The sequence below is a fragment of the Rhipicephalus microplus genome, chromosome X (assembly GCF_043290135.1).
Source record: "Rhipicephalus microplus isolate Deutch F79 chromosome X, USDA_Rmic, whole genome shotgun sequence".
In the NCBI taxonomy this organism is placed as follows: domain Eukaryota; kingdom Metazoa; phylum Arthropoda; class Arachnida; order Ixodida; family Ixodidae; genus Rhipicephalus; species Rhipicephalus microplus.
In genome coordinates, this window is record NC_134710.1 from 131,537,421 (window position 1) to 131,599,889 (window position 62,469).

The 62,469-nt window shown below is 45.0% G+C and overlaps 1 protein-coding gene and 1 long non-coding RNA gene across 4 annotated transcripts in view; one reads left to right on the plus strand and one right to left on the minus strand.

Annotated features, from left to right (window-relative positions):
• Positions 1 to 24,079: 24,079 nt before the first annotated feature.
• On the minus strand, positions 24,080 to 26,435 carry LOC142775758 (uncharacterized). The gene is made up of 2 exons (XR_012886982.1): positions 25,944 to 26,435; positions 24,080 to 24,923 (listed from the first exon to the last, which is right to left on the minus strand). It is a non-coding gene; the product is annotated as an uncharacterized LOC142775758 (long non-coding RNA).
• Positions 26,436 to 46,828: 20,393 nt separating this feature from the next.
• LOC119176840 (inositol monophosphatase 1) overlaps positions 46,829 to 62,469 on the plus strand; it is a 20,917-nt gene continuing 5,276 nt past the window's right edge. Inside the window, exons 1-7 of one of the 3 annotated variants that reach the window (XM_075877726.1) lie at positions 46,829 to 47,034; positions 47,126 to 47,259; positions 47,353 to 47,457; positions 47,633 to 47,678; positions 48,208 to 48,316; positions 49,554 to 49,659; positions 53,462 to 53,664. In XM_075877726.1, coding sequence (XP_075733841.1) covers positions 46,966 to 47,034; positions 47,126 to 47,259; positions 47,353 to 47,457; positions 47,633 to 47,678; positions 48,208 to 48,316; positions 49,554 to 49,659; positions 53,462 to 53,624 — 732 coding nt within the window. In that variant the 5' untranslated portion in view covers positions 46,829 to 46,965 and the 3' untranslated portion in view covers positions 53,625 to 53,664. The remainder of the gene's footprint in view (positions 47,035 to 47,125; positions 47,260 to 47,352; positions 47,458 to 47,632; positions 47,679 to 48,207; positions 48,317 to 49,553; positions 49,660 to 53,461; positions 53,665 to 62,469) is intronic. The other 2 variants (XM_075877725.1, XM_075877727.1) reach the window with 2 other exon arrangements.

The window sequence follows — 62,469 nt, forward strand, 5'->3', positions numbered from 1 at the left end:
TTCGACAACATGGGGGCTCTTAAATGTGCGCCCAAATATGACCACATGAGCCTAGAGCATTTTCGCCTCCATAGAAAATACAGCCGCTGCAGCCGGGATTTAATCCCGCGACTTGCGGATGAGAGGCCGAGTACCTTAGCCCCTAGACCACCACGGTGGGGCTAGTGGCTAAGGTATAGGGCACAGACTTTCCCAACACTTCAATACATAACAGAACGCAGTGCACCTTAAAGCTCAGAAAACAATAACTCTTGTACATTTTGAATTGAGCTGGGATGATTACAATTTCTAGTAGCTTTATTGTTAGTGGGTGTTCGTTTAAAATATCAGGTATTAATGTTGGTGTTTTTTGTATGCCGTAGTTTGTTTGTGGTGGGTTTTGACAATTTTTTATTATGTAGTTGAGTTTGTTTCATGTGATATCTTTCTACGAAATGTCTTTTATTACAAGTTAAGGGGGTAATAATGGCAGCAGCCAGACGTAGACAGACAGACAGACAGACAGACAGACAGACAGACAGACAGACAGACAGACAGACAGACAGACAGGCAGGCAGGCAGGCAGGCAGGCAGATAGATAGACAAAAATACAGACAAATAGATAGATAGACAGATAGATAGATACACAGACAGATAGATACATAGGAAGACAGATAGATAGATAGTTATTACAAGTTAAGGGGGTAATAATGACAGCAGCCAGACGTAGACAGACAGACAGACAGACAGACAGACAGACAGACAGACAGACAGACAGACAGATAGATAGATAGATAGACAAAAATACAGACAAATAGATAGATAGACAGATAGATAGATACACAGACAGATAGATACACAGGAAGACAGATAGATAGATAGATAGATAGATAGATAGATAGATAGATAGATAGATAGATAGATAGATAGATAGATAGATAGATAGATAGATAGATAGATAGATAGATAGATAGATAGATAGATAGATAGATAGATAGATAGATAGATAGATAGATTTGTGGGGTTTAACGTCCCAAAACCACCACATGATTATGAGAGACGCCGTAGTGGAGGGCTCCAGAAATTTAGACCACGTGGGGTTCTTTAACGTGCACCCAAATCTGAGTACACGGGCCTACAACATTTCCGCCTCCATCGGAAATGCAGCCGCCACAGCCGTGATTTGATCCCGCGACCTGCGGGTCAGCAGCCGAGTACCTTAACCACTAGACCATTGTGACGGGGCGATAGATAGATAGACAGGAAGACAGATGGATACATAGAAATATGGATACATAGACAGGCAGATAGATAGATAGATAGATAGATAGATAGATAGATAGATAGATAGATAGATAGATAGATAGATAGATAGATAGATAGATAGATAGATAGATAGATAGATAGATAGACAAAAATACAGATAGATAGATAGATAGATAGACAAAAATACAGATAGATAGATAGATAGATAGATAGATAGATAGATAGATAGATAGATAGATAGATAGATAGATAGATAGATAGATAGATAGATAGATAGATAGATAGATAGATAGATAGATAGATAGATAGATAGATAGATAGATAGATAGAACAAGAGTACCTGTGATACGCAAAGAAATGCTTCAGGTCGTTTGCATCGCAGTCCAGGTTATACTACCACAGAGTCATCCCTGTGCTTGAAACTCTGGAGCACACTGTTTCTGCGGAGGCTTGATGTCGGTTAAGGAATCAAGTTAGGATGTGTAAACAAGGGTTTAGGAACAGTAAAGTTACAACCTGGTGTCACACAATACAAAACGCTCGTGTAGCATAAAGGCGAGTTTCCATCTAGCGCCGAATCAATAGCAGCCAGCTGGCCACACACACAAAAAAAAAGAAAACAACAAATGCCGGTGGCTCGAGGCTCATGGCGTGGTTAGAACGTCAAGAGATTTAGGCAGGCTGGCCACCATGGCTATTACTCTACTTTGTGTCTCGCTTACATTCCCTGTCGTCTGCCGTTGTCCATAAAACAAGCGTGCGTTGACGGCACATCCACGTTGAATTCCGCCACTTTGCAATAACCCTTTTTTACTCTCCTGCCGACGCCCGTGCCTTAGTTACAATATATTCTTCATACCACCGCAAGCGCCACACGACCGAGTCTTCGCGTTCTGTGGCCTATACGAAGGAAGGGGAAGGGGGGTGGGGTGAGGGATACGATGTCGCTTTGAAATCCCGAGAAACACTCTTGTGGAAGAGGAAAACAAATATTAATTAAAACGGAAATTCTATATTATTATAAATAATGAGAGTAAGTGCTAACATAACAAAATTCAAGGGCATTCCGCAAATTTCAAAATGTCTTCAGAGAAAGCTTGAGGCCTTTGGTGGTGTATATATGTCTTATTTTTTACAGTCACAGTGAAAAGGCATTAAACAAAATACATGCGTGTTTTTTAAATAATTTTTTACCATTAAATTGAGCGAAGCGCAAGACTAATCAGCCTCCGTTTCTCATACGTTCGTATTCTCGCGTTGTGTAAATCGTGTAGACCCCATCTGCGCCCAGCGCTCAAAAAGCTCATCCGTCTTTCAGCGTGAGGGGAAATGGCATAACCTCCACCGTTCCTGAAAGCCGGACGGACACCGGTCACCGCGAGTATGAAGACTTCTTCGACACCGCTGCAATGAAGGCTTCTTGGCTCAGCATGTCAGCAGGTATGGCTGTCCTGCGCTGTTTGAAAATACAGTTGTATTGCGTGGGCACAAAGGTGATCACACTCGCAAGATTATTGAAGCAGACGGAGTGACTCGGGAACCTGACTACTGATTGAGCAAACGATCCGTTACCCTTTTAGGCGATGAGCGTATTTATCTGGCAAACGGTGCATGTGTGTAATAAATCAGATATTCTGCTCGTGCTTCCAGTGTAGGAAATTTGTCGCTTGTTCAAATGTACACTTTCTTTTTTTTCTCTTTTTTTTCTGGTTGTCCTTTATAAACGCCGTGTGGGATAAATAAACCTTCAGTCGATAGCCAGCTTGCGTACTTGTCCTTTTCCATCCGTGTTTTCTGCCGCGTAATATACTTAGATCCTGTATCGCCAACTGGCACAATCGTCGACTTTGATGGGAGTACGGACTCAGCCTCCGTGGAAGACGTCCTCCCGTCTAGAGAGTAGAAGAAAATAAAAGGGCTCTATTATTTGCCTCGCGTAATGGTGCCACAGATCAATGCCTTTAGGGATGGCGAAGGGGCAAGTAAAATTGATAGGTAGAAAGAGAGAAAGAAGATAACGAGAAAGGGTGAGTAGAAGACTAGAGAGTATCTCGTTGGTACAGGCAGGTGAGATGAAGCGAAGCCATTGGACTATTGAGCGTTGAGGACCGCACGGGACGCAAATACCAAAAAGGTTCGCAGGGCCGGGAGGCTGGACCATGTGGGAAAGAGAAAATACACCACAGTTGTCGCAGGAAGAAGGAGTAGGCGGCAGTGGTTCACCATCTCGCATTGTTCACCTGCCAGATCAGAGAAGAGACAATGATGCGCTCGAGCCAAGTTATAGAGCTATTGCGTTTTTTTACTACTAGTGGGGAGCGTAGGGGATACAATAATATTTTTTTAAAAAAGAATAAAAATTAATACGACTTAACATCCAATGATTGAGGAGAGGAATTAAATTGGTAAATAATGATATAAAGTTTATTCATACTTCACTACGCCTTACAGATTGCCACTGAGGGATGTGAAAGACGAAGATGACGTTCGCTCTCGAGACGCCGGCTGACGCGGATGTGCTGGCCACGCTTTGTCGGCTTCTATTTTTTTGTGCACGAGACGTGATGCAGCGCGTACGTGTCACTAGCGCCATTCCAGTGATTTTCGACAGCGCCGTAGTTGATTGTGTCTCTGGAGGCCCACCTCCCAGTGGTCGTTCTGTTTCTACCGGGCTTTTTCGCTGCTGTGGTGCGGACCCCACCGTGATGCAGGCCTCGTCTTCAGTCCAACTCGAGCCTTCGATGTTCCAGGCAGAACCCGTTGTACTGTCGGTCACGTTCACGCCCGAGTGTGTTGCCGCAAGGTTCGAACAACCGTCAGAAATTCAGGCGATGACATCAGTAACCTTTGTTGCAAGTTTTCCGCTCCATCTTCGAGGGCTGCACTCATGGCCGTCTTGTGATTTGTGCATATAAGTGTCATCGACGATGGACTCGATCCAGCATGCCTGCACTGAATCCCATAAGAGCAATGGCCCTCAAGTCTACGGCAAATTACGGCGGTACATCCAACCGGTTGGCGCCATCACGTGCTTCGCCAGGAGTGGTGCTTATGCGAAGTGGGGCTCTGCGCGGCTTCTTGATGTGAAAGTGGCGCCTGTCACCATGTGGTCGTCGGCCGATAGTATTCTGTGGACCTGTGTCTGGGATATAGTCGTTTGATTTTATCCTCAACCAGCAGTCAAGACAGCTTAAGTAATAATTTTATTTGATGTTTGTGTTTAATTATTGGATTCAAATGGCTCTTTATCATTGATACGATGATGGGTTTAATAAATTCCGGTGACGAATTCTTGTTCGTATTGTCTTTGGGAAGACAGTGTCAGAAGCTGTCCGCTGTCTTCGGTGGTATGTTCACATGTGTATCGCTGGCGTACCGAGTTGGGGAATGGAAACGGGGGGGTGGGGGGGTCTGGTTGATTAGATACCCACCCCGCGAAAATTTTTATCCTCGCATGGGTACGCGTGGTACAAACAAGCGCTCTGAAAGGGGGCGCGCCACCGAGTTCTGGCGGCGGTGACGGTGCCTGGCGCCTGAGAAGCACCTCAAGGTCAATGGTGAAGAAGAAAAGAAGCATCCAAAGACTCCCCGGTGCGCGCCGTCTATCCGCCTTGGAAGCGTAGTTTCGCCGACCAACCTCCTCACATCGGGCGCCGAGCAAGCCCTGGAAAGTTCTCGAAGGGGCGTGGTGACACAGAGTTGCGTCGCGTGTCGCAGACATCTCCCGAAACGTCTCGCCTTTTGCCGAGCTTTGGCTGTGCATCGCGCCGACGAATGAGTAGAATTTTCTGGAATCTAGCGCAAAAGTATTTAAGCGATTGATTGATATGTGGGGTTTAACGACCCAAAACCACCAATGATTATGAGAGACGCCGTGGTTGAGGGCTCCAGAAATTTTGGACTACCTGGGGTTCTTTAACGTGCACCCAAATCTGGGCACACGGGCCTACAACATTTCCGCCTTCATCGGAAATGCAGCCGCTGCAGCCAGGATTCGATCCCGCAACCTGCGGGTTAGCAGCCGAGTACCTTAGCCACTACACCACCGCGGCGGTGCAAATGTACTTAAGCGAGCAGCGGAGAAGGTACATCAGGAGAAGAAGAAAGTTTGCGCCCGTTGCTTAGGGAGGAGATGGAAGTTTTGCGCCAGTGTGCGTAGGGTCATTCCGCAGTGTCGGCGAAAGCTTCTGTCCTTAGTGACAAAGCAGGTAATGAAGATGATTGCCGCCTGAAGGGTGAAGGCTGGTGCTACCAGACGAAGAAGTGCCAGTCTACCACCTGAGAGCGAAGACGCGTCTTGCAATTGCAACGCGCGGGGAGCCGAAGTGTTACCGGCGAAGAAGTTCGGTGCTTGTAGAGCGGCCAATCGAAGACGCGAAGTTTCTTGGAAGAGAAACTTCGGGGGCAGCGGATCCGCAAAAGCTCTGGACTTTGAGAGAGTGATTCTTGGAAGAGTATCATTCAAACTTTGTTTCAAGGACTTTGTACTGAATAGGTTTTCGAACTCTTTAGTCTTTAGGTGACTTGGTTGTTCGACGCATATGATTGCATTGTAGCGCGTATTGTTGTTTGTGTCCGTTGTTAAGTGTAGCTGATTGTGCAGTGTAGTACGTGGTTTGGTGACATATCGTATTCAACTATTGCCGAGTGCGCATATTTGTGCATCGTTTGATTTGCATTTTTGAGAATTTAATTTCGTTTTGTTTATCAACTCTTGGCTCTGACTTGTTCTTTGGGTCACAGCCGGCGTCCGCTGGCGCGCCAAATATGACCACTTCTAAATGGTCCGCGCTTTTGTGGGGCAGTTTGGGGGGCCGATACTTCGGCCCTTGGAATTATCGTGGCGATCGCCTCCCTATTTAACGGGACTTGTTACAACGCGTAATCTTGCTATGCTTTTCTCCGCTGGTATCCTCTCCCACGCCGCTTTGCCTTTTAGCCGAACGCCCCTCCCATGCCCCTCAAAATCTCGTGTGACATACGTAATCGCTGACGCGCTGCTTTAAACACCATCTACATCCGGTTGCCGCGACTCCGGCCGTCGACTCCGTCAGTTTCGTTGTAGCTACGTGCTTGTTGGCGAACTGTCGCTGCCATAATTGTGTTGGTATGGACACTGCCTTGCGCGCACGCCGTCAAGGGTTCGCCAACGCGATGAACGCGTACGGGGTCACGACGTGCCTCGCACGTGCTGCACGCACGCAGGCAGAGGCGTAGTCTGAATTTTTTTTTCGGTAGGGTGGGGGGGGGGGGGTTAACGCCGAGCCGACTGAGGGGGAGGGGAGACGCAAGCATCCGTTTTTTTTTTTCTGTGACGCGACTTTCGGTGGCACTTTGAGCAGATTCATGTGTGCATGCATGTATATCAAAGTCGCGAGACTCCCCCCTCTTCCTGTGCGTATGGTTGTGAAGAGAGTAAGTATATAAAGTCGACATCATCATCATCATAATATTCATCATAATCATCATCATCATCAACCTGACTACACCCACTGGAGGGCAAATGTTTCTCTAATGATCCGCCAATCAACCCGGTCTTGTGTTTTTGCTGTCATGTTGTACCTGCGAATTTCTTTTTCTCAACAGCTCCACTAACTTTTTGTCTCTCAGTCGAGCGGTGTCCTTCTCTGGGAATCTGTTCAGTTACCCTTAATGGCCAGCGGTTATCCTGCCTACATGCAAAGTGCCCGGCCTATTTGTGTTTCTTCTTCTTGATTTCAACTATGATATCTTGAACCCCAGTAGGTTGGTTGACCCACTCGATTTCTTCTTGTCTCCAAAGGTATTTAACACTTACCATTTTTCTTCCCGTCGCTCGCTGCGTCGTCCTACATTAAGCTGAACCCTCCTGGAAAGACTCCAGGTTTCTGCTCCGTAGGAAAGGGCCGGCAAGATGGATGCTGTTATATACTTTCCTCTTGAGTATTAGTGTCTGATTACCATTCCTGATTTGAGAATGTTTGCCGAACGTGATCCACCCAATACTTATTCTTATAGGTAGGCATTTCATTCTCATGGTTCGGATCCGTGGTTACTGCCTGTCCTATGTAGGCATATTTCATTACAAGTTCCAGTGTCTCTCCACCTATCGCAAAGCGCTCTCTTCTACCGAGACTGTTGCACATTACTTTAGTTTCGTGCGTTTCATTTTTAGACATATTCTTATGCTTTCCGCGCCAAGTTCAGTAATCATGAGCTGTAATTCGGCCCCTGAGTTACTCATCAAGGTAATGTCATAAGCCAATCGCAAGTTACACTCTTAGTCAAATTCTGGCTAGACTACACGCCTGCAGGCAGGAAATCAAGTCAAATTATCACCGCTTCTACGCGGCTCCATAGCCGTGTACTAGAGAAACCGGCCTGATTTTAAGTGGCCTTCAGAATAGCAGGGACGATCATTAGCCGAGAATTTCGGGTCAAATTTTTTCTAGCAAGATACAACCTGCGGTTATGCGGGACATTTCCGTGGCCCGGCCCTGATGCGGGAGTGACAAAAAAGCATTATTTTACGCTTTTCAGAACAGTTTCTCACAGATCATGTGAGGAAATATTGACTACAGGTAATTAGAAAACCATTAGTATCACACTCACCTACATCTGCGAGATTAACATATGCTAGACAATGCGCTTTGGCACGTAAATGTTGCGTGGGTATTTTAGCGTGCCTACTGTAACATTTGATTTTCGTACTCGCGTACTATCACGAGCTGCACGCTGGGGCAGCAGCGCCTTTTTAACATTTCAACGATTACTTATTTCTGCAAATAGAATTTATGCGCATTATTTTGTATATGGAGTGGGTTTTATTCATTTTCGGTTCTTATCTGATCTTGTTTATGCGTAGTGGCTACTCTATCCTTCATTCAGCATCACACCGCTGTTCAAGTGAACGCCGAAACGTGCGTTAAGGTCAAGTATGACATACACAAATTAGCGATGGAGAGGTCGGTCTCCCTCCAAATAAATAACGCTTTCTCACATCTCTTTCGCGAACGTCCGCGTGCAGTTGGGGTCAAGAAATGATGCAAAAGAACCTCAAAACTTTCATTTTTACTGCATGCAGTTTCTCTTTGAAAAAATTGGGATTTTTATAGCTGGTACATTATCTTCACAGCAGTGACAATGGTTGCCTTGGTCGTGGTTCACTGTTACGAATACAAGCTTCAATATAAGAACTGTAGGTAATATTACGAACAATACCAACAAGAATTCAATGACAACACGAACAAGAATTCGTCACCGGTATTTATTAAGTACAGTCATCGTTTCAATGATAAAGCACCATTTGAATTCAATCATTGGTTACAAACATCAAATAAAATCAGTACTTAAGCTGTCCTGGTTGCAGGTTGAGGATAAAATCAAACGACAATATGCCATGTACAGGTCCACAGCATACCACTGGCCGATGACAACGTGGTGATAGGCGCCACTTTCCCATCAAGAAGCCACACAGAACCCCACTAAGCATAAGCACCACTCCTGGCAAAGCACGTGATGGCGCCAACCGCGTGGTGGTACCGCCGTAATTTGCCGTGGACTTGAGGCTCGTTGTTTTTATGAAATTCGGTGCAGGCACGCTGGGGTGTGTCCGCCCTCGATGACATTTAAGTGCACGAATAACAAGGTTGCCCTGAGCGCAGCCCTCGAAGACGGAGCGGAAAACTTGCAACAAAGGTTATTGATGTCATCGCCTGAATTCCTGATGCTTGTTCGAACCTTGCGGCAACACAGTCGGCTGTGAACGTGGCCGACGGCCCAACAGGTGTTGCCTGGAACATCCAAGGCTTGTGCGAGACTGAAGATGGGGCCTGCATCACAGTGGGGTCCGCACCACAGCAGCGAAAAAGCCCGGTAGAAACAGAACGACCACTGGGCAGGCGTGGCTCCAGAGACACAATCAACTACGGCACCGTCGAACATCACTGGAATGGTGCTAGTGACACGTACGCGCTGCATCACGTCTCGTGCACAAAAAAATGGAAGCCGACAAAGCGTGGCCAGCACATCCGCGTGTGCCGGCGTCTCGAGAGCGAACGTCATCTTCGTCTTTCACATCCCTCAGTCGCAACCTGAACGGCGTACTGAAGTTTGAATAAACATGTTTTAATTATATTAGTATATACAATATCTATTTCCTCAGCTCAATCATTGGATGTTAATTCGCATTGTTTTTTATCGTTTTTACAATAAATAACATTAAATCGGGTGGTCCTCAACGCTCAAAAGTCCAATGGCTTCGTTTCACCCCACCTGCCTGTACTAACGAGATACTCTCTTGTCTTCTACTCACCCTTTCTGCTTATAATCTCTCTTTCTACCTATCAATTTTACTTGCCCCTTCACCACTCCTAAAAGCTCTGAGCTGCGCCACCACTACGGGAGGCAAATAATAGAGCCCTTTTTTTTTCTTCTACTCTCCAGACGGGAAGACAGCGTGCGTGTAGGCTGAGTCCGTGCACCCATCAAAGTGGACGACTTGGACAGTTAGTGATACATGATCTAAGTAGACTACGCGGCAGAAAACATTGACTGAAAAAAGGCAAATATGCGCGCTGACTATCGACTGAAGGCTTATTTATCCCACACGGCGTTCATATATGACAACCAAAAAAGAGAGAAAAAAAGAAACATTGTTTGCATTTGAACAAGCGACAAACTTAATTCATACACCCGAAGCACGAGGCAGATTATCCGATTTAATACACACATGCACTTTTTTCCAGATGATGACGTTCTTCACCTAGAAGGGCAACCGATGGTTTGCTCACTCAGTTGTCAGGCACGGGCGTCGGAAGGAGGGTGGAAAAGAGGCATTGCAAAGCGACGGCATCCAACGTGGATGCGCCGTCAACGCACGCTTCTTTTACAGACAATGGTTCCGACAGGGAACTCAAGCGAGAAGCGAAGTAGAGTATTAGCCTTGATGTCCTGCCTGCCTAAATCCCTTGACGTTCGAACCACACAACGAGCCACCAGCGCTTGCCGTTTCTTTTCTTTTTTTTTTTTTTGAGGCCGGCTGGTTGCGATTGATTCGGCGCTAGATGGAAACTCGCCCCTATGCTACACTAGCGTTTTGTGTTGTGTGACACCAGGTTGTAACTTTACTGTTTCTAAACATTTGTTTACACATTCTAACTTGATTCCTTAACCGACATCAAGCCTTTGTGGAAATGGTGTTCTCCAGAGTTTCAAGCACAGGGATGCCTCTGCGGTAGTATAAACTGGGCTGCGATGCAAACGACCTGAAGCATTATTTGCGTATCTTAGGTACTTTTGTCGTATCTATCTATCTATCTATCTATCTCTATATATGAATATATATATATATATATATATATATATATATATATATATATATATATATATATATATATATATATATATATATATATATCTGTCTGTCTGTCTCTCTGTCTGTCTGTCTGTCTGTCTGTCTGTCTGTCTGTGTTTACGTCTGGCTGCTCTCATGATTACCCCCTTAACTTGTAATAAAACGCTTTTCGAAGAAAGATATCAACAGAAGGAAACTCAACTACGTAATAAAAAATTGTCAAATCCCATCACAAACAAACTACAGCTTACAAGAAGTACCAACATTAATACTTGACATTTTAAACGAATACCCACGTACAATAAAGCTACTGCAAAATGTATTCATCCCAGCTCAATTCAAAAAGTACAACAATTATGGTTTTGCGAGTTTTAGGTGCACAGCGCTCTGTTATGTATTTAACGGTTGTTAAATGCTGTGCTATATACCTTTGCCACTAGACCCACCGCGGTGCTTCTTCTTGTTCTTTTTTCTTTTTTCTTTTCTTGTTGTTGTTGTTGTCGTCGTCGTTGTTGTTTTGTTGTTGATGATGATGATGTCGACTTTTCTTTTTTCTTACTCTCTTCACAACCATACGCACAAGAAGAGGGGAGACTCTCGCCACATTGACATACATGTATTTACACTAAATCTGCTCAAACTACCGCCGATAGTCCCGTCAAAGAAAAAAAATGCTTGCGTCTCCCCTCCCCCTCCGTCGCCTCGCCGTGAAATTGCCCCCTCCCCCGAAAAAAATTCTGACTACGCCTCTGCCTGCGTGCGAGCAGCACATGGGAGGCACGTCGTGTCCCCGTACGAGTTCATCGTGTTGGCGGTCCTTTGAAGGCGTGCGCGCTATGCAGTGTCCATACCTTCACGATTACGGGAGCCACAGTTCGCCAACAAGCCCGCAACTACAACGGAACTGACGGAGTCGACGGCCGGAGTCGCGGCAACCGGATGTAAGCGGTGTTTCAAGCAGTGCGTCAGCGATGACGTATGCCACACGAGATCAAGAGGGGCATGGAAAGGACGCCATGCGAGAGGGGAAAGGGGCGTGGGAGAAGATATCAGCGGAGTGAAGCAGAGCAAGCGTACGCGTACTCATGCAAGAATGAGAATTTTTGGCGGGGTGGGTGTCTAATGAATTAAACGACCCCCCCCTCCCTGTTCTCCTTCCCCAACTCAGTACGCCAGCGATACACATGTGAACAAACCACCAAAAAATGCGGACAGCTTCTGACACTGTCTTCACAAAGACAATACGAACAAGAATTCGTCAGCGGAATTTATTAAACCTCGTCATCGTATCAATGATAAAGAGCCATTGGAGTCCAATAAATAAACACAAACATCAAATAAAATCATTACTTAAGCTGTCTTGCCTGCTCGTTAAGGATAAATTCAAACGACCATATTCCAGGCACAGCTCCACAGCGAACCACCGGCCGAAGACCACATGGTGACAGGCGCCACATTCACATCAAGAAGCCGCGCAGAGCCCCACTTCGCGTAAGCACCACGCCCGATGAAGCTCGTCACGGCGCCAACCGGCTAGTGGTACCACCGTAATTCGCCGTACACTTGAGGGTCGTTGCTTTTATGGGATTCGGTGCAGGCACGCTGGTGCGTGTACGCGGTCGATGACTTTAATATGCACGAATAACAAGGCTGCCCTGAGTGCAGCCCTCGAAGACGGAGCGGAAAACTTGCAACAAAGGTTACTGATGTCATCGCCTGAATTCCTGATGCTTGTTCGAACCTTGCGGCAACACAGTCGGGTGTGAACGCGGCCGACGGTTCAACAGGTGTTGCCTGGAACATCCAAGGCTTGTGCGAGACTGAAGACGGGGCCTGCATCACAGGGGTGTCCGGACCATGACATTGAAAAAGCACGGTATGAAGAGAACGACCAGTGGGCAGGCGGGGTTCTAGAGACACAATCAACTACGGCACCGTCGAACATCCCTGGAATGGTGCTAGTGACACGCACGCGCTGCATCACGTTTCGTGCACAAAAGAACGGAAGCCGACAAAGCGTGGCCAGCACATCCGCGTGAGCCGGCGTCTCGAGAGCGAACGTCATCTTCGTCTTTCACATCCCCCGGTCGCCACCTGTATGGCGTACTGAAGTTGGAATAAAGGTATTTTATATTAGTATTTACCATAATTGTTTCCTGCCGTCAATCATTCGATGTTAATTCATATTAATTTTTAATCTTTTTTTAAATAAATATTATTATATCCCCCATCTTTCGCCCAACTCGTAAAAAAACGCAATAGCTCTATAGTTTTTCTCGAGCGCATCATTGTCTCCTTCCTTGATCTAACAGGTGAACAACGCGAGATGGTGCGCCGCTACCGCCTATTGCGTCTTTCTGCGACAACTGTGGTGGATTTCCCTTTTCACGGTGGGCCCAGCCTACCAGCCCGGCGAACATTTCTCGTATTTGCGGCCCGTGCTGTCATCAACGCTCAGTAGTCCAAATGCTTCGCTTCATCCCACCTGTGTTATGCCAGCGAGTCCTCGTCAAACGTCCGTGCCTCTGAAAAAGGCAATCTGGGTCAAGGCCAGCCCGCAGTCCGCCTGACACGAACAACTCAACGGTGTGAACACGCGCGGTGCTTCTCTGGCCCACGTGCATTGAGTCAGCTGCGCACGTGACAGCGAGCCGGCGTACTCGTGTCTGGTGGTCTGACGCATGGCGCGGCGACCCCATTGGAGGAATCTGCCCTGACGACCAGCGGCGCTTCTGATTGGACATTTTGGTTGGACCCGGTGCAAATAAAAGAAGCCCTGCGGCGTGTCGCGATCGGCGGTCCTACGAGAGAGGAGTCCCCATGTCGGAGAGCCGACATGTGTGTGAGTCGGCGGTCTTAGGCGAAAAGTTGACCTATGTATTAGAGAGGAGAGCTCGGCTCTTCGAGTCTCTGTCGGCCCCAGTGCCGAAATTGTAACGCCTCTGTATATATGCTGTACATAAACCTTGTTTAACTCACCGTCGTCTCGTCCGCTCGTCTTATCAGCTCGGCGCAGAAGCAGTCGCGAGCTGAGAAACATACGCTACCAAACGGCTGGTGACCTTCCCGGCGGAGTTGGAAGCAGTGGCGCCATCGGGACCGTGTTGGCGTCGCCGTCTTTCGCAACAGTGGTGGCTTCGGCGGGATCGGTCCGTCGTTCGCAACAGTGGTTGGCAGCTGCGGGATCGACCGGCGTCAGCGACATCGAAGCGGTGAGTGCCTGATGTTTTCCCCTCAGTTCACCAGACTACTCTAGCTCAGGTTGTAGTAGTTTAGAGAAGGGCTGTGTGAAGCATTGAAGGGAGCTTTGATCGTTTCAAGCCAAGTCGAAGCGCTTTGAAACCAAAGTTAATGCGGAGGGGGTAAACACGGGAGTGTGCAAAATTGCTTGCGCGTCTTGCTAGTAGGCTTATAGTGGGTACGGCAAGTAGATTCTTAACAGGGGCAAACAGCAAGAGGCTAGTGTGAACGATGGAGAACCTTAAAGTGAAGGAACTCATCGAAATTTGTGAGGAACTCGGCATTGCTTTGGGCCGTGCGAAACGAAAGCAAGCGATCCTTGAGATCATGAAGGATGAGGGAGTGTCGGCTGAGGAAGTCGATGAGGCCTGGGTGGATATCAAAGCACGCCGCGAGGAGGCTGAAAAGCGAGAAGCTCGCGAACGTGAAGAAGCTGAAAGGCGAGAAGCTCGCGAACGTGAAGAAGCTGAAAGGCGAGAAGCTCGCGAACGTGAAGAAAGGCGAGAAGCTCGCGAACGTGAAGAGGCTGAAAGGCGAGAAGCTCGCGAACGTGAAGAAGCTGAAAGGCGAGAACGTCGCGAGCGCGAGGAGGCCGAGAGACAGGAGCGCCTCGAGATGAAACGAATAGAATTGGCAATCCTACAGTGTTCGCAGGCGCCTAGCGCAGCTTCTCCGACGATTCAGGTCAGCGGTATTAGAATTCGGGATCAACTGCCACCGTTCGTAGTAGGCGAGGACATGGCGAAGTATCTCGTCAAGTTTGAACACGTCTGTGAGCGAAATGCTTTGGAGCAGTCTCTTTGGGCGCGGAACCTGCTAGCTCTTCTTCCCGGCGAAGTGTCCGACGCGATAACTTGCTTGTCGAGGGAAGCGTTTGAGAGCTATGACGAGGTTAAGGAAGTGCTCTTGAGACGTTATAAGTTGTCACCCGAGACTTTCAGGCAAAGGTTCCGGTATGCTAAAAAGGGGAATGAGTCACACGTTGACTTCGCGTTTCGTCTTAAAGCCGATTTAATTGAATGGCTCAAGGGCGAAGGTGTTTATGACGACCGCGATAAAGTGGTGGAATGCGTTGCATTGGAGCAATTCTACCGCTGCATCGAGGAGGATGTCAAACTTTGGCTGCAGGACAGACTTGGGGACGTACAGTTAAACAAGGCAGCTGAGTTAGCTGAGGAGTATTATACTCGCTGAAAGTTGCATAGCAGGGCAGTGCGCGTTGAAAAGGATGAAAAGAAAGAGGGCTTTTCAAAGAAACCTGATCAACGGAGACCCGATCCGCACCGTAATTTCAAGAAGGACCCGTCTCTTACGAAGGACAGTGTAGGGGAAGGGCAAACAGAAGCGGAGAAATCGAGTGAGGTTTCTACCACACAGGCATTTGAATCGGAAAACAAACGGAAGCCGCTAATCTGCTACAACTCCAAAAAGGAAGGGCACATCGCGAGAAACTGTCAGGAAAAGTTTGCTTTCGCAACGATCCAAGAATCAGAAAAAAACATTCGGTTGTTGGAGCCGTATCTCCAAGAAATTAGGGTGAATGAGAAAACGTGCCGAGCACTTAGAGACTCAGCGGCAACCATGGACGTTGTCCATCCTTCATTGGTGTCTCCGGATGACTTCACAGGAGAATGCGCGTGGATCAGGCAGGTCGCCGAGGAGCAGAGTGTTCGCTTACCAATCGCCACGGTTGTCATTAAAGGCCCGTTCGGTGAGCTTCGCACCGAAGCGGCTGTGTCTGCCGCGCTAAATGATCGTTTTCCTTATCTTTTCTCCAACAACTCGGAGCAGCTTCTCAAAGAGCAGGGCAAATCGTTCTTCCCCAACTTGGCGTGCATGGCTCTCACGCGATCGCAAGCGCGGAAGCTATCGCGGCAGCTTGATCTGGTTCCATGCGGTGAACTCTCAAGTGACCTTGTCGGCGGGTCGACGGAACCCCAGAAAGGAAAGTTTCCGCATGAGTCCTGTGAGCAGTCACGCGAGCGGCCCGTCGTCGAACCGACCGGCGCGGTTTCCGTAGAAAGGGGAGACGACATGGCGCCATTGAGTAAGAGCGAGGGGGTTGCAACGCTCTCGCCTGTAGCGGAAAGTTTGAGCGAGCGGCCGAGAGTTGATCGAGAGACGCTCCTTCGAGAGCAGCGTGAGGATCTCTCGATTGAAGCGCTAGTGGAAAGCCAGAAAAACGCGGCACAAGTGCTGTCGAAGGAGCACTACGAGAAATCGGGGAAGAAGCGCGCTTTTGAAGTTGATAATCAGGTAATGCTGCTGCAGCCGTCCAAAAGGAACAAGCTTGAGGTTGATTGGGAAGGGCCCGCCACAGTATTATCGAAGCCTTGCGATTCAAATTATGAAGTGAAATTAGGAAGGCGGCCGGACAAAATTTACAACTTGATGAAACCATACGTTCAACATCAAGCGGTCGTAAATTTGTTGTTGAATGCTTCAAAGGAAGAGGAAGCAGAAATTTTGTGTTCTAGTGAGGTATTTGAAGGGAGATCGAAAGTAATCCGGGAGCAGATAAACCTAGAGCCTAGCTTAAGTGAAGGAGGACCTGAGAAAGAGGACCTGAGAAAGATTGGTTCCGAGTTTGAAGACGTGTTTTCGGACCGCCCCGGAAACACGAGGGTGATCGAACACGATATCGAGCTAAGCGGTGAGGAGTCAATCCGTAGCCAGCCGTATCGTTGTTCCCCTGTGCAACGTCGAAAGTGTGAGCCGCTCTTGGTGCCGCATCGGTATCGTCGCCTAAAAGTGGCCGGTTACTGAAGTGGAGCGTGTTGCTCCACAGCGCAACTTTGACGTTCGCTGTCAAAACAAAAAAAATAAAGGAAAGGTAAACGCTAATGCCGGTGCATTGAGCAGTGCGTTCCAGTTAGTAACTTCTCAACCTTTCGGTTTCTGGCTGGCGATTCGGGGCAAAATTTTGACCTCATCACGACCTGGGCTGAGCGCTCTCGTTCAGAGTGATCTCAAGGGGCCAACTTTGTGGTATTCTAATTCGTTACGTTGTTGTACGTGGAAAAAAAATTGAGTTGTCATTTTAAGAGTCTTGTGTCCCACATGTGCCTCTTGATGTAGAGGGAACAAAATTCCGATAGACACGTAGATAGGTATATGTTGTACTATACTTTGTCTGGTGTTCTGTCGGGTGACCGAAGGCACTTGCGTGTGTCGTGTGTTGTCTGTTGTCGATTCGTTCTTGGCAAGTTGCAGAACCATCGACAAGTGCTGAAACCGAAGATGGTCAGAAGAGACGAGTGAAGCTGGTCGACAAGTTGTGGCGACAAGCCAGTGGAGCTGGGATCCGTCGTCAAAAATGGGATGTGTTCCCGGAACAGTCTGGAGCTGTATTCTCCCCATGGCCCTGGAGGCGAACCTGGAGGGACCTGGCGAACGAGCGCACCTGACATCCGAGCCCCGTGGAGGCAGCTCGTCTTTCCGGTGCATTGTCTGGCGGCGGGGGTGCTGTTATGCCAGCGAGTCCTCGTCAAACGTCCGTGCCTCTGAAAAAGGCAATCTGGGTCAAGGCCAGCCCGCAGTCCGCCTGACACGAACAACTCAACGGTGTGAACACGCGCGGCGCTTCTCTGGCCCACGTGCATTGAGTCAGCTGCGCACGTGACAGCGAGCCGGCGTCCTCGTGTCTGGTGGTCTGACGCATGGCGCGGCGACCCCATTGGAGGAATCTGCCCTGACGACCAGCGGCGCTTCTGATTGGACATTTTGGTTGGACCCGGTGCAAATAAAAGAAGCCCTGCGGCGTGTCGCGATCGGCGGTCCTACGAGAGAGGAGTCCCCATGTCGGAGAGCCGACATGTGTGTGAGTCGGCGGTCTTAGGCGAAAAGTTGACCTATGTATTAGAGAGGAGAGCTCGGCTCTTCGAGTCTCTGTCGGCCCCAGTGCCGAAATTGTAACGCCTCTGTATATATGCTGTACATAAACCTTGTTTAACTCACCGTCGTCTCGTCCGCTCGTCTTATCAGCTCGGCGCAGAAGCAGTCGCGAGCTGAGAAACATACGCTACCAAACGGCTGGTGACCTTCCCGGCGGAGTTAGAAGCAGTGGCGCCATCAGGACCGTGTTGGCGTCGCCGTCTTTCGCAACAGTGGTGGCTTCGGCGGGATCGGTCCGTCGTTCGCAACAGCTGGTTGTACCAACGAGATACTCTCTTGTCAGCAGAAGTCAGCAGGAGAGCGCATGTCACCGACATTTGCTCACTGTTTTGAATATCAAGTACAGTTCTCATGTTCAAGTATGGATTTGTAATACCTGCTCTCCAGCTGTTTCTTGCACCTGACTTTTGTACTTGATGTTCATCATCAAATTACGCAACCACTAATCAAACATCGACAAATCAATTTTCAATTTTGTTCGTTCTCTGTCTCGCTGCCTTCGATTTGTTCCTTTTTTTGACATGCTTTTATACAATCATCAGTTCATCTTGTTTCGTAAAACATGAGCATCAACATACATAGTCCAGTGTTTCAGTAAGCTGTCGCGCATGCAGTAGTATTCCTTTATTTAGTGCATGACACAGTGTAATACACTAAAGAGGCAGGGTAGTTAGACAGGACACTGGGAAGCTTTCAGAGGACACCAAGAATCTCGTTAAGAAGCATGAAATCATGAAAGTCTCAAGTACAACCAACAATATAGAACTGGCAGAGCTTTCGCAGTTGATTAATATGCGTAAGGTATCCGATGTAAGAAGGTATAACATGGAGAAAATTGAACACGCTCTGAAAAACGGAGCAAGCGCTAAAGCAGTGAAGAGGAAACTTGGGATAGGCAAAAATCGAATGTATGCACTAAGGGACAGAGAAGGCAAAATCACTACCAATATGAATAGGATAGTTACAATAGATGAGGAGTTTTACAGATATCTCTACAGTAGGCGGGACAACCACGATCTCAAAACTATAAGAACCAGCAGTAACCCAGATGACACCTCACCAGTAATGATAGAAGTCAGAAAAGCTTTGGAGAGCATGCAAAGAGGCAAAGCTGCTGGTGAGGATCAGGTAACATCAGATCGACTGAAAGATAAGTATTTTAACTTGAGCGGATGGTATGTGTTATTTGCCACACACATGATCTCACTTAGAATGCCCATTGGTGAATGAGCTCATAGAAATGTCCCTCAGCTGTGTATAGGAAACAAGTAAACTGAACCTAAGGGTATCTTTAACTGCTACAAATATGCCTTGTTGAGGTGCTGCACATTTTCTTCCAGAATATTTCTGTCTGAGACATCATGTGAAGAGCGTCTACCACATCAGCATTTATATGGCTTGCCAAGTAACGATTGGCCGAACCTTCCTTTTTTTTTCACATTTCGTTTTGCAGTAGACATCTTAGAATGTAAGCACTGCTGCAGTGTGTGTGACTCATTGTTATGTATTGATTCTGGCATGTTTAACGTCACACTTCTATTTTTTTTCTTGCAGCAATGAGATGCTTCACATATGCCTGCGGTGACATTCCGCTGCGCTAGCCTGATGGAAACACCAGCTGCGAAACTTGTGTTCTTCAGAATTGGAGAAGTAGCCCTTCTCTCACCAATGATGACACAGACTGCCCAGGCTAGAAATTCAAGATTGTTTTTCCACGGATGACGCAGAAAGCCTTGAATGTATTATGGTGCTCGTTTAGTGCTGCCTGTGGTGTGGCGAAGTCTACTTTTACGTGTGCTCGCACGTCGCCTCATAAAAAGAACAATAAAGCATTTATTTTCCTTTCAATATATTCCACTTTTTGTGTTAGAAGCACCCAAGCAGTGCTCTTCCAAGGAGCTCTCGCCATGTGTTAAGCGTGTGACAAGCATACCTGAGATAGCCATTTCCCCAAGGAGTAACTGGAAGCATGTGCAGTTGGTTTTCAGAGAGTAACAGCGAACACGTGGGAGGAACGGTAAAGAGTAACTGTTGCTCTTAGAAGAGCAACTGGTGGGAGTAATGGTTGGTCTGCAGGGAGCAACTGGTGAAAGTAACTGTTGGTCCGCAGGGAGGAACTGGAGGGAGTAACTGTTCATCCCCCGAAGGAGGAACTGAAAGAAGAGCAACGGTTCGTCCCTCTGCAGTTACTCCTTTTATGGGAGTAATGGGAGTGGCAATGCAATTGCTCCCTGAAAGGAGCAACCCCTATACCCCTGTTGCTCCCTTTTGGCTTAGAGTGTATGCTGTGGACCTGTGCCTGGGATATGGTCGTTTGATTTTATCCTAAACCAGATATCAAGACAGCTTAAGTAATAATTTTATTTGATGTTTGTGTTTAATTATTGGATTCAAATGGCTCTTTATCATTGATACAATTATGGGTTTAATAAATACCGGTGAAGAATTCTCGTTCGTATTGTCTTTGGGAAGACCGTGTCAGAAGCTGTCCGCTTTCTTCGGTGGTATGTTCACATATGTATCGCTGGCGTACCGAGTTTGGGAATGGAAATGGGGGGGGGGGTCTGGTTGATTAGACACCCACCCCGCGAAAACTTTTATCCTCGCATGGGTACGCGTGTCACGAACGAGCGCTCAGAAAGGGAGCGCGCCACCGAGTTCTGGTGGCGGTTGCGGGGTCCCTGAGAAGCGCCTCAAGGTCAATGGTAAAGGAGAAAACAAGCATCCAAAGACTCCCCGGTGCGCGCCGTCTATCCGCCTTGGAAGCGTAGTTTCGCCGACCAACCTCCTCACATCGGGCGCCGAGCAAGCCCTGGAAAGTTCTCGAAGGGGCGTGGTGGCGCAGAGTTGCGTCGCGTGTCGCAGACATCTCCCGAAACGTCTCGCCCTTTCCCCAGCTTTGGCTGTGCATCGCGCCGACGAAATGATTAGAATTTTCTCGAATCTAGCGCGAAAAGTATTTAAGCGATTGATTGATATGTGTGGTTTAACGTCCCAAAACCACCAATGATTATGAGAGACGCCGTAGTTGAGGGCGCCGGAAATTTTTGACTACCTGGGGTTCTTTAACGTGCACCCAAATCTGGGCACACGGGCCTACAACATTTCCGCCTTCATCGGAAATGCAGCCGCTTCAGCCAGGATTCGATCCCACGACCTGCGAGTTAGCAGCCGAGTACCTTAGCCACTACACCACCGCGGCGGGGCAAATGTACTTAAGCGAGCAGCGGCGAAGGTACATCAGGAGAAGAAGAAAGTTTGCGCCCGTTGCTTAGGGAGGAGATGAAAGTTTTGCGCCAGTGTGCGTAGGGTCATTCCGCCGTGTCGGCGAAAGCTTCTGTCCTTAGTGACAAAGCAGGTAATGAAGAAAGAGGATTGCCGCCTGAAGGGTGAAGGCTGGTGCTATCAGCCGAAGAAGTGCCAGTCTACCGCCTGAGAGCGAAGGCGCGTCTTGAAATCGCAACGCGCGGGGAGCCGAAGTGTTAACGGCGAAGAAGTTCGGTGCTTGTAGAGCGGCCAATCGAAGACGCGAAGTTTCTTGGAAGAGAAACTTCAGGGGCAGCGGATCCGCAAAAGCGCTGGACTTTGAGAGAGTGATTCTTGGAAGAGTATCATTCAAACTTTGTTTCAAGGACTTTGTACTGAATAGGTTTTCAAACTCTTTAGTCTTTAGGTGACTTGGTTGTTCGACGCATATGATTGCATTGTAGCGCGTATTGTTGTTTGTGTCCGTTGTTAAGTGTAGCTGATTGTGCAGTGTAGTACGTGGTTTGGTGACATATCGTATTCAACTATTGCCGAGTGCGCATATTTGTGCATCGATTGATTTGCATTTTTGAGAATTTAATTTCGCTTTGTTTATCAACTCTCGGCCCTGACTTGTTCTTTGGGCCACAGCCGGCGTCCGCTGGCGCGCCAAATAGGACCACTTCTAAATGGTCCGCGCTTTCGTGGGGCAGTTTGGGGGGCCGATACTTCGGCCCTTGGAATTATCGCGGTGATCGCCTCCCTATTTAACGGGACTTGTTAGAACACGTAATCTTGCTCTGCTTTCCTCCGCTGGTATCCTCTCCCACGCCGCTTTGACCTTTAGCCGAACGCCCCTCCCATGCCCCTCAAAATCTCGTGTGGCATACGTCATCGCTGACGCGCTGCTTTAAACACCATCTACATCCGGTTGCCGCGACTCCGGCCGTCGACTCCGTCAGTAGCGTTGTAGTTGCGCGCTTGTTGGCGAACTGTGGCTCCCGTAATCGTGAAGGTATGGACACTGCGTTGCGCGCACGCCTTCAAGGGTTCGCCAACGCGATGAACCCGTACGGGGACACGACGTGCCTCGCACGTGCTGCACGCACGCATTCAGAGGCGTAGTAAGAAATTTTTTTCGGTAGGGGGGGGGGGGGAGTTCACGCCAAGCCGACTGAGAGGGAGGGGAGACGCAAGCATCCGTTTTTTTTTTCTGTGACGCGACTTTCGGCGGCACTTTGAGCAGATTCATGTGTGCAGGCATGTATATCAAAATCGCGAGACTCCCCCCTCTTCTTGTGGGTATGGTTGTGAAGAGAGTAAGTAAATATAAAGTCGACATCATCATAATAATAATAATCATCATAATCATTATCATCATCAATCTGACTACACCCACTGGAAGGCAAATGTTTCTCTAATGATCCGCCAATCAACCCGGTCTCATGTTCTTGCTGTCATGTTGTACCTGCGAATTTCGTTCTTTAACAGCTCACCTAACTTTTTGTCTCTCATTCGAGCGGTGTCCTTCTCTGAGTATCTGTTCAGTTACCCTTAATGACCAGCGGTTATCCTGCCTACATGCAAAGTGCCCGGCCTATTTCTGTTTCTTCTTCTTGATTTCAACAATGATATCTTGAACCCCAGTAGGTTGGTTGACCCACTCGATTTCTTCTTGTCTCCAAAGGAATTTAACACTTACCATTTTTCTTCCCGTCGCTCGCTGCGTCGTCCTACATTAAGCTGAACCCTCCTGGAAAGACTCCAGGTTTCTGCTCCGTAGGAAAGTACCGGCAAGATGGAGCTGTTATATACTTTCCTCTTGAGCATTCCTGATTTGAGAATGTTTGCCGAACGTGATCCACCCAATACTTATTCTTATAGGTAGGCGTTTCATTCTCATGGTTCGGATCCGTGGTTACTGCCTGTCCTATGTATACATATTTCATTACAAGTTCCAGTGTCTCTCCACCTATCGCAAAGCGCTCTCTTCTGCCGAGACTGTTGCACATTACTTTAGTTTTGTGCGTTTCATTTTTAGGCATATTCTTATGCTTTCCGCGCCAAGTTCAGTAATCATGAGCTGTAATTCGGCCCCTGAGTTACTCATCAAGGTAATGTCATCAGCGAATCGCAAGTTACACTCTTAGTCAAATCCTGGCTAGACTACACGCCTGCAGGCAGGAAATCAAGTCAAATTATCACCGCTTCTACGCGGCTCCATAGCCGTGTACTAGAGAAACCGGCCTGATTTTAGGTGGCCTTCAGAATAGCAGGGACAATGATTAGCCGAGATTTTCGGGTCAAATTTTTTCTAGCAAGATACAACCTGCGGTTATGCGGGACATTTTCGCGGCCCGGCCCTCATGCGGGAGCGACAAAAAAAAGCATTATTTTACGCTTTTCAGAACAGTTTCTTACAGATCATGTGAGGAAATATTGACTACAGGTAATTAGAAAACCATTAGTATCACACTCACCTACATCTGCGAGATTAACATCTGCGAGATAATGCGCTTTGGCACGTAATTGTTTCGTGGGTATTTTAGCGTGCCTACTCTAACATTTGATTTTCGTACTCGCGAACTATCACGAGCTGCACGCTGGGGCAGCAGCGCCTTTTTAACATTTCAACGATTACTTATTTCTGCAAATAGAATTTATGCGCATTATTTTGTATATGGAGTGGGTTTTATTCATTTTCGGTTCTTATCTGATCTTGTTTATGCGTAGTGGCTACTCTATCCTTCATTCAGCATCACACCGCTGTTCAAGTGAACGCCGAAACGTGCGTCAAGGTCAAGTATGACATACACAACTTAGCGACGGACAGGTCGGTCTCCCCCCAAATAAATAACGCTTTCTCAAATCTCTTTCGCGAACGTCCGCGTGCAGTTAAGGTCAAGAAATGGTGCAGAACGAACCTCGAAATTTTTATTTTTACTGCATGCAGTTGCTCTTTTAAAATTTGTATTTTTATAGCTGGTACATTATCTTCACAGCAGTGACAATGGTTGCCTTGGTCGTGGTTCACTGTTACGAATACAAGCTTGAATATGAGAACAGTAGGTAATATTACGAACAATACCAACAAGAATTCAATGACAAAACGAACAAGAATTCGTCACCGGTATTTATTAAATACAGTCATCGTATCAATGATAAAGAACCATTTGAATTCAATCATTCATTACAAACATCAAATAAATTCAGTACTTGAGCTGTCCTGGTTGCAGGTTGAGGATAAAATCAAACGACAATATCCCAGGTACAGGTCCACAGCATACCACTGGCCGATGATTACATGATGATAGGCGCCACTTTCCCATCAAGAAGCCACACAGAACCCCACTAAGCATAAGCACCACTCCTGGCGAAGCACGTTATGGCGCCAACCGGTTGGATGTACCGCCGTAATTTGCCGTAGACTTGAGGGCCATTGCTCTTATGGGATTCAGTGCAGGCATGCTGGATCGAGTCCATCGTCGATGACATTTATATGCACAAATCACAAGGCGGCCATGAGTGCAGCCCTCGAAGACGGAGCGGAAAACTTGCAACAAAGGTTACTGATGTCATCGCCTGGATTCCTGGCGGTTGTTCGAACCTTGCGGCAACAAACTCGGGCGTGAACGTGACCGACAGTCCAACGGGTTCTGCCTGGAACATCGAAGGCTCGAGTTGGAATGAAGACGAGGCCTGCATCACGGTGGGGTCCACACCACAGCAGCGAAAAAGCCCGGTAGAAACAGAAGGACCACTGGGAGGTAGGCCTCCAGAGACACAATCAACGTCGGCGCTGTCAAAGATCACTGGAATGGCGCTAGTGACACGTACGCGCTGCATCACGTCTCGTGCACAAAAAAAAAAAATAGAAGCCGACAAAGCCTGGCCAGCACATCCGCGTGAGCCGGCGTCTCGAGAGCGAACGTCATCTTCGTCTTTCACATCCCTCTGTCACAACCTGTAAGGCGTAGTGAAGTTTGAATAAAGGTCTTTTATATTAGTATTTACAAATGTAGTTCCTCCCCGCAATCAATGGATGATAATTCGTATTGATTTTTAATCTTTTTTTTCTTCAAATGAATATTACTGTATCCTACTACGCTCCCCACAACTAGGAAAAAAAACGCAAATGCTTTATAATTTGGCTCGAGCGCATCATTGTCTCTTCTCTAATCTGACAGGTAAACAATGCGAGATGGTGCGCCGCTACCGCCTACTGCGTCTCCCTGCGACAAATGTGGTGGATTTCCTCTTTCCCGCATGGCCAAGCCCACCATCCCAGCGAACATTTCTCGTATTTGCGGCTCCTGCGGTCCTCAACGCTCAATAGTCCAGTGGCTTCGCTACATCCCACGTGCCTCTACCAACGAGATACTTTTTTGTCTTCCACTCACCCTTTATGGTTATCTTCTCTCTTTCCACCTATCAACTTGATTTGTTCTTCAGCACTCCTAATGGCACTGATCTTTACCTCCATTGCGGGAGGCAAATAATAGAGACATTTTATTTTCTTCTACTTTCTAGACGGGACGACGGCTACCGCGGAAGGTGACTCCGTATACATCCATCAATGTGAACGATTAGGCCAGTTGGTGATACAGGATCTAAATATATTACGCGGCAGAAAACATGGTCGGAAAAGGACAAGTACGCATGCTGGCTATCGACCGAAGGTTTATCTATCCCACACGGCGTTTATAAAGGGCAACCAGTAAAAAAGAGAAAAAAAAAGAAAGTTTGCATTTGAACAAGCGACAAACTTCATACAACGGAAGCACGAGCAGAATATCTGATTTAATACACTCATGCACCGTTTGCCAGATAATGACTCTATGAACCTAGAAGGGCAACCGATGGTTTGCTCAATCAGTTGTCAGGTTCCCGATTCATTCCATCTGCTTCAATAATCCTGCTAGTGTGATCATCTTAGTGCCCATGCAATACAACTGTATTTTCAAACCGCCCAGGACAACCATACCTGCTGACATGCTGAGCCAAGAAGCCTTCATTGCCACGGTGACCAAGAAGGCTTCATACCTGCGGTGACCGGTGTCCATCCGGCTTCCGGGCACGGTGCAGGTTATGCTATTTCCCCTCACGCTGAAAGGCGGATGAACTTTTTGAGCGCTGGAACGCAGATGGCGTCTACACGATGCACACAACGCGAGAATACGAACGCATGAGAAACGGAGGGTAATTAGTCTTGCACTTCGCTGTATTTTATGGTAAAAAGTTATAAAAAAACACGCATATATTCTTTTTAGTGCCTTTTCACCGTGACTGAAAAAAAAAGACATATACAGACCACCGAAGGCCTCAAGCTTTCTCTGAACACATTTTGGAATTTGCTAAAAGCCCTTGAATTTTGTAATATTAGCACTTACTTTCAGTATGTAAATAGTTTCGTAATTCTATTTAAATAATATATGTTTTCCTCTACAAAAACAAGATTTCTCAGGATCTCCGAACGACATCGTATCCCTCACCCCACCCCCCTTCCCCTTCCTTCAGATAGGCCAGAGAACGCGAAGACTCGGTCGTGTGGCGCTTGCTGAGGTTCGAAGAATATATAGGTAACTAAGCCACGGGCGTCGACAGGAGGGTGGAAAAGGGGTATTGCAAAGTGGCCGAATTCAACGTGGATGTGCCGTCAACGCACGCTTGTTTTATGGACAACGGCAGACGACAGAGAATGTAAGCGAGACACAAAGTAGAGTAATAGCCATGGTGGCCAGCCTGCCTAAATCTCTTGACGTTCAAACCACGCCATGAGCCTCGAGCCACCGGCGCTTGCCGTTTTTTTTTTTATTGAGGCCGGCTGGTTGCGATTGATTCAGCGCTAGATAGAAACTCGCCCCTATGCTACACCAGCGTTTTGTATTGTGTGACACCAGGTTGTAACTTTAGTGTTCCTAAACATTTGTTTACACATTCTAACTTGATTCCTTAACCGACATCAAGCCTTTGTAGAAACGGTGTTCTCCAGAGTTTCAAGCACAGGGATGCCTCTGCGGTAGTATAAACTGGGCTGCGATGCAAACGACCTGAAGCATTATTTGCGTATCTTAGGTACTTTTGTCGTATCTATCTATCTATCTATCTATCTATCTATCTATCTATCTATCTATCTATCTATCTATCTATCTATCTATCTATCTGTCTGTCAGTCGGTCTATGCATCTATCTGTCCATGTATCTGTCTTCCTGTCTGTCTATCTATCTATCTATCTATCTATCTATCTATCTATCTATCTATCTATCTATCTATCTATCTATCTATCTATCTATCTGTCTGTCTTCCTGTCTATCTATCTATCTGTCTGTGTATCTATCCATCTGTCTACGTATCTATCTGTCTGTGTATCTATCTATTGTCTATGTATCTATCTGTCTTTCTATCTATCTATCTGTCTGTATTTTTGTCTATCTATCTGTCTGTGTCTCTGTCTGTCTGTCTGTCTGTCTGTCTGTCTGTCTGCCTGCCTGCCTGCCTGTCTGTCTGCCTGCCTGCCTGCCTGTCTGTCTGTCTGTCTGTCTGTCTGTCTGTCTGTCTGTCTGTCTGTCTGTCTGTCTGTCTGTCTGTCTACGTCTGGCTGCTCTCATGATTACCCCCTTAACTTGTAATAAAACGCATTTCGAAGAAAGATATCACATGAAACAAACTCAACTACGTAATAAAAAATTGTCAAAACCGACCACAAACAAACTACGGCCTACAAAAAGCACCAACATTAATACCTGATATTTTAAACGAATACACACGAACAATAAAGCTACAGCAAAATGTAATCATCCCAGCTCAATTCAAAATATACAAGAGTTATTGTTTTCTGAGATTTAAGGTTCACTGCGTTCTGTTATGTATTGAAGTGTTGGGAAAGTCTGTGCCCTATACCTTAGCCACTAGCCCCACCGTGGTGGTCTAGGGGCTAAGGTACTCGGCCTCTCAGCCGCAAGTCGCGGGATTAAATCCCGGCTGCAGCGGCTGTATTTTCTATGGAGGCGAAAATACTCTAGGCTCATGTGGTCATATTTGGGCGCACATTTAAGAGCCCCCATGTTGTCGAAATTTTGGTAGCCCTTCACTATACGGCGTTTCTCATAAGCATATGACGTTTTTGGTAGGTACGTTAAATCCTACATATAATGAATCATTTTACTACTTTACTTTACTAATAACGCCAACATAATTATAATCCACAAGAAAGTAGACGTCAATGAAATATAAAGCAAATGACCCTCCGATCAGTTTACTGTCCGTTCTCTACTGACTACTAAAAAAGTAGCTAATATTAGAGCTCAATGAACCAAAGGACCAAGCAGATTTTCTACCAGGCAATTCCACAATACACCATATTCACACTATCAATCAGGCAATAGAGAAATGCGCGAAATACAACCAACCCAAATACATAGCTTCTATAGATTGGGAGAAGGCGTCTGACTCAGACGAGACATGAGCAGTGAGGCAGGAACTACGGAATCACGTCATCGACGAACACTGGATAAACATACTGGAAAAAAATCTTCAGCGGATCCACAGCCAACTTAATTCTTCATAAACAAAGCCGCAGAATCCAATATAAAGAAATGTGTAAGGCAGGTATACATGATCTCTCCAATGCTATTCAACGCGTGTTTACAGGAAGATTTCAGGGCCCTATATATTGGAAAGTGCTAGGTATAATATTTATTGGAGAGCATCTTAGTACACTTTCAGTCAGGTGCCGGATAACGAACGGCATATAGGCGGCGCGCTCCTGAGTACTGACTAATATTCTGTCTATAGGGAACCCAGCAATAAAAAAACACCCGTGACAGCCACACGGTGCGGAAGTAACGCAGACTGCCGGAAAGAGCAGGCGCAAGAAAGAAAAAAAAAACAAGGGAAGAGCCACCATCCCTGACGCGCCAGCTGGGCGCCAGCATCACGTTCCCCGTCGCCTGCATGCCGTGCCATTTGTGCGTCGCCGTTTCGTCCCGCTGTCTCGTGATGGTCATTTTCCTACAAGATGGTCCGGGACGGAATCATTTTCCAGTGCCATACGGCACACTAAATTCAAGATATCATACATCTCCTTGCATTTGGGCAAACACTGGAATGTGCAGTCATATTGTTACTCATTTTGATTTCAATAAAAGAATAGAAATAACTTTCCGTTAATCAGTTGTCAAGGTATGAAATTGTCATCATCATCATCAGCATGACTGCATCGACTGCAGGACAAAGGCCTCTCCCATGTTCCGCCAGGTAACTCGGTCCTGTGCTTGCTGCTGCCAATTTATACCCACAAACTTCTTAATCTCATCTGCCCACCTAACCTTCTGTCCCCCCCTAACCCACTTGCCATCTCTGAGAATCCAGTCAGTTACCCTTAATGACCAGTGGTTATCCTGTCTTTGCGCTACATGCCCGGCCCATGCCCATTTCCTCTTCTTGATTTCAACTATCATATTCTTAACCCCTGTTTGTTCCCTAATCCACTCTTCTCTCTTCTTGTCTCTTGAGGTTACACCGACCACTCTTCCTTCTGTTGCTCGCTGCGTCGTCCTCAATTTAAGCTGGACCCTCTTTGTAAGTCTCCAGGTTTCTGCTCCGTAGCTAAGTACCGGCAACATACAGCTGTTATACACCTTCGTCTAGAGGGATAGTGGCATTCTACCTGTCATAATTTGAGAGTGCTTACCAAATGTGCTCCACCCCATATTTATTCTTCTAGTTATTTCAATCTCGTGGTTCGGCTCCACGATTATTACCTGCCCTAAGTAGACATACTCTTTTACAACTTGAAGTGCACTATTACCAATTTCGAAGTGCTGCTCTCTTCCGAGGTTGTTGTACATTACTTTCGTATTCTGTAGAATATTTTAAGACCCACCTTTCTGCTCTCCTGGTCTAACTCTGTAATCATGAGTTGTGATTCGTCCCCTGAGTTACTCAGCAATGCAATGTCATCGGCGAAGCGTAGGTTACTAAGGTGCTCTCCATTAACTCTTATCCCCAACTGTTCCCATTCTAGGCTTCTGAAAACCTTCTTTAAGCACGCGGTAAATAGCATTGGGGAGATTGTGCCTCCCCTGCCTTTCACCCTTCTTGATTAGTATTCTGTTGCTTGCTTTATGAAGCACTATGGTAACAGTTGGTCCCCTGTATATTTCTTCCAGGATGTTTATATATGCTTCATCGACGCCCTGATTCCGCAGTGTCTGCTTGACTGCTCATATTTCTACTGAATCAAACGCCTTCTTGTAATCAATAAAGGCTATGTATAGTGGTTGGCTATATTCTGAGCACTTCTCTATTACCTGATTGATAGTATGAATGTGGTCGATTGTTCAGTAGCCTATTCGAAATCCTGCTTGTTCCTTTGGTTAACTGAATTCGTGTTTTCTTTACTCTGTTGGCTATTATCTTTGTAAATAGCTTGTATACTACAGAGAGCAAACTGATTGGCCTGTAATTCTTCAAGTCCTTGTCATATCCTTTCTTATGTATGAAGATGGTTTTAGCATTCTTTCAAGACTCTGGGTAATCTTCCCGTCAGGAGACACCTCGTAAGCAGGGTGGCTAGTTTTTCTAGCATAATCTGTCCTCCATCTTTCAGCCGATCTGATGTTACCTGATCCTCACCAGCAGCTTTGCCTCTTTGCATGCTCTTCAAAGCTTTTCTGACTTCTATCATTACTGGTGAGGTGTCATCTGGGTTACTGCTGGTTCTTATAGTTTTGAGATCGTGGTTGTCCCGCCTACTGTAGAGATATCTGTAAGGTATCTACATCGGATACCTTACGCATATTAATCAACTGCGAAAGCTCTGCCAGTTCTATATTGTTGGTTGTACTTGAGACTTTCATGATTTCATGCTTCTTAACGAGATTCTTGGTGTCCTCTGAAAGCTTCCCAGTGTCCTGTCTAACTACCCTGCCTCTATAGTGTATTACATTGTGTCATGCACTAAATAGAGGAATACTACTGCATGCGCGACAGCTTACTGAAACACTGGACTATGTATGTTGATGCTCATGTTTTACGAAACAAGATGAACTGATGATTGTATAAAAGCATGTCAAAAAAAGGAACAAATCGAAGGCAGCGAGACAGAGAACGAACAAAATTGAAAATTGATTTGTCGATGTTTGATTAGTGGTTGCGTAATTTGATGATGAACATCAAGTACAAAAGTCAGGTGAAAGAAACAGCTGGAGAGCAGGTATTACAAATCCATACTTGAACATGAGAACTGTACTTGATATTCAAAACAGTGAGCAAATGTCGGTGACATGCGCTCTCCTGCTGACTTGTGCTGACAAGAGAGTATCTCGTTGGTACAGGCCGGTGGGATGAAGCGAAGCATTTGGACTACTGAGCGTTGATGACAGCACGGGCCGCAAATACGAGAAATGTTCGCCGGGCTGGTAGGCTGGGCCCACCGTGAAAAGGGAAATCCACCACAGTTGTCGCAGAAAGACGCAATAGGCGGTAGCGGCGCACCATCTCGCGTTGTTCACCTGTTAGATCAAGGAAGGAGACAATGATGCGCTCGAAAAAAACTATAGAGCTATTGCGTTTTTTTACGAGTTGGGCGAAAGATGGGGGATATAATAATATTTACTTTAAAAAAAGATTAAAAATTAATATGAATTAACATCGAATGATTGACGGCAGGAAACAATTATGGTAAATACTAATATAAAATACCTTTATTCCAACTTCAGTACGCCATACAGGTGGCGACCGGGGGATGTGAAAGACGAAGATGACGTTCGCTCTCGAGACGCCGGCTCACGCGGATGTGCTGGCCACGCTTTGTCGGCTTCCGTTCTTTTGTGCACGAAACGTGATGCAGCGCGTGCGTGTCACTAGCACCATTCCAGGGATGTTCGACGGTGCCGTAGTTGATTGTGTCTCTAGAACCCCGCCTGCCCACTGGTCGTTCTCTTCATACCGTGCTTTTTCAATGTCATGGTCCGGACACCCCTGTGATGCAGGCCCCGTCTTCAGTCTCGCACAAGCCTTGGATGTTCCAGGCAACACCTGTTGAACCGTCGGCCGCGTTCACACCCGACTGTGTTGCCGCAAGGTTCGAACAAGCATCAGGAATTCAGGCGATGACATCAGTAACCTTTGTTGCAAGTTTTCCGCTCCGTCTTCGAGGGCTGCACTCAGGGCAGCCTTGTTATTCGTGCATATTAAAGTCATCGACGGCGTACACGCACCAGCGTGCCTGCACCGAATCCCATAAAAGCAACGACCCTCAAGTGTACGGCGAATTACGGTGGTACCACTAGCCGGTTGGCGCCGTGACGAGCTTCATCGGGCGTGGTGCTTACGCGAAGTGGGGCTCTGCGCGGCTTCTTGATGTGAATGTGGCGCCTGTCACCATGTGGTCTTCGGCCGGTGGTTCGCTGTGGAGCTGTGCCTGGAATATGGTCGTTTGAATTTATCCTTAACGAGCAGGCAAGACAGCTTAAGTAATGATTTTATTTGATGTTTGTGTTTATTTATTGGACTCCAATGGCTCTTTATCATTGATACGATGACGAGGTTTAATAAATACCGGTGACGAATTCTTGTTCGTATTCTCTTTGTGAAGACAGTGTCAGAAGCTGTCCGCATTTTTTGGTGGTTTGTTCACATGTGTATCGCTGGCGTACCGAGTTGGAGAAGGAGAACACGGGGGGGGGGGGGGGGGGTCGTTTAATTCATTAGACACCCACCCCGCCAAAAATTCTCATTCTTGCATGAGTACGCGTACGCTTGCTCTGCTTCACTCCGCTGATATCTTCTCCCACGCCACTTTCCCCTCTCGCCGGGCGCCCTTTCCATGCCCCTCTTGATCTCGTGTGGCATACGTCATCGCTGACGCACTGCTTGAAACACCGCTTACATCCGGTTGCCGCGACTCCGGCCGTCGACTCCGTCAGTAGCGTTGTAGTTGCGCGCTTGTTGGCGAACTGTGGCTCCCGTAATCGTGAAGGTATGGACACTGCATAGCGCGCACGCCTTCAAAGGACCGCCAACACGATGAACTCGTACGGGGACACGACGTGCCTCCCATGTGCTGCTCGCACGCAGGCAGAGGCGTAGTCAGAATTTTTTTCGGGGGAGGGGGCGATTTCACGGCGAGGCGACGGAGGGCGAGGGGAGACGCAAGCATCTTTTTTTTTTCTTTAACGGGACTATCGGCGGTAGTTTGAGCAGATTTAGTGTAAATACATGTATGTCAATGTGGCGAGAGTCCCCCCTCTTCTTGTGCGTGTGGTTGTGAAGAGAGTAAGTAAAAGTAAAGTCGACATCATCATCATCAACAACAAAACAACAACGACGACGACAACAACAACAACAACAACAACAAGAAAAGAAAAAAGAAGAAGATGAAGCACCGCGGTGGGTCTAGTGGCAAAGGTATATAGCACAGCATTTAACAACCGTTTAATACATAACAGAGCACTGTGCACCTAAAACTCGCAAAACCATAATTGTTGTACTTTTTGAATTGAGCTGGGATGATTACATTTTGCAGTAGCTTTATTGTACGTGGGTATTCGTTTAAAATGTCAAGTATTAATGTTGGTACTTCTTGTAAGCTGTAGTTTGTTTGTGATGGGATTTGACAATTTTTTATTACGTAGTTGAGTTTCCTTCTGTTGATATCTTTCTTCGAAAAGCGTTTTATTACAAGTTAAGGGGGTAATCATGAGAGCAGCCAGACGTAAACACAGACAGACAGACAGACAGACAGACAGACAGACAGACAGACAGACAGACAGACAGACAGATAGATAGATAGATAGATAGATAGATAGATAGATAGATAGATAGATAGATAGATAGATAGATAGATAGATAGATAGATAGATAGATAGATAGATAGATAGATAGATAGATAGATAGATAGATAGATAGATAGATAGATAGATAGATAGATAGATAGATAGATAGATAGATAGATAGATAGATAGATAGATAGATAGATAGATAGATACGACAAAAGTACCTAAGATACGCAAATAATGCTTCAGGTCGTTTGCATCGCAGCCCAGTTTATACTACCGCAGAGGCATCCCTGTGCTTGAAACTCTGGAGAACACCATTTCTACAAAGGCTTGATGTCGGTTAAGGAATCAAGTTAGAATGTGTAAACAAATGTTTAGGAACAGTAAAGTTACAACCTGGTGTCACACAACACAAAACGCTGGTGTAGCATAGGGGCGAGTTTCCATCTAGCGCCGAATCGATCGCAACCAGCCGGCCTCAAAAAAAAAAAAAAAAAGAAAAAAACGGCAAGCGCCGGTGGCTCGTGGTGTGGTTCGTACGTCAAGAGATTTAGGCAGGCAGGACATCAAGGCTAATACTCTACTTCGGTTCTCGCTTGAGTTCCCTGTCGGAACCATTGTCTGTAAAAGAAGCGTGCGTTGACGGCGCATCCACGTTGGATGCCGTCGCTTTGCAATGCCTCTTTTCCACCCTCCTTCCGACGCCCGTGCCTGACAACCGAGTGAGCAAACCATCGGTTGCCCGTCTAGGTGAAGAACGTCATCATCTGGCAAAAGGTGCATGTGTGTATTAAATCAGATAATCTGCCTCGTGCTTCGGGTGTATGAATTAAGTTTGTCGCTTGTTCAAATGCAAACAATGTTTCTTTTTTTCTCTCTTTTTTGGTTGTCATATATGAACGCCGTGTGGGATAAATAAGCCTTCAGTCGATAGTCAGCGCGCATATTTGCCTTTTTTCAGTCAATGTTTTCTGCCGCGTAGTCTACTTAGATCATGTATCACTAACTGTCCAAGTCGTCCACTTTGATGGCTGCACGGACTCAGCCTACGCGGACGCTGTCTTCCCGTCTAGAGAGTAGATGAAAATAAAAGAGCTCTATTATTTGCCTCCTGTAGTGGTGGCGCAGCTCAGAGCTTTTAGTAGTGGCGAAGGGGCAAGTAAAATTGATAGGTAGAAAGAGAGATTATAAGCAGAAAGGGTGAGTAGAAGACAAGAGAGTATCTCGTTGGTACAGGCAGGTGGGGTGAAACGAAGCCATTGGACTTTTGAGCGTTGAGGACCACCCGATTTAATGTTATTTATTGTAAAAACGATAAAAAACAATGCGAATTAACATCCAATGATTGAGCTTAGGAAATAGATATTGTATATACTAATATAATTAAAACATGTTTATTCAAACTTCAGTACGCCATACAGGTTGCGACTGAGGGATGTGAAAGACGAAGATGACGTTCGCTCTCGAGACGCCGGCTCACGCGGATGTGCTGGCCACGCTTTGTCGGCTTCCATTTTTTTGTGCACGAGACGTGATGCAGCGCGTACGTGACACTAGCGCCATTCCAGTGATGTTCGACGGTGCCGTAGTTGATTGTGTCTCTGGAGCCACGCCTGCCCAGTGGTCGTTCTGTTTCTACCGGGCTTTTTCGCTGCTGTGGTGCGGACCCCACTGTGATGCAGGCCCCATCTTCAGTCTCGCACAAGCCTTGGATGTTCCAGGCAACACCTGCTGGGCCGTCGGCCGCGTTCACACCCGACTGTGTTGCCGCAAGGTTCGAACAAGCATCAGGAATTCAGGCGATGACATCAGTAACCTTAGTTGCAAGTTTTCCGCTCCGTCTTCGAGGGCTGCACTCAGGGCAGCCTTGTTATTCGTGCATTTAAATGTCATCGAGGGCGGACACGCACCAGCGTGCCTGCACTGAATTTCATAAAAACAACGAGCCTCAAGTCCACGGCAAATTACGGCGGTACCATTAAGAGGTTGGCGCCATCACGTGCTTTGCCAGGAGTGGTGCTTATGCTTAGTGGGGTTCTGTGTGGCTTCTTGATGGGAAAGTGGCGCCTATCATCATGTAATCATCGGCCAGTGGTATGCTGTAGAACTGTACCTGGCATAATCTCGTTTGATTTTATCGTCAACCTGCAACCAGGACAGCTCAAGTACTGATTTTATTAGATGTTTTTAATCAATTATTTAATTCAAATGGTTCTTTATCATTGATACGATGACTGTATTTAATAAATACCGGTGACGAATTCTTGTTCGTATTGTCATTGAATTCTTGTTGGTATTGTTCGTAATATTACCCACAGTTCTCATATTCAAGCTTGTATTCGTAACAGTGAACCACGACCAAGGCAACCATTGTCACTGCTGTGAAGATAATGTACCAGCTATAAAAATCCCAATTTTTAAAAGAGCAACTGCATGCAGTAAAAACAAAAATTTTGAGATTCGTTCTGCACCATTTCTTGACCTTAACTGCACGCGGACGTTCGCGAAAGAGATTTGAGAAAGCGTTATTTATTTGGGGGGAGACCGACCTGTCCGTCGCTAAGTTGTGTACGTCATACCTGACCTTAACGCACGTTTCGGCGTTCACTTGAACAGCGATGTGATGCTGAATGAAGGATAGAGTAGCCACTACCCATAAACAAGATAAGGTAAGGACCGAAAATGACTGAAACCCACTCCATATACAAAATACTGCGCATAAATTCTATTTGCAGAAATAAGTAATCGTTGAAATGTTAAAAAGGCGCTGCTGCCCCAGCGTGCAGATCGTGATAGTTCGCGAATACGAAAATCAAATGTTAGAGTAGGCACGCTAAAATACCCACGAAACAATTACGCGCCAAAGCGCATTATCTCGCAGATGTTAATCTCGCAGATGTAGGTGAGTGTGATACTAATGGTTTTCTAACTACCTGTAGTCAATATTTCCTCACATGATCGGTGAGAAACTGTTCTGAAAAGCGTAAAATAATGCTTTTTTTTTGTCGCTCCCGCATGAGGGCCGGGCCGCGGAAATGTCCCGCATAACCGCAGGTTGTATCTTGCTACAAAAAATTTGACCCGAAAATCTCGGCTAATCATTGTCCCTGCTATTCTGAAGGCCACTTAAAATCAGGCCGGTTTTTCTAGTACACGGCTATGGAGCCGCGTAAAGCGGTGATAATTTGACTTGATTTCCTGCCTGCAGGCGTGTAGTCTAGCCAGGATTTGACTAAGAGTGTAACTTGCGATTCGCTGATGACATTACCTTGATGAGTAACTCAGGGGCCGAATTACAGCTCATGATTACTGAACTTGGCGCGGAAAGCATAAGAATATGCCTAAAATTGAAACGCACAAAACTAAAGTTGTGTGCAACAGTCTCGGCAGAAGAGAGCGCTTTGCGATAGGCGGAGAGACACTGAAACTTGTAATGAAATATGCCTACATAGGACAAGCAGTAACCACGGATCCGAACCATGAGAATGAAATACCTACCTATAAGAATAAGTATTGGGTGGATCACGTTCGGCAAACATTCTCAAATCAGGAATGGTAATCAGACACTTATACTCAAGAGGAAAGTATATAACAGCTCCATCTTGCCGGCACTTTCCTACGGAGTAGAAACCTGGAGTCTTTCCAGGAGGGTTCAGCTTAATGTAGGACGACGCAGCGAGCGACGGAAAGAAAAATGGTAACTGTTAAGTACCTTTGGAGACAAGAAGAAATCGAGTGGGTCAACCAACCTACTGGGGTTTAAGATATCATTGTTGAAATCAAGAAGAAGAAACAGAAATAGGCCGGGCACTTTGCATGTAGGCAGGATAACCGATGGTCATCAAGGGTAACTGAACAGATACTCAGAGAACGACACCGCTTGAATGAGAGACAAAAAGTTAGGTGAGCTGTTAAATAACGAAATTCGCAGGTACAACATGACAGCAAGAACACGAGACCGGGTTGATTGGCGGATCATTAGAGAAACATTTGCCCTCCAGTGGGTGTAGTCAGGTTGATGATGATGATGATTATGAAGAATATTATGATGATGATGATGTCGACTTCATATACTTACTCTCTTCACAACCATACGCACAAGAAGAGGGGGGAGTCTCGCGACTTTGATATACATGCATGCGCACATGAATCTGCTCACAGTGCCACCGTAAGTCGCGTCACAGAAAAAAAAGACGGATGCTTGCGTCTCCCCTCCCCCTCAGTCGGCTCGGCGTTAACTCCCCCCCCCCCTACCGAAAAAAATTTCTGACTACGCCTCTGCCTGCGTGCGTGCAGCACGTGCGAGGCACGTCGTGTCCCCGTACGGGTTCATCGCGTTGGCGAACCCTTGAAGGCGTGCGCGCAACGCAGTGTCCATACCAGCACAATTATGGCAGCGACGGTTCGCCAACAAGCACGTAGCTACAACGGAACTGACGGAGTCGACGGCCGGAGTCGCGGCAACCGGATGTAGATGGTGTTTAAAGCAGCGCGTCAGCGATTACGTATGCCATACGAGATTTTGAGGGGCATGGGAGGGGCGTTCGGCTAAAGGGCAAAGCGGCGTGGGAGAGGATACCAGCGGAGAAAAGCAGAGCAATATTACGCGTTGTAACAAGTCCCGCTAAATAGGGAGGCGATCGCCGCGATAATTCCAAGGGCCGAAGTATCGGCCCCCCAAACTGCCCCACGAAAGCGAAGACCATTTAGAAGTGGTCCTATTTGGCGCACCAGCGGACGCTGGCTGTTGCTCAAAGAACAAGTCAGAGCCGAGATTTGATAAAAAAAACGAAATTAAATTCTCAAAAATGCAAATCAAACGGTGCACAAATATGCGCACTCGACAATAGTTGAATACGATAAGTCGCCAAACAACGTACTACACTGTACAATCAGCTACACTCAACAACGGACACAAACAACAATATGCGCTACAATGCTATCACATGCGTCGAACAACCAAGTCACCTAAAGACTAAAGAGTTCGAAAACCTATTCAGTACAAAGTCCTTGAAACAAAGTCTGAATGATACTCTTCCAAGAATCACTCTCTCAAAGTCCAGCGCTTTTGCGGATCCGCTGCCCCCGAAGTTTTTTTTCCAAGAAACTTGGCGTCTTCGATTGGCCGCTCTACAAGCACCGAACTTCTTCGCCGGTAACACTTCGGCTCCCCGCGCGCTGCAATGGCAAGACGCGCCTTCGCTCTCTGGCGGTAGACTGGCACTTCTTCGTCTGGTAGCACCAGCCTTCACCCTTCTGGCGGCAATCGTCTTCATTACCTGCTTTGTCACTAAGGACAGATGCTTTCGCCGACACGGCGGAATGACCCTACGCACACTGGCGCAAAACTTTCATCTCCTTCCTAAGCAACGGGCGCAAACTTTCTTCTTCTCCTGATGTCCCTTCTCCGCTGCCCGCTTAAGTACTTTTGCCCCGCCGCGGTGGTGTAGTGGCTAAGGTACTCGGCTGCTAACCCGCAGTTCGTGGGATCGAATCCTGGCTGCAGCGGCTGCATTTCCGATGAAGGCGGAAATGTTGTAGGCCCATGTGCCCAGATTTGGATGCACGTTAAAGAACCCCAGGTAGTCAAAAATTTCTGGAGCCCTCAACTATGGCGGCTCTCATAATCATTCGTGGTTTTGGGACGTTAAACCCAACATATCTATCAATCGCTTAAATACTTTTGCGCTAGATTCCAGAAAATTTTAATCATTTCGTCGGGGCGATGCACAGCCAAAGCTCGGCAAAAGGCGAGACGTTTCGGGAGATGTCTGCGACACGCGACGCAACTCTGTGTCACCACGCCCCTTCGAGAACTTTCCAGGGCTTGCTCGGCGCCCGATGTGAGGAGGTTGGTCGGCGAAACTACGCTTCCAAGGCGGATAGACGGCGCGCACCGGGGAGTCTTTGGATGCTTCTTTTCTTTTTCACCATTGACCTTGAGGCGCTTCTCAGGCGCCAGGCACCGTCACCGCCGCCAGAACTCGGTGGCGCGCCCCCTTTCAGAGCGCTTGTTTGTACCACGCGTACCCATGCGAGGATAAAAATTTCCGCTGGGTGGGTATCTAATCAACCAGACTCCCCCCCCCCCCCCCCCCCGTTTCCATTCCCCAACTCGGTACGCCAGCGATACACATGTGAACATACCACCGAAGAAAGCAGACAGCTTCTGACACTGTCTTCCCAAAGACAATACGAACGAGAATTCGTCACCGGAATTTATTAAACCCATCATCGTATCAATGATAAAGAGCCATTTGAATCCAATAATTAAACACAAACATCATTATTACTTAAGCTGTCTTGACTGCTGGTTGACGATAAAATCAAACGACTATATCTCAGACACAGGTCCACAGAATACTATCGGCCGACGACCACATGGTGACAGGCGCCACTTTCACATCAAGAAGCCGCGCAGAGCCCCACTTCGCATAAGCACCACTCCTGGCGAAGCACGTTATGGAGCCAACCGGTTGGATGTACCGCCGTAATTTGCCGTAGACTTGAGGGCCATTGCTCTTATGGGATTCAGTGCAGGCATGCTGGATCGAGTCCATCGTCGATGACATTTATATGCACAAATCACAAGGCGGCCATGAGTGCAGCCCTCGAAGACGGAGCGGAAAACTTGCAACAAAGGTTACTGATGTCATCGCCTGGATTCCTGGCGGTTGTTCGAACCTTGCGGCAACAAACTCGGGCGTGAACGTGACCGACAGTCCAACGGGTTCTGCCTGGAACATCGAAGGCTCGAGTTGGAATGAAGACGAGGCCTGCATCACGGTGGGGTCCACACCACAGCAGCGAAAAAGCCCGGTAGAAACAGAAGGACCACTGGGAGGTAGGCCTCCAGAGACACAATCAACGTCGGCGCTGTCAAAGATCACTGGAATGGCGCTAGTGACACGTACGCGCTGCATCACGTCTCGTGCACAAAAAAAAAAAAATAGAAGCCGACAAAGCCTGGCCAGCACATCCGCGTGAGCCGGCGTCTCGAGAGCGAACGTCATCTTTGTCTTTCACATCCCTCTGTCACAACCTGTAAGGCGTAGTGAAGTTTGAATAAAGGTCTTTTATATTAGTATTTACAAATGTAGTTCCTCCCCGCAATCATCGGATGTTAATTCGTATTGATTTTTAATCTTTTTTTTTCAAATAAATATTATTGTATCTTCCTACGATCCCCACAACTAGGAAAAAAACGCAATAGCTCTATAGTTTGGCTCGAGCGCATCATTGTCTCTTCCCTGATCTGGCAGGTGAACAATGCGAGATGGTGCACCGCTGCCACCTACTCCGTCTTCCTGCGACAACTGTGGTGTATTTCTTCTTTCTCACAAGGCCCAGCCTCCCCGCCCGGCGAACCTTTTTTGGTATTTGCGGCCCGTGCGGTCCTGAACGCTCAATATATAGTCCAACGGCTTCGCTTCATCTCACCTGCCTGTACCAACGAGATACTCTCTTGTCTTCTACTCACCCTTTCTCGTTATCTTCTCTCTTTCTAGCTATCAATTTTACTTGCCCCTTCGCCACCCCTAAATGCACTGATCTGTGGCACCATTACGCGAGGCAAATAATAGAGCCCTTTTATTTTCTTCTACTCTCTAGACGGGAGGACGTCTTCCACGGAGGCTGAGTCCGTACACCCATTAAAGTCGACGATTGTGCCAGTTGGCGATACAGGATCTAAGTGTATTACGCGGCAGAAAACACGGACGGAAAAGGACAAGTACGCAAGCTGGCTATCGACTGAAGGTTTATTTATCCCACACGGCGTTTATAAAAGACAACCAGAAAAAAAAAGAGAAAAAAAAAGAAAGTTTGCATTTGAACAAGCGACAAACTTCATACACTGGAAGCACGAGCAGAATATCTGATTTATTACACACATGCACCGTTTGCTATATAAAGACGCTCATCACCTGAAAGGGTAACGCATCGTTTGCTCAATCAGTAGTCAGGTTCCCGAGTCACTCCGTCTGGTTCAATAATCTTGCGAGTGTGATCACCTTTGTGCCCACGCAATACAACTGTATTTTCAAACAGCGCAGGACAGCCATACCTGCTGACATGCTGAGTCAAGAAGCCTTCATTGCAGCGGTGTCGAAGAAGTCTTCATACTCGCGGTGACCGGTGTCCGTCCGGCTTCCGGGAACGGTGGAGGTTATGCTATTTCTTTTCACACAGGAAGACGGATGAGCTTTATGAGCGCTGGAATGCAGATCGCGTCCAGACGATTTACATCTACATCGACCAAGAAAGCCCGCGAAATGTGAACAGAAGCCGTGTGATGGACCCCGAGCGCATTGTTATAGGGCTTCGGTAGGCTTTTTTTACAACGCGGAAAAAATAACAGTGCTAGACGTATCATACAGGAAAAAACTTAGTTCGTGGTCTCTGAATGTTCTCTACATCTCAGTGTTCAATTTTGGGTTTCCAGCCCATAATTAAAAATATGTGATTAACTCATAATAATTAATTAGTATAAGGAGAAATAAAATATTAACCTCAGTACGTATACAGGCGAGTGCGAGTAGTATGTGTTTGGTTCAATTCGCCACTGAAGTGTGTTTCATTTTGAAATTCCTGACTCAAGTTACGTGAGACACCCAGTATATATCATTGTGTGTGTGCGCGCGCGTGTGTGTGTGTGTGTGTGTGTGTGTGTATGTATGTGTGTGTGTATGTATATATATATATATATATATATGTGTGTGTGTGTGTGTGTGTGTGTGTGTGTGTGTGTGTGTGTGTATGTGTGTGTGTATGTATATATATATATATGTGTGTGTGTGTGTGTGTGTGTGTGTGTGTATGTATATATATATATATATATATATATGTGTGTGTGTGTGTGTGTGTGTGTGTGTGTGTGTGTGTGTGTGTGTGTGTGTGTGTGTGTGTGTGTGTGTGTGTGTGTGTGTGTGTGTGTAAAATTTATGTGACCTGAGATACGCTTTCCTGAGAAACGCAACGCAGACATGATCATGATTGGCCTGAAGCGTTTTCTGTATGACGAGCAGCAATACCATGACAAGTGAATATTACATTCATGACAGTCATGTCATAATATTCATGTTATGACTTGTCACTTATGCTCGTCACACAGTCGTGTTATGTCATACCAAGTTTTTATAGATCCACTTATTTAAACAGTCATGTGAGCTTGAAGTCGTAGGTTCCTGATAGATAGATAGATAGATAGATAGATAGATAGATAGATAGATAGATAGATAGATAGATAGATAGATAGATAGATAGATAGATAGATAGATAGATAGATAGATAGATAGATAGATAGATAGATAGATAGATAGATAGATAGATAGATAGATAGATAGATAGATAGATAGATAGATAGATAGATAGATAGATAGATAGATAGATAGATAGATAGATAGATACGCTCAATGTCGCCAAAGTTCGCTAATAAATGCTTCGCATTTAAAATTTGACGAGGAGTTTCTAAGTTCCAAAGATTGTTCCATGAAAACATGAGGCCATTTGACCGGCTATGACGTCTTTTTGTGCATGTAAAGCGTTCGGGTGTTTGGTGTCGGGGAAGTCCAGATTCCTGGGACAGGCTTCTCCGAACCGCTTGTCGTCAAATCACTTGCCAGCGTGCCAGCCCTTCAGTGAAAGACCGTCGCGTTAGCTGCTTTCCACTCAATCGCAAGTGCTGTTTGTCGGTAAATATGAGAACTACGCATATTATCACTTAAAAGTTCGTCGTTGCCGTCCATAACAATATGTGTGATCGAACAACCATATTAAAGTAAAAGATAAAGTTTACTGGGATGTTACAGTTTGGAAGATGAAACCAGTAGCACAATTGTGACTTTACATTATGACCGTGGAAAAACTATGTGGGCATGATTACGTAACTAAAGATAAAACTCAAGGAAACATTTCCTGAAGAATGTGAAGCCCACGGGACGGCTTTTTGCTCTCCCATAGTAGAGTACCAAGTACTCTCAATATTTAACAACCGAAAGTTAGTGAACACTTCGTGTGAAATATAAGGCCCGGGGGACGGCTTGTTTTCCTTCCATCGCAGAGTACCAGCTACTCTAAGTCGTTAACAACTTTTTCTAAACTCAATGTCTTCGGTAAAGTACACTCCTTCGTGCAAAGTTGGGGGGGGGCGCTAGTTTCTCCCCCCTCCAAGCTACGGGCCTGGCTGAAGCATATATAGTTACACCAGTGTCCCCTATGCCTGGGTCGTCCTCGGGCTGAATCTTGTGGACTTATGAGACGCACTGGAGGGGGTTGTCGGCAAAAACAATGTGTAGTAGCCCCCGAATATAATACGTTACTATATTAGTCTTCTAAGGACCGAAAATTCACCTTCTGGATTTTACAAAATTGTCAATTGAACGAAATACCTCGAGCTCTGTCGTCACTGCGTTAAATTGAGCTTCGCTTGTATGGTTTATTCAGTGAAAGGCAATGACACTGTCTATCTTTCAAATTGATTGGTATGTAAGGTTTAACAGCCCAAAACCACTGTATGATTATCAGAGACGCTATAGGGGAGGGCGCCGGAAATCTTGACCACCCAAATTTGAGCATATCGCCTCCATAGAAAATGCAGCCGCCGCAGCCGGGATTGGTCTATGGCTAAGGTAATCGGCTGCTGACCATCTTAGCCTCTACACCACAGCGGTGGGGCCTGTCTTTCAAACAGTTTTTTTTTTTCTCGTTGTCGTGAACCAACTAGCCAAAATTTGTGCACTTATTTCTCCCTCGCGGCCTAACATTCTCGCCGAAACGTTGAAGTTTTGAACTTGCAGTGATCGTAAATGAATACTGTTGCCGGGGCCTGCTTATCTTTCACGCGCATTCAGTCTTCAGCATTAATTGACATTTCACTCAGCAGCTCGTGATTGAATTAACCTGACATTACTTATGAAAATCGTACTGGAGATTGCCATTCCTGTTCTTTCGTATCTGATATGTGCACCGGCACCATACAAATGGTCACATTGGTTAGGTTCGGTGCGCGCTTCGAGCCAGATGTGGTTCACATCGAACCTCCGGAGACAAGAGCAACGTTGTACGTGTACTTGTGGCGGAAAGCGTACGATCTGTAAACAATGCGGCACCTGACTTCTGCGGCCTCGAAGCCACACATTTACACGACGCTATATACGGCTTCGCCGTCAAGCGAGGGGTTTCTAGAAGCAGCGGACGAGAAGATGAAACCAGCCGCGAGATTGCTTTGTGCGCGTCCCGCGTCTTCTACTCTTGCGCCACTCGGATTCGGATCCCGGCTGCGGCGGCTGAATTTCCGATAGAGGCGGAAATGTTGTAGGCCCGTGTGCTCAGCAGACTTGGGTGCACGTTAAAGAACCCCATGTAATCGAAATTTCCGGAGCCCTCCACTATGACGTCTCTGATAATCATATGGTGATTTCGGGACGTTAAACACCACATATCAATCAATCTTGCGCCGCTTGTTTGCTCTCCCGTAGTCCACATGCAGTTTGGTTCTGAGATCTCAGAACCAAACTGCGTGCACTTGAGGGAATTCGAAAACGACCGGCCCAAAGTTTTTTGGCGAGGCTCGGAACATCCCCGACCCCACTATCTATCTGAAGGCAAGCGTCGTGCACGCTTGCAGAGTATAGTATAATAAGGGGGTGGGAAAGGTATGTTAAAGTGAGGAAGATGGAAAGGAGAGGAGGTTAGTAGAGAGGGAGAAAAAGAGGATATGAAGAGATAGAAACAAAGAGAAAGGTGGAAGTGGGTAGAGACAGAAAGAGAAATAAAGAAACAGAAAAAGAATAAATAGTCAAAGAAATATATACATATAAAAGCTAATATACATCGAGAAAAAGACATATAAAACACAGACTAAAAACAGAATAAGAAGAGATAAAGCATATCTATGTATATTAACGCTAAGAGACTGCAGGTGAGAGGGTGAAAGGCTAGCCAAGCTAGGACGAGCTACGTTCCCACGAGCTCTGCTGTGAGCCTGTGACCCATGCTTGCGCAACTTGGGGCAAGGTGCGCGAATTGTTTTAGTTAGCCCGTAATATTTTCCTGTCTGTTTCGTTTTGTCGTTTAAACACTATCAGTAATTAAAAACATTTTCTTAATTAAAGAAAAACTTCCTTAACGACAATGCAACGTCCACGCCTTGTCTTTATTTTTGTGGGCTAGCGTGTTCATGAGGGGTAACAGGCGACAGCTTGCCGTTTATGCTGCCAGGAAGGTGAATGGGAACTTTGAAGTGGTGAGGAAATAGCAGAGCCTCTGTGCGGAAAAATAGGAACTCACTTGCAAGTGACACGTGCTGCATTATCGCAGAATGTGTCAAGCCAAATTATAGATATTTATATCGATTTAGAAAGAAATTAGGCTACTTCACTTTTCAGTTAGAGTTACATTAGAGAAAAAGAAGCTTTATTTTTGCGGCGCTTATTTTTCACAGGGTACTGCGGTAAAAAACCAAATTTCGCTTTCTTGAACGTCACGCTAATGTTATTGTCATGTTGTAGGCCCGTGTGCTCAGATTTGGGTGCACGTTAAAGAACCCCAGGTGGTCTAAATTTCCGGAGCCCTCCACTACGGCGTCTCTCATAATCATATAGTGGTTTTGGGACGTTAAACCCCAGATATCAATCAATCATTATCATTAATGTTATTGTCTCGGAGGCCGCGCTTTCGTCGTACCGCGATATTGCTGCGTTTTCGCAGGTAAGCGAATGTGGCTTTACACAAGCTGATCATAGAAGTGAAGTCAAGTTTCTTGTATCCGACTCAAAATTCACCGTTTAAGCTGTGATCTACTGCGAATAACACTAAAAAACAAAAGCCGGAAGCACTATTTAACAAAATATTAGACTACATTTGACCTCAGCCTAAGAAAGGCTCTAGTTTTTTTTTAAGTAAAAGTGTGGTTCACACTCATTTGAATGGCCATATAACTGTAATATAAACATAGATTAGTATATTAACTCTATGAAAACTTTGTGTCAGCGACGGTTTCCTTCGTGCAATTACAGTTCTCGAAGGCTATGCTTTAGGTCAAGTCATGGCAATCCGATCACACAATCCGATTGCGCTGCCGAAGTTGGTTTCGAGTTCGTATGGAGTTCAGCCATAGAACACCGCGCATTGACCGCGCATACAGATAGCAGATACGCCAGAGCGAACCCAAGGTCCAGAAAGCTACGCACTTGAGCTCGAGATCATTGCTGTCTGCACTAATCATGGTCACCGATCAGGATATTGAACGCTTCTTCTGTAAAGCCTTGGAACTTGTCAAAGAATCTGGAGTGGTAAGCAGCCTTATTTTGCGCGTGTTTGAGAGCGTGCTGGATGGCAAAGAAGTCATGCAGAGTGTGAGATCTGTCCATTTTTTTCTTGCAGGTTGTGCAAAGGGCAATCGGCGAAGGGAAACAGATCGAAATGAAGTCAGAATTCACTGATCTAGTTACTCAATATGATCGGCAGGTTGAACAGCTGCTCATTGGGAAACTTCGAGAGGAATACCCAAATCACAAGTGAGAGCCGCGTCGTGTTTGAACAAGTCGGTGTGCGTTCGTGCTCTGTGGGTATGTAGTGACATGTCAGCGTTATTATTTTTTTATTGCTAGATTCATCGGAGAAGAATCAGTCGCTGCAGGTATCAAAAGCGAGCTTACGAATGATCCTACTTGGATTATTGACCCCATTGACGGAACCATGAACTTTGTGCACGGGTAACATAATCATTATTCGAGTAGCTTTAAAAGTCTTAATTTGTTACTCGCGTTGAAGATGAAAAGCCTTCGTCTTCATTCATTTCATGATAAAATATCCCAACTAATCGTTTTTAGCGCACTTGCATTACAGGTTGTGCACATTTGGTACACCTCTGTCATTTTCATCCCACAGGTTCCCAGTCGTTGCTGTTTCTGTCGCACTCGCTGTTCAGAAAGAGGTGACGTACTATTTTTTTAGGATGACATTATTGTAGTATAGGTAATTGCGACACACAAGTGGTTACCTATTCTCTAATCAGTCTCATGTATGGGCAGATTTCAGCTTATGCTAAACAATTCTGTAAATTTTAACAAAAATAAGGTGTTAAAATTTGACATATTGCTTATGACCAGCAGGAGTAAAGCTTTGGTTAAAACATTACCTTACACTGTTTTATTGTATAGATATATAGAAAAGCGACATCTTTTGGGTCATATTTTCATGTTACTTGCATTTTAAAATTTTTGTTTTAGGGTCCTCTGAATATGAGGCTATGCCCTGTAAATTATATAGGTTATAGTTGTTTTTAGGTGGACAGAATCTTGAAAAATTGCTCTTTGAATAAATATAGAATGTTGTTTTGGCACATTTCTTATGTGTGCGCCTGCATATACTTTAAACTTTCAACATTTTTGCTCCTATAAACTACAAGCTTAGTTGAAAATTCTTTGTCTTTCGTACACATCTACAAGTGGCGCTCTTCACAGATTGTCGTGGGCATTGTGTACAATCCAGCTTTGGATAAGATGTACACTGCAGTCAAAGGGCATGGCTCCTTCTGCAATGGCACCAGGCTCAGCGTCTCTGGACAAAATGGTAAACTGAGGCTCTATGATTTACAAATCTGCGTGTGACTTGCCTTCTAATTTTGTACTCCCGAAAACATTTCACACTAAGTTTGATCATTGTGAAAGAACAAGCACAGCACAATGATGAACGTTTACAGCAGCAAGGTTCTCTTCTGTAAACGTTGACATAAGCCATGTGGTACTGATAACAAAGTGGCTTCCACCACTTCTTCCCTATCACATGTTCAATAGAAGTTTGTTTTGTTAGTGCTCCCAATTTATAAAGGCAGGAAGATGACAATACAAAGATCATGCAGTATGTGTGAGTATGATGAAGCTCCCCACCCTCCTTTTCCGCACACAAAAATAAATAAACCCTCTCCCGTCCCCTAAAATTTGCTGGAACAATGTCCGTAATTATCCTCGACACTTCTTTTGGTATTGCCTTGAGCACATGTATAGTGGTAAAGCAGAGATAACTGACCCCGCCACGGTGGTCTAGTGGCTAAAGTACTCAGCTGCTGACCCGCAGGTCGCGGGATCAAATCCTGGCTGTGGCGGCTGCATTTCCGATGGAGGCGGAAATGTTGTAGGCCCGTGTACTCAGATTTGGGTGCACGTTAAAGAACCCCAGGTGGTCAAAATTTCCGGAGCCCTCCACTACGGCGTCTCTCATAATCAAATGGTGCTTTTGGGACGTTAAACCCCACAAATCAATCATCAAAGCAGAGATAACTGCCATCGTCATAGTACCAACAGTTCACTACTCAGCACTGCGAGATTGGTCAGTTGTGGCAGTTATGTAATTAGCTGAAGGTGTGTTTTCAGGGTCACTATAAACCACTTTCACCATGCTGCAAGCACAAGCACAGAAGCCCTGCTGATCCCCAAAGTGAGACATTAAAAAAAAAGGAAGGAAAAGAGAGAATCTCAAAGTGCTATGTCAACCCCAATTCACTTGTCTCTTGACTACTGTCGGACGTGTGTTGGTTGCATACATTGTACTGAACGATGCTTGTTTCACGCATAGTACTTAGCGCTATGTTTCTTGCGTTGTCTTTGTAATTGGTGCAGTTTCAGCCACATGATAGCAGAATTTTACTCTGATATATTTGAAGTGTGATTCAATAATCAAGTGAAACTTTTGTTGCAGAGGTAATGCTCCTAAAGATTTAAAACCCACATGTTAACTGTACTATACTTGTTGCTCATTGTAATAAGAGTTGCATGTGATAAGTGTGCTTTCTCATATTCTATTTTTCCAGACATTTCTAAGGCCCTGATTATAAGTGAAGTAGGAAGCAGTCGGGACCCAGGTCATATGCAGTTTGTTTTCCGCAACATGCATAACCTTATGCAAAAAGCACAGGGGTACGTGTATCTTGCTTTCCGTGATTGCCGCCATAGCTAGAACACAGACTATTTTAAATGCATGGCTATGTCCTTCACCCTTTTCTAAATTAGTATAATGCTCAGTTGGTAATCGGTCTTGTCATTTTATCATTTTCTTGCAAGAATATTTTCTCACCCGATTTGCTCTTGCATATTTCTCTCTCTCTCTCTCTCTCTCTCTCTCTCTCTCTCTATATATATATATATATATATATATATATATATATATATATATATATATATATATATATATATATATATATATATATATATATATATATATATATATATATATATATATATATATATATATATATATATATATATATATAGTGAGCATCAGCATCATTTATGCGTTCCATCTTCTTATCTGTTCAAATCATCACCACTCCAGTTTGGGTTGTGGGGCACATACTCAATACAATAAACAAGTCTTGAGGGTCTTAATATATATATTAATAGCAAGAGAGAGAGAGATTTATTTAAAGTATAGAAGATAAATAAATGTCTGTTACATATAAAAGTTTCATTTCTGGATGTGTACTCTTTTGCCAAACTTTTGTCATCTTGTGACTTCATTCTCAATTGGACCATTGCGCTAGACTCCTTACTAGTCTCTGTCCCATGATCCAAATTTTAAAAGCTTGAAAGATAAAGGAACGGACATAAACAGTCTCCATGAAATAGCTGCAAAACAGGATGACCAATAGTCCATTGGCAGCAGTCGGCAATAGGTGAGAGCCTAACCGAAGCTCTTAAGACATGTCCCAGGTCCGCACCCACATAATTCAGGCTAAAAGAGTCCCTCCCCCCCAGCCCTTCCCCCTCCTGTACTCTCCGCCTATGACACCCACGTCACATGGGCCTTCTGATAGCCTGTCGACTCAATGGTAAAGCAAGAGCTGCAACACGACATGCTTTGAAGGCTGTTGCATCAATAGCCTATTCAGTCAACGGAGCACCCCACAACTCTGTCAAAACTTCGATAGCGATTAAGTAACGGAAGTGGAGACAGTGTAAACATGCCTTCTCATACACAGTGTGCTTGTAGTAACAATTAGAGAGGAAAAATTCTGGGCTGTGTATTTTAAAAGCAGTATATTTGAGTGATACGATTTAGTAAAATATTGTCTTTTGGAATGTGCGAACTGCACATTGTCTCAACAACAGCGACAGGCTTTTCTTCGTTATCGCATTGTCTCACCACATCTCGTTCGCCACAGTTTCACTGCTCAACAACTTCAAACAAAATATGTATTTAGAAATATTCACAAACAATTTATTGAAGTGTTTAAACGAAAATAGCCCACACATTTTTGTTTTTTTTTAATGGGTTCATATAACTTAACCTCTGGTGATATGAAAATTAAAATAGAGATTCGCAGCAGGCTGGAGGGGGTACACAATTTTTGTGATAAATGCTTGAACCACTCAACAGCCATTCAAAGCTGCCTTGTGGCAGTGCAGCAATCGCATAAAGTCGATATAGTTGTGGCGTTGCAATGGCTGTCTACAGAATGGCCTTTCAAAAATGTCTGTGTGACACTGGCACACTTGTATGCATTACAGAAAGTAAAAATCCTAATTAATTACAATTACTCCTGTTAAAATACAATTGATTATCATGGTCAATTACAGCCCCTGAAAAGTAACTGAGCAATTACAGAAATGTAATAGATTACTTTTGTGCAGAGTGGTACATAACATAATACAAGTAATCAATTACTTATTAATTACTCTTCCAATGCTGTAATGGTCTTAGTAATGCGATTACATATTCTTGTAGTTTGATTACCGGTAATCAATTTTTTATTATTATCATTATTTTCTTGTTTTTTTTTTTTTTTTTTTTTTCAAAATTTGCGACCAGTCTTCTGTAGCAGTCCTCGTCCCGAAAAATACGCGGCTGCTCTTTAGGGACCCGCATCTGTGTGAAAGGACGGGTGTCCTGCCATGTCAGATGGGGCTCCCTGCAAAGCCTTTTTTATTGTTTTTTTTACTTTCCTTGCCTTTACCTGCACCGCCTTACTAGAACACCAGCAACAGTGTAGCGTGATGCTTCGTAGGGGACATGGACACTAGCGTTGAAGCACTGTGCAATTATAAGCTAGTAATACGTACCGCCCTTCTTTCCAGTGCATGCACTGAGGAAGTGTTCATTGTAGAAGTTGGCCTTTTGTCAGGAAAACATGGCAGAATCAGCGACAGCAACTTTGAACGGCTCCTGTTGAAAGTTAACGTGTAACACTATGTCACAAAAGCTACAGTAAGCCGCCCAGCCTTCACGTAAGCTTACAGCCTTCTGTCTACCATGGAAACCTCACTAGTTCATTAAGTTTGAGTAAAGTTGTCTTATTCTGCCATGGCAATAAAATATGAAGGAAAGTAACACAAAAGTAAATAATCACATTTCTGTAATTGCTCAGTTAGTTTCCTGGGCCACTAATTGACCACTGTAACCAATCACATTTGAAAAAAGTTATCCTAATTGTAATCAGGTATTTATTTTTTTGTAACATGTAGAAGTCTGCATTTGCATTACTTTTGTTGAAAATTTTATTGCCGTAACACAATAATGCTAGTTAACTCAAACTACTGATTCTCTCAAACTACCGATTCTCAGCCGAGAACTCACTGCGGTCGCGACTGAGAATCAACAATGTAAACAAGAAAATGAGCAACTAAAAACTGAGTTGAAAGAGGTAAGAAGAGAAATAGTAGGCATGAAGCAGTACAGTCAAAACATGAACCTGAAAGCTTTTGGCGGCTAATGAATATTAGAAAAAAATAAGTCTGGGACAGATCGCCATGTGTCTCAATACAAGTATAACTTAAAACGACATGAATGTTGTACATTTTGTACCTTCTAAGGATTAGAAGAAACCAAATGTCATCACAAAGTTCACGACTCGGTCTGCACGTGGCAGATTTCTCTCTGCAGCACGACACGTCTCGTTAAACACTGGCACTTTGGGCTTTCAGACGAACAGTCCTGTTTGTATTAATGAACACCTGTGCGCTGAGAATAAGTGATTGTTGGGCAAAGCTCGGCAACTGAGGCGTGAAAAAGAATGGAAGTTTGTTTGGATAGCACAGAAGAAGGTTCTCACGTACAAATCCGAGCAATCGCCTGTTTAAGTTACTTAAGTGTCCTGTAGTTCTATTGGATTCACTCTCCTTATGCTCAATGATAAAATGGAGCGTAGGCCTACAAATTTTTTTGCTTACTGTTGGTTCCTGTAACATGCCACTGAATAATTATAGACATGTTTATTCAACATGCTAATTATATTTGGCAATTTTTTGTTGATTTGAGCCATAGAGTTTCATAAAATAATAGCTAGAGTGGAATATGGCGCTAATATTTACGCAGGTTTCTTCAGCGGCGCTTGTACCCGCATAAGAATGACGGGAAGTACAGGCTTCGCATCTGCTTCGTATGGATCACGTTCTTGAGATTCGCGACGCTTCTTTTCAGAGTGTAAAACAAAGTAATATGAAGTTATAATAAATTAAAACTTGCTTCATTTTTTTTCGTACGCTAACTTTATTGCAAATGGTTCTTGTGACTAGGCGGTAGAAATGAAGCCTGGACAAATTTAACCACCAGGGTGCTCTGCCATTGCGTTCCAGATTTGGCATCAAGATGTAATGAAGTATTCTTTACATTTCAAAACAAACATTCTTGGTTTGCCCTAGAAATTATGCAGTGTCTATTTATGGAAATAACATCGCAGTATTAAGTGAGAAACACTTGACTTTTTGTCTGCTGTGATGCTAGGTGCGTCTGTTCAAGTGGTCTGCCACCAACGCACTTCTCGTTTTGTTGTGAAGTTGAGTCAGGAAAGCGTGGCGGTGCGTCTACTTCGCGTCGCCGTGGTTCTGCAGTTGATTTCAACAAGTTTTGGCGAGACGCACTAACAACAAACGTGAACTCGATGTAATATCCTGCAATGGCATGGAACGCTACGTCGATGCGCAGCGGTAAGTGGACGACGATTCGTTTAAACTGTCAAATACGACTCGTAAAGCTCCGAAGTCGCAGGACACTTCAGACCTGGTGGCTGAAGACCACTAGGTCTGAACAAAGGCGCTGCTTCAGTGCTTTTTACCGCACCCCATTACCCGCGCTGCGCAAAGAACGAAACTGAAACTGTAGAAAAAAGTCTGTTGACAGTTTGCTAGCTAACCCTATCCAATAGGTGACCGGTAAAATGGGCAATCGCAGGAAACTGTGGGATACGACGGCTTCCGGTTCGACGCTCCACACGGGTCAGCAGCGGCACGCGCGCATTATTGTACTGCTCCGTTGAAAAAAGCACATCTCTATTAGAAGTTTTTTTTTCTTGTTGTTGTAGTTTTTGCGTACTCTGACTGTGATGATGACAAGCTACGAAAGTCATGAACGGCCAGGAAACTTTTTTTATCGCTCTAAAACGATCTTCGATGCTTTTATGCTGCTCGGGGGTACTGTCAGTTTGGCTAGCAGATCAGTCAATACAAAAAACAGTTTTCATTGTATACAATACGTTACTGCAGATAAAAAGTCACCATTTTAAAGATTCCAGGGGATGGGGATGACTGTAGCAGTGTGCTAAGAGTTCACTTCGGGATAGCTGCTTAGTCCGACATCGGCAGTTGATCGGCATGAACTGTCAGTCGATCGGCTTAAACTGTCAAACACGACTTGTACAGCTCCAGCGTTGCAGTAAATTGAGAGGCCTAACAGTTTTCAGCTTCAGAAAGGCGCAGCTTCAGTCCTTTGCACCCACCTCACTATCCACTCTACGCGAAGAACGAAACTGAAACTGCAAAAAAAAATGATCCGTAGACAGTTCACTGGCTAATGCTGTTTCAGAAGGACCAGAGAGACTGCAGAACCGATACGTCTTCGGTTTATTGTTGACAGAACAGGAAAAAAATATATATCCAGAGCGTGCCCCTGGCTACTTCTTTTTCCTCTCCTCCGAGCTCCATCTTCAATCTGTTTTCTACATCTTCCCGCCGGCCAGATTCAACCGAAGCAACCTTCGAGCGAATACAACAGTTGAATCGACCTCTTGACTAATTTTCCTTCAGGTGTACGAAACAAGCATGTTCTCACTAGTCCATTCTTGCCTGGGAAAATCTTTTTGACCTTGCAGAGATTCCACTGAGTTCTTTTTCGCGCTTCTCCAAGCAGAAGTATATCTCCTTCTTGTACATTTGTGTGACGCTCTGTTTTTCTGCTGGCACACTTAAGCTCCCTCAGGTGCTCCTTTTTCCATCTGGTCCACCATGTTATCATTGCCCGTTTTCTTGCACTCCAGTAATTCAGCAAACTCTATTTTCCGAGTCTGTTTTCTTCCTGCTTGTTCATTGCTTGCCTGCCTCCTATAACGTCCGCCGGTGTGATGGGTTGTGGCTCGTTAGGATCGTCATACAGATAAGTAAGAGGCCGGTTGTTAAGTACTCCTTCTGCTTCAACAACCGCAGTCCGTAGTTCTTGTTCATCCAAAAGTCGAGCACCTATAGTTTTTGCCATGGATGTCTTTAAGCTCAACACGTCATCTATGAAATTCCATTTCAGTCCCAAAAGCTTGATTTGTCCCTCTTTTCTTATCCCTCGATCCAGATCATCTCCTTTTTCATCAAATAGTTTTCTTAGTTCGGCGTCATTTGAAATCCATTTTCTTAAATTCATTCCCGCATTGCGAAAAATATCTCGTGCTTCTTTGTATATCTTTGTCGATGTCGAGTATTCATCGGCTCCCAGTAAAACGTCATCGACGTAGATTCCTTTCTGGAGTTGCGCCACAACTGCAGGATATTTTTCTTCGAATTTATTTAAATGTTGATGAATCGTGGCCGCTTAAAGGAAGCTACTTGGTGTAGTTCCGAAAGTAACCCTCGTCATCCTTCACGTTTTTACCTTCGGGGTTGGCATATCTTTGCTGGGTATTCTTTCCCACCACATAAATCGCAGTACGTCTCGGTCATTTTCATGTATCTTGATCTGCAAGAATGCTTTTTCCATGTCGGCTGACATAGCGATCTTGTCATGTCGAAAGTTCATCAGCAAGTTTGTGATGTCGGGGTTTAGGTTTGGCCCCTTTTCCAAGTTGTCATTCAAGGATTCACCTGGACTCTGGCTTGACGATGCGTCAAAGACAATCCATATTTTTGTTGTTGTTCGGTCTTTCTTAATTACTGCTTGATGCGGCATGTAGTATACAAATTTGTTCTGTATATCGGATTCAGCATCTTCTTCGACGTTTTCTGCTATTTCTTGCTCGCAGTACTCTCGAATAGCTTTGTCATAGGCTAGGAGCTCATCTTTATCCTTGCATAATTTCTTGGTCACCTGGATAAGCCTCTTCTCTGCAATGGTGTTGTTGTCATCCAATGTCACGTTTTCCTTCCATGGTAGCCGCACTTGGTATCTTCCTGCGTTGAACTCCATTGTTTGTCGGACGTAGTCTAGCACATGTTCATCGTTCATCTTTTTTGCTGGTTTCTCCTTGATGCCCATGTTTTCCAAATCCCAGAATCTCTGCAGTTCGTCCACAGTCGTGTCCGACTTGGCACTGACCTTGAGTACCATAACTGTCGATGATTTCATTGGCACACAATGAAGTCCTACAGGACCTTGGACCGTCCATCCCAATATTGTTTCTATTGCCATTACTTTTGGATGAATCTCGCAAATGCGACCAGTGACTACAGTCCAGTAATAATCTGCTCCAATTAATATAGAAGTTTCCATATTTTTTCTTTCTTTGTCCGTCTTCTCGTTGTCATCAGCCAAACAAATTCCCATCGATCTTGCTCTTTCGTGTATTGTCAACGGTGGCGATGGTAGCACGTCACAGGATATAACTTCTATCTCCAGTGCCTCAATCGTGGCTGGCTCCGAGATGGGATCCTTCCTCACGCTGACCTCGACGACTTTCATGTCTAGTTCCATCTCTCCTCCTCCAAATGATCCTACAGTAATCCTTTCGGATCTTTTTACCTTGCACGCTAGTTTTCTTGACAATCTTTTGAGGATGAATGTCCTCTGACTCCCGTTGTCCAGCAGAATCCGTGCGTAGCACCCGCTGTCTTCTCCCTCCGTCCACGAAAAGGCTGTCTGCAGTAGTATGCACTTGTGTTCATCAGACTGCTGTGCGTGCATGTTGCAGGACTTGCTGGTGTCTAACCAGTCAGGTTGCGCGCTTTTACGCACTTGCTCAACATCATTACCGCTTTGCTGCTGTGCTGACTTTCCTGCAGGTGTACGTGGTCGACACATAGATGTTGCGTGCCTTCCCTTGCATGTTTTGCAGCGTACGTTAGCGCGGCATATCTTTGGTGAGGTCTGGTGCATCTGGAGCACCTTCGTTCTCGTTGCAAGGCTTCTTTCTTCTGTTGCATACTAATGCTTCTTCTGCAATCTTCCGTGTAGTGTCCAGTCATCTCACAGAAGATGCATTTTTTAATCGATATGCTTTGAAGCGTAGATGTTCTAGTCCACCTCATACTGTGCAGTGACTGGGTCACGTCATATTTTTCCTCTCGAGTTTCTTCTCTGCTCCGTATATATAAGTTTAAAAACTGCATAATTTCTTTCAAACTGCTCGTGCTGTCTCTTGACGCTGAGTTCGATTCCCTAGTTGCTGGCCTGTTGTCACCTTTCTCTATTTCCTTCATCTTCATCTCAATCCTCATATCCACCGGTAGCGCAGGTTTTACAACAGGAGGTATCACTGTGGCATAACTATCCATTTCCACTCGTAACGACTCCAGTGCTCGTGTGTTCACTTGCAACTTTTGGAAGTGTTTCTTCAACCCATCTACATCTTTACGACTCTTCACTGCTTCCAAGTTTGCAAGCTCTTTTATGTAGGTCTCTCTCAAATTATCTTCTCGTCCGAAGGTTTCTTTCAGAAGAGTGACTGCATGCTCGTAATTCTGATCAAAAAACTGCAAACTTTCTATGAGGGACACAGCCTCCCCGCTCAGAGACGCCAGAAGGTAATTAAATTTTTGATTCTTCGGCATGTTCGCTTTGTTATGCACTGATGTCTCGAATTGATGCCAAAACCTTGGCCATGCTGTTTTTTTCCCATCAAACTTGATCATTTCAAGGCGTGGCAACTTAACAAGCTTTTGCGTCTCCGAGATTTGGTTAGTACCTTGCACTGAGCTCGCCTGTTCTGTGACTATTCTCGTAGTCAGTTGCGTCGCTTGTTCTAACTCGCGTAATTGCTCCTCTATTTTTGTCGTTGCAGCGACTATCTTGATCTCATAATGCAAAACTCTTTCAAATTCCGTCTCCGCGTCGTCTTCTTCAAAGAACGGTTCAATCTGTTCGTTAACTTGTTTTAACGTCTGTGTCACGCTCTTCATCTGGTTCAGAAGCGTCATAAGTTGTGCTCGATCGGCGTCTTCTTCTATCTTCTTATTGATTTTGCTCGTAAGCGTCGTCATATTTGCTCGAAGCGTCTTCCTCTTCTTCGATAGGACCTCTTTATTCATGCTTAAAACGTGTTGAAAGAGCTCTTGCCTGTTTATGTGCGTCGCCAACAGTCGTCGGTCGTGGTCTTTCTCTCGACGGTTCGTCCTTGAGCCAGACGCCGCTGCTTCGTTGTTCAACCCGTTGTTGCGAATGGGGTTGAAGTCTGTGCGTCTGTCTTCAGATCCTCCTGGTCACGGCACCATGTTTCAGAAGGACCAGAGAGACCGCAGAACCGATACGTCTTCGGTTTATTGTTGACAGAACAGGAAAAAAAAAATATGCAGAGCGTGCCCCTGGCTACTTCTTCTTCCTCTCCTCCGAGCTCCATCTTCAATCTGTTTTCTACAAATGCGATCCAATCTGAAGCCTGTACTTTCGATAATTTTCATGAGGGTACATGATTGCAGCACCAGATTCCTCTCTAGGTATTATTGTATGAAACTCTATTATTTGAGCTGATCTTTCATTCTTGATTTACACTTACTACAGTTTGCCCGACTGAACAAAGCTCGGGTACTATTCATTACGTTAGCCTTTTTCAACAGTACCGTTTATTTACGCCTTATAGTTTGTACTGCACCATTCTTAAGTTTATGTATTTATCCCTGTGATAGTGTTGTTGTTGTGATCACCAGCCCTAAAGAGCTCTGCTTTGTAAAATTATCGTCAAGAATTGGTTTTGTACATATGGTATTGACCTTATGTTCCTGCCACTTTCCTTTCAACGTTCGGCATCAAAATGGCTGTGAGGTATACTGTAGACTCTGTTAAATAGCTGCAACTATGGTGTATAGGCGTGTATTGACTCTAAGTTTTACATTTGAATGTTCAGTCAGTGCGTTCTAAAGACTGCAAATTCTGCAGTTTCATTTATGAATTTGGGTTCAAGTTTTTGGTCATTATGCTAAGTGAAACTTGGCACTCCAATGATGCTAATGTTATGAATATAGATGGGTATAATGTGGTTCACATGAACAGGGAAGACGAGTAGGCGGTGTATGCATATATGTTGAAGGTAGTACCACTTATGAGTATATTGATGATTTGTCTCGAAGGTGCTACTATCTTGAAGTGATGTGCCCAAAATCTCAAAAAAAAAAAAAAAACTCTCATTACTGTTGTCTATAGCATCCTCACGGTAGCATCAAAAGTTTTTTCCTCTTCCTAGACAAATATTTTAGTTTCGTAAATGAAAACAATTATACTTTTGTACTTGGAGGGCATCTGAATATAGACATGCTTACAACATCTAACAAACGAACCGAATTTTCCTACCTGCTTCTTTCATACAGTTTCTCGAATGTTATAGCTACCCCTACTCGCTTTACAGCCACTATAGCGACTTTAATTTATTTATATATAACAAACACTGTTAATATACTACATCATGGTATGGTTAGTATTACGATTACTGATCATTTGCCAGTCTATTTGATTTCTAATGTACAAACTAAACAAATGCACTCAGAATAAAGAGATATTTACTTTCAAGACATCAATCCACGGACTCTTTCTTGCTTTCGTGAAGAAATAAGCTTGTTAAGCTGGAATGGCATACTGTCTTGTTCCTCACCTAAAAAGGCTTATGATCACTTCATTGATACTTTGTGCTTAGTATATCATAAACATTTCCCTTATAAACAAGCAAAAAAAACCAAGACAAGCTCGGAAACCATGGTTTTACTTTAAGCTAATTCAATCGATAAAGAAAAAGAATGCATTGTATCATTTATTCGTGTATACTCGTGACCCTGACATGTTGAAAGAGTTTAAAACTTTCTGTAATCACTTGACTAAGTTGCTTAAGCAGGCCAAATGTGGCTATTTAATATTATTCCATGTTTGATGGCATTGTGGATGCAAAGCAGATGTGGAATAAGCTGAATTCTGTCCTATCACGATTGCAGCCCGCCTCTGTTGCTAATGAGCTTAAAGTAGGAAATGAGAGCGTTAAAAAATGAAGCCCTAGCAAGTAAATTTAATGAATATTTTCTGTCATTGGCTGAAAGCACTCATGATCAAGATGCATTGACGTATTTACCCAACCTCCTCACAAAATCATTGTATCTATAAGAAACTGATATTAATGAAATTCTAAACATGTTAAAAAAAATTCAGGCGAAGTGAAAGGGAGGATGTGAATAGGCTAAAGTCTGGACCAATCTTTCATGTCATCGACCTGATCACACCTTGCCTCACTCACATTGACAACATGGTATTAACGTCTGGCATTTTTCCTCAATGGATGAAAGTTGCTAGGTTAACTGTGGTACACAATTGTGGTGAAAGAGATTATTTAGGCAATTATAGACTGATATCAATCCTTTCTTTGTTTTCTTAATGTTTAGAGTAAATTATTCTCCTCAGAATTAGCTCTTTTTTTTTTACAAGCATTCCGTAATAACGTTGTCACAACACGGGTTCACATCAGGCTGTTCAACTGAAACTGCTTTTCTTAAGCAAAAAGAAATCATTTCGAGCAGTATTAAGGCTAGGAAAATAACTCTAGGAGTGTTTTAGATTTCTCAAAGCTTTTAATTGAATAACTCATGCAACCCTATTAGATGAATAAATTATTATGACATATGCAGAATTGTCCTAGATTTCATTAGAAGTTATATAACAGATGGAAAACAATGTATATCAATAAATAGACATTACTCTTTGTTAAAGCCTATTAGGCAAGGTTTGTCCCAGGGTAGCATACTGTGCCCACTTTTATTTGTTATATATATAAATGATAATGTGTATGTTGACGATTCAATTAACTACATTATTTACGCAGATGATGCCAGTTTCTTTGTTCCAGGAATTAAGGATGATGAACTTATAAATCTGGCAAATGAATTACTAAGAAAAATATATAATTGGTCAGTAAAAAACTCACTTCAGCTCAATCGCTCCAAGACGAAAGTGCTTTTTAGAGTGAAATCTGCGCTTTGCGATCTCACGAAGTCTGTTATGCTACATGACTCAAAAGTAGTACTCTCCACATCGGCTAAAACATTGGCTGTTATTTTCCATGAACTGGCGACTTGGGACCACCATACTGATTACTTAAAAATTAAGCTTTCCAAAACCATAGGTATGTAGCGCAGATGCCAGAAACTGCTACCAATACAACTGAAACACATTATATATATTGCTCTATTTGCTTCGCATCTGCGCTATTGCCACCTCGTTTGGTCAAACAGCACTAAAGAATCATTAGATCATCTAGTCACACTACAGAAGCAAGCCTTACAAACTATTGCTGATGTGATCAAATTTTAAATTTAAAATTATTCGAGTTGACCACTTTTATTAGTATCAGCTTATGTGTTCTTTTAAACATCAAACGATTAAGGGCAGTACTCATATGAGAAACATCGCGAACTTGTCAATCAACCAATCATCTCGCTTAAACCGACACACCGAACATTGGGCAGTTCTGCGACCACGCACAAACAACGGTTTTCAAACATTCTTTTACTGTCTTCCTTCAACACTAAACAAATATATACTACGTGATGACAACATATTTCATCTTTCTAAAAAGACAATGTGTCAACTGATTTTACGAATATCAACATATTTTCTGTGTTAGTTGAAAACGTGTTTCTTACTGATTTTTTTCATCACCTTGCTTTGTGTATTCCTATTTTATTATTGTGAGAAGTGAGAATTTGTGTTAATATTTGCTGCTGCTGTTATTGTTCTGGGAAGTTGGACCAGTCAAGCTGCCTATATGCAGCTTTTATCCTACCATCTTGCTGTTTAAACATGTTTTGTATCTATTTGGCAATAAAGTTCACTTCACTCCACTTTACAGTGAACTGCTGTGGCTTGCATGCATAGGCGTGTGCAGGGTTCCTGTTCTGGAGAGGGTGAAGGTCCATTCTAGCATCCCCTCCATATTAAGTCAATAAATGGGGCCAATTTTGCACCCCCTCCCCCTTTTAGGTGACTAGGAGAGTGCCCCGCCCCCAGTTTAATGTATGAAGCAGACCTTGCGTCTTTTTTTAGGTGACTAAAGGGAGCGGCCGTCCCCTCTGCCCCCCTCGTGTGCATGCCTATGCTTGCATGGTAGAGGGAAAGAAAGCATGGGGCTTGAATGAAGTCTGGGAGGCTTACTGTGACTTGTCTGTCATCGTGTTAATGTCATTAACTTTCAAAATGATTTTTTTTTTTTTTTTCAAAGTTGTCGTAGCTGGTTTTTCCAGGTTTCTTTAGTTAAGAGGTCAGCTGCTACAATGAACACTCTCTCAATGTATGTGCTGTAGGGAAGATTTTTATATTGTAGGGACACCTTGCCCGCTAGTTTATAGTTC